The sequence below is a fragment of the Camelus bactrianus genome, unplaced genomic scaffold (genome assembly GCF_048773025.1).
Source record: "Camelus bactrianus isolate YW-2024 breed Bactrian camel unplaced genomic scaffold, ASM4877302v1 HiC_scaffold_154, whole genome shotgun sequence".
Lineage (NCBI taxonomy): Eukaryota > Metazoa > Chordata > Mammalia > Artiodactyla > Camelidae > Camelus > Camelus bactrianus.
Window position 1 is genome coordinate 163,209 of NW_027413924.1, and position 72,089 is coordinate 235,297.

At 37.5% G+C, this 72,089-nt stretch overlaps 1 long non-coding RNA gene across 1 annotated transcript; it reads right to left on the reverse strand.

Moving 5' to 3' along the window:
* Positions 1-2,518: 2,518 nt before the first annotated feature.
* On the reverse strand, positions 2,519-55,587 carry LOC141576652 (uncharacterized). Its single transcript, XR_012505069.1, has 3 exons — positions 53,545-55,587; positions 51,605-52,172; positions 2,519-46,884 (listed from the first exon to the last, which is right to left on the reverse strand). It is a non-coding gene; the product is annotated as an uncharacterized LOC141576652 (long non-coding RNA).
* Between the last annotated feature and the right edge of the window lie 16,502 nt (positions 55,588-72,089).

Here is a 72,089-nt window from a genome sequence, read left to right on the forward strand (position 1 = left end):
AATGATTACCCAAAAGCTCTGATGGAGATTAATGTTATGTGCCTACTAAAAAAACTTATGTTCTGCAGCCCATGGATAGAGTGACTACAACTCTCAAGTCTTATTATTTAAGATATGTTTTGCAAGGCTACAGCTGCCATAGGTAGAATTTCCTCTGATAAATCTGTGCCAAGTAAAGTGAAAACCTTCTGGAAATTATTCCCCATTCTAGATGACATTAAGAACATTTGTGACTTGCGGGAAGAAGTCAAAGTATCAACATTAACAGGAGTTTGAAAGACATTGATTCCAATCCTCCTGGATGACTTTTTGAGGAGTTCAAACCTTCAGTGGAGGAATGAACTACAGATGTGGTGGAAATAGCAAGAGAATGAGAATCAGAATTGGAGCATGGAGATGTGACTGAATTAGCTGCAATCTCAGGATAAAATGTGAATGAGTGAAGAGATGCTCCTTATGGATGAACAAAGACAGTTATTCTTGAGATGAAATCTACTCTTGGTGAAGATGTTATGAAGATTGTTGAAATGACCAAAAAGGATTTAGAATATTACATAAACTTGATAAAGTGGCAGTAGGGTTTGAGAGAATTGAGTCCAGAATTGAAAGAAGTTTTACTGTGGATAGAGTGCTATCAAACAGCATTACACATTAGAGGGAAAACACTTGTAAAAGGAAGAACCAATTGATGCAGCAAGCTTCACTGCTTAATTTTTAGAAATTACCACTGCCACCCCAGCTTCCAGCAAACACCGCCCTGGTCAGTCAGCTGCCACCAACATGGAGGCAAGATCCTCCACCAGCAGAAAGATTACAGCTCACTGTCAGCTCAGTGGGTGATTAGCATTTTTTAACAATAAAGTATTTTTTGATCAAGGTATGTATAATTTTTGACATAAAGTTATTGTGCACTTAATAGGCTATATTATATTGTAACTATAACTTTATATGTACTAGGAAACCCCAAAACTCCTGTGACTTGCATTGTTGCAACATTGACTTCATTGTAGTAGACTGGAATTGAGCCTGCAGTGTTTCCAAGGTATGCCTGTACTTGCATTGTCTTTGTGGCATGCCTCATAGTCATGCCAAATTAAAAAGAAAAAAAATTCAAACACTGTTTATGGATAAAGGCTATTTAGGAATCAAATATTTGGACACATGTATTATATTTGAAATCATGGCTCATCCCCCATTATTCTCCAAGTATTCTGCAGGAGTACTTGGGGAGTGGGGGGCATGTCTATATTCTAAAGCTGATTTCATCATTTCAGTGAAAGACCAAATGACAACAAAAGAGGGGAGTAATTTTGTTTAAGCACTCTCTCACAAGTTAAAATTTAAGAACATCTCATCTATAGAGATCTATAGATATCTCATCAGGCATACAACAGATGTTTAAATTAGGAAGTTTAATTTCAGCTGACATGGACTGTGGAAAGAGGTTAATGGAGTTCAAGTATTTAATATTCTGAGTTTGGGTAAGAATGAAAATGTTTTTTTATGCACACCTCAACTGCTTTGTGATTTTTAAAGCTAGGGCTCTCTCAACTAGTTATAGTACCAGCCTTTCTCTCACTCTTTCTTTCTTTCTTGCTTTTCCTTTTGCCTTCTTTTCTTTCTTTCACTGTTCTCCTTTGAGTAAGCCAAGCGTAAGTTCTCCATGTTTCTGATTTCCACAAAATAAATGAGTGTAAATACATATTGAATTCTCAGCCATGATCTGTGAATAGAGGGGGATGTGTAAAGACCTATTTTAAAAATCAGAGGAGCAACTCTATGAATAAAAAAAGGAATTGAAACTTGTCAATTAGAGAATTTGTCTACTAGATTGTTTCCAAATGCATTCTGTAGTAGTCACTAGAGATGGCCCTTGAAGAAAGGTTTCTGTGATTAAGTTTGAAGAAACACTGTGTACCATAATAGTGGCCTATTGATGATTTGTAAAGCACAATGGTATGTTAAAGATTGAGACATCTTACAAGAAAGAAACTTGTAAAAGCTTATTTATCTTTTGTCTCTTAAAATTCTTGGACAGTGGAATTCTTTTATATTTTTCATACTTGTATGAGAAATGCTGCCCTCTAGAGGCATAATTTTTTTGTTCTTTTGGTTGGGGGAGAAAATTTTCTTATATCTTATATGTCTAACATGAGAAAAAGGACAAATCTCATGGACTAAATTCCATAAATTTAATGTAATTGTATGTTTTTCATTTTTTAAAGTTGTATTTTAAAAAATCTGAGACAAGAAAAACATATAAAACAACGGTGAGAAGAGAAAACAGTAAGACCTACTGGTAATGTCTAAGTAAGAGCTGGTTAATATTTTCAAATCAGAAGTTCTTAGAAAAAATAAATAGAGCTCTATCTCTCATGTCCAAATGCCTTTAGATGATTCTCCCAATTTTCGAGAAATACATTATTTTTCTACACATATTTTCCTTTTCTGCAATTTTACCTAAATGGTTTTTTATAAGGCTAATACTACACAGATGACAAAATTGGAGAGACGGTACTCACACAAACTTCACACTTTTATTTTATTTTACAAACACATAGAGGTTACATACCACAGTGTTATAATAGCACAGAATAGAGGTAGAAATTGACAAAACAGAACATTGTCTAGGAAAGGATCCATATAAAATGCAGTTTTGCATGTAACACATTTGGCAATTGAAATGGTGAGGAATGGCAGATTATGCAATATATTTTGGGATAAATGATTAGGAAAAGCCCATAAAAATGAAAATATTAATTTAAAACAAGTACAATTTCTAAAATAAAAGAATTACAAGACAAAAGAGAGCAAGATGATGAACACATGACTGTAAAGAAATGGAAATAGTGTAAGCATAAAAATATGCTCAGTTGCAGTCACCAGAGACACTGCAAATTAACCCAACCAGATACCAGCATCCTATCAAATTAGCAAAGAAAAAAATTTAAAGTGATAATCAACGCTCAGAAAGTTGAAAATAAACAGGTAATTTAATCTCTGCTGCAGGGACTACAGGTACAGCTTTACAGGAGGACAATCTATTAATATACAAATAAACATATACTACAAACTGGTGATTCCATTTCTCAGTGTCTACCCTAGAGAAATAGGTTTTATCTTTTACAAATTGCACTGCAGCAATTTGTAAGGGAAAAATTGAAAAATCTAAATATATATCACCAAGAAATACATATATATATATATATATACACATATATAAACTTGGATATATATCCCTACACTGTGGAATATTTTGCAATGATTCAAAGGAGACATACATGCATAATATATATATAGAGAGACAAGGAAACACAATCAAGACATTAAGTGGGAAAAAATAAGTTCAAGAACATATATTCTTCCAATAACTCATGTAAAAGTGGAAAAGAAAATTATTCCTACATATTCCACATAGACCCATATATACACACACACATACAGACATATACAGACAGACGTACATAATCGTGTTGGAAAAGCACTGGTAGAAAAACTGACAAGCAATCATTATCTGCAGGAAAGAATCCGTGACTGGTAGAAGGCAGTCAAGGAAAAAATCAATATATACATTTATTATTTTTTCTGCAACATTTAATTAGGAATATTTGCAAATACATAGAAAGGTTAGAAGAAATGTAAGTGAACATCCATAAACCCACCTAGATTCTAAAGTAGTCTACTATATTTATCTTATATCTATTCACCATCTGTTTTTAATGCATTTCATGTTGCAGATGTCCATACACTTTACCCTTGAACACTCCATGCATATTAACTAAAATTGAGAAAGCAAATTATATTCAGTGAAATGCACAAACCTCCAATGTACCATTACTTGAGTTCAGCCTATATGACCCAAGCCACTATCAAGATAGAGAACATTACTATCACCCTATGAATGTCTCTCATGTCCCTACCCAGTCAACACCCACACCCACCATCCTAGAGGCAGACATAATTTTGAGTTTTTTTCAAGCACAGATACGTATTGCTTGTTTTATAATTTCATAAAAATGAAACTATATAGTAATGTTCTCATAAATAAAATACTGAAACGCTAGTTTACATATTGTTTATGGCCACTTTCAAGCTACTAATAGCAGAGTAGAGGAGCTGCAACAGTCTATGGCTAGCAAGGCCTAAAATATTATCTGGTCCTTTAAAGGAAAAGTTTGCAGCCTCCCGTTCAAAATCACTTATATAGGCTTTTTCATTCCAAACTGATACCTGAAACTATCTTATGCAACTTTTCCCTTATAGAGGAAACTAAGACCAAGAGATTTTAAATGACTTATCTAAGCTTAGGTAGAAATGTAGAACTCAAATTTAGGTCTGTATTCTGAGTCCTAGTCTGATCATCTTCTCAATATACCAGTAAATGTCTACACTTATCAAGTAAAAATATATATGCCCACAGGCTCACTTTGACTCTCATGCCCTAACTGTAAACTTCAAAATGGGTTAGAAGTTTAGAGGAACAGAATCATGGTAAGCTAAGGGAAATTTCACCTTTATGAACAAGTTTTTCCACAAAGAAGACTTTCATAGTGTGGAGCTAAACCAATGAATCCACAGTACTCTCAACTTACAAACAGGTGGATCACAGGTGGCAACTGATTAAGTGACAATTTTTTCATCAAAAAAATAGCAAGTGCTTATTATGTGCTGGATGCTGTAGGGATATAAAGTCCTGCTGTGAGAACATCCAGTGAGTAGGAGCAGTGCACAGAAAAAACTATCATTCCATTGTACAAAGTTTTAGGTGTTAGAGGTGATAAATGTGGTATTATTTTCATCTGGGCATGCCAGAGAAGGCTTAGGATGGAGCTGGAACTGAAGAGTTTATGACGTAGAGGATGAAGGGTGTGGGGGAGGGAATGAACAGGGCACCCCAGACCAGCGGGCCTCAGATACACATATCTGGCTGTGTCAGGAGGTATACCAGGAATATGGTGTAAAATAGCAGGTTATGAGGTTGGAAACGTAGTTCTAAGCCAATATGTAATACACTCAGAATGCCAGGCTATCTGGAACTTACGTAAACATTCTGAAAGCAGCGGGAATCCAAATAGTTTTGGGGTACAGGGAAGTAGCATGTGCAAAACTACAGTCTTAGAAATAATGAGAAATACTGGTTTAGGTTTGTCAGCCGTGGGAGGCTGGAGAGGGGATGCAAAGAGGTGAGCTTCCCAACTGGAAAAAAATGCACAAGGAGCTGACATAATGCGTGAGGAGCTAACATGGAGCAAAACAGCAGCTTATTGCATTACAAGCGGGTGAAGCGCGTCCTCGGGCGTATGTACTTGTCCTTTTATTATGCCCGCGCATGCGTATTGTTCATAATAATTTCTCATGCTATTGGCACATGCATACATTTACTTCCCACCTCACACACATGTAAGTTATTGTGAACTTTGACCTTGGTCCCATGGCCTACTCACTTAAGACTATCGACAAGGTCACAACAATTCCAAATGATTCTTGGATATTTCTAGAGGGGCCCCAGTATTTAAGAGACCATGCTCCCCTGTCAAAAAACACTGCACTGCTTTTAAACAGCAGATAAAAGCTAAAAGCCAAGGGTCTATTTAAACTTGGAACAATTTTGAAAGAAAGTTACAAAAAATCTTCATCTGGTGCTTAAGTTTTACAATCAGAGAATTCACATGAAAAGGCACTGCCAGGTCCTGATAAAGAGGGGCAGAACTGATAGGAATGTTAAGGGCTATGCAATTTGCAACAGGTGGTTAGCATTGCAGAGCTAGGAAAGACAAGCACCCGAGGCTCCCTGTGAATGTGCACCTTCACAAGGCATTGGAGGATGAGGCCAGATGGAAGAGTGGTGAGCAGGTCAGAGAAAATTCATTCCTGAACTGACCGTGGTAGGGTGTGCATCATAGAGGTATTCAGGAGGTGTTACGGGAAATAGAACTGGCATGATCTGGCCAGGTTTAGAGCCCAGTTGACAGCAGTGATAGTGACAGTCTTCAAAAACTACAAATACAGGAGCAGCTCAGAACTTCAGTGAAGGAAGGGGAAAGAGCCCCGCTTAATCAGTTGACGTATAAGGTACATGAGTTATCTAAGCCTCACTCTCAGGTTTACGGGATATGCAAGAAGCAACTGCAAACTGACATGATAACCAAGAAGTAAAATTTGTCAATAATCTTTGCAATTGTTTTAAGATGAAGATGAAGAGAAGACAAGGCCCAAAAGAGCACCTGGGAAATACATATTCAGGAAACAAGAGAACCAGGAAAGGAATGGCTAGAGAAGTGTGGAGTGGGGGTAAGGGCCGCTTTTTATGGGCCACATACTGCCAGCCGGTCAGAAACCATCAAAAAAAAGTACCTCATTCTGTACACAAGGGCCAGTTCTTTACCATGGTATTAGCAAAATACTAAGAGGAAATCATAAATAAGAGCCAGCTCCACAAATGTCTCAACAACAAAGTTTAAACAGGTATGGGGAGGCTGTTAGGTTAGAGAACTCTTTCCAAACATATTATTAGCTAACTGCACCATATAGGGAGAGGATGAGACTTAAATTAACCTCCACTGAGTCTGAGGGCAGGTAAGTTAAAAAATAATCAGAAGCCTCTATGAAGTTCTCATAAGAGCCGTATAAGCAGCTGAATAGGGCAATAAAGCCAGACACAGCAGAGCTGGGTAATAGCTCTGGTTCTGTTATCCTAATCAGGTGCACCACCCAGGAGTGTTAAGCTCAGCTGAGTCTCCCATGAGAAAGTAAAGGGGAGGCTTCTTCTGAACACTGAACTATGAAAACCCATTCGTGCTCTACTCAAAAGAAAAAAAGAAAGGAAAATGCCCAAACACTGGGTGAACCTTAGTGCTATTAAATGCCAATACCATCAAAGACATTAAAAATAATGTAGAAGACTAATTACAGCTAATTAGACTGGGGACACTTCATAATACTGCTCACTTATCCAAACAATTTTTATTACGTCCCTATTAAGTGCCAGGCCCCAGACTATATGTTAGGAAATTGTGAATAAGAAGTTTATGTCTAGTAAACAGGCAACAATAATACTATATGAAGTGACAAATGCTATGGTGGAAAAAGGTATCAGAGGGTACATTGAAGCACTTGACCCAGTCTTAAGGAGGTCAAAGAGGAGTTCAAAAACATTTCCCAGAGATCAGGCTCTGAAACCTGATGTCTGAGTAGCCAGGCCAAGTTGAAGGAAGGAGATGCTAAGAAGCTAGGAAACCAGCCCAGAAGGGGTGGGAGAGAACTAAGTAGAACAGTAAGGCGACAGGAGAGAAATATACCAAAGTGATTGCAAAAAGTTTGTAGGTCATGCTAAGAGCCCCAGGGGAGAGTAAAGATTTACATGAAGAGGTGACTATAAAACATCCAGTTGAAAATTTCTGGCAGGTAGTTAGAAGAATATAAAAAAGCCTTAGGGACTAGAGATGCAGATTTGAATCCCAACATAGAGACAGTAACTAAAGCCACAAAAACACCAAAGTTTTAGCAGGAACTGTGGACAGTCTCCACACTGAGAGGTGATGGAGAGGCCCAGGGAGACTCCCAACGCATCAACTTGTAAGAAGGTGGCAGAGGGAAAAAATCATTCCCATTACACGTTAAGTGATACGACTAAGAATCTAGCTGAATATACATATATATATTTTTTTTCTTCTCCTTGACTTTTTATTTGGTCAATTAAGCTTTTCTAAAATTATACTGTTACAATTTGTCAATTTCTAGTGATCAGCATAATGTTTCAGTCATACATATACACAAATATATTCATTTTCACATTTTTTATTATAGATTACTACAAGATATTGAGTATATTTCCCTGTGCTATACAGAAGAAATGTGTTTTTTAATCTATTTTTTATATAGTAGTTGTTTGCATATCTCAAACTATCAATTTATCCCTCCCCATCCCCTTTCCCCCAGTATCCATAAGATTGTTTACTATGTCTGCAAGTCTCTTTCTGTCTTGTAGATGAGTTAATAAATGTCTTTTTTCTTTTTTTAGATTCCACACATGAGTGATAGTATATGGTATTTTTCTTTCTCAGTCTGACTGCCTTTATTTAGACTGATGATCTCCAAGTCCATCCATGTTGCTGCAAATGATATTATTTTATTCTTTTATAGGGCTGAGTAGTGTTTCATTATATAAATATACCACAGCTTGTTTATCCAGTTATCTTTTGATGGACATTTTAGGTTGGTTATAGTAAATAGTGCTGCTATGAACATTGGGGTCCATGTGACTTTTTGAATTAGAGTTCCCTCCAGATGTATGTACAGGAGTGGTATTCCTGGATCATATGTTAGGTCTGTTTTTAGTTTTTTAAGGAATCTCCATACTGCTTTTCATAATAGCTGCAACAAACTACATTCCCACCAGCACTCTAGGAGAGTTCTCTTTTTTCCACACTCTCTCCAGCATTTATCATTTGTGGACTTTTGGGTGATGACCATTCTGACTGGTGAGGTGATATCTCATTGTAGTTTTAATTTGCATTTCTCTGATAATTAGCGATACTGAGTATTTTTTCATGTGCCTATTGGCCATTTGTTTGACTTCATGGGAGAATTACTTGTTTAGGTCTTCTGCCCATTTTTGGATAGGAATTCTTTTTTTTGTTATAATGTATCTGCTGACTTTTATAATATTCTGGGAATTAAGCAGTTGTCAGTTTCATCATTTGCAAATATTTTCTCCCACTCTATATGTTGTCGTTTTGTTTTGTGTATTGTTTTCTTTTCTGTGCAAAGATTATAAGTTCAATTAGGTCTCATTTGTTTATTTTTGCTTTTATTTCTATTGCCTGGGTTTACTGCCCTAGGAGAATATTGCTAAGATTTATTTCAGAGAATGTTTTGCCTATGTTTTCTTCTAGGAGATTTTTTTTTAATTGAAATAAAGTTAGTTTACAATGTTGTGACAATTTCTGGTATACAGCATATTGCTTCTGTCTAGCTGTATATTTAAAAAATTTATTTATACATTAAAAATTGCACATAGAAAAATGTTAACAGTGATTATTCAAAGTGATTAAAGATTACAGGTTTTACTTCAAAATAAATGTAATAAATGCATAATTAGAAAATAATAAATTTATTTTTGAAAGTTAAAATGTTTTTTCTTCTATTACAAACACAATGTTAAATGGTCCTTAAACAAACATGAAGACAAGTCATGGTAAAGTTGTTACTAAAGATAGGGTTTTTAAACTTCTTTGAATGCAACTAATATAATTCTGTAAATCTTTATTCAAAAATCAACTTCAAAGAAATTAAATTATTTCAAGAGTGAAGGGAGGAGCTCTTTAACATAGTAAAGCACATACTACAGTTATTGCAAAGGTACTGGAAGGCCACAGAGACACACACACACACTCTCTCCCTCCCTTCCACTAGCAGTAAAGGAAGTGCTGCCCCCTGCTGGAGGACGGCTCAGTAAGCCTATGCGGCTGCCACTGCCAAGCCCACGACTGACCTTCATTTCCAGCCTGAGCACAGGGTAAGGCAAGTCCTGTTACTTTCCCAACAGCACACATTTATGTAAAGTATCTCCAATATGTCACCTCACAGGACAAAGAGCATCCTAGAAAACTGGGAGAATACACACATTTGCCTTCTCCTCTACAGTCAGACACCCAAGATAGGATGGAGTCTGATATCCGAGGCAGACAGCATTATCTGAGGTATGACCTAGAAAGGGAAAAAGTGACTGAAAAAAAAAATGGCACTTCATGGACCTACAATAAAACAGATGCACATGAACAAAGTGGAGATTTTAATAGTTTTGATCCAGAAATCTGACCTTGCTTGGAACCAGTAACTTGAGTTTTCAGTTAATATTAACATAAAGTGTCTATTGACAGATAACCTTAAGATAATGACAAGTGGTCGTCGTCACTAAATGACACCATGTCACGACATAATTTGAAGAGTAAAGAAAAGTTCTGTCCATAGAGGGAATTGAAAGGCCAAGGATTCTATTACTGAGTGAGTGAATTTTGATAGATCAGATCTGTGGGTTCAATGTTCACATCTATGAAATGAAGGCACAAGATTAGTTTAGTAACTTTCAAGCTTTTTTTTTTTTAACTGTGGGTCATAGTAAGATGTACATTTTACAGCAGGGTATCTGAATACACAAAACACAGGCAAGTTTCATGAAACAACATTATCTCTTAAACTTAGGAAGAATAATGTTCATGGAAAGAGAGACAAATGAGATTAAAGCAATTGAACTTTTAAGCAGGAGGGAGATGATTAAAAGAACAAGTTTCTGGAGGAGATATGGGGTAGACAAAATCAAAAGGACTGATATCAGTCTTGGGAATGATAGGGATCACCCTTTTCTTCACAGACAGGAAGGAAGGAAAGAGGAATCAAGAAACAAAAGCCTTCTAGATTGAGAGGTAGCAAATTGACAGAAGCCTAGCTCTGAAATCTTCAATTATCTCGATGAGGAGAGTAAAACACTTACTGAGCAGTGTAAGCTCTAGTTGTTAAATAAACATTTTATTTTATGTAGGACTGTTCAATTTTGATTCTTATTTTGTTTTATCACAGTGGAAATTTAATAACTTTCAATATTGATATCTTTTAGTAACTTACTTTACCAGAGTTAAAATTTGATTAGGGTTTGACATTCTTAAAGTATTAGTGATGTCTTAGACACGTTACAGAGAGAGATTTAAATGAAGAAGCCAACTTAGTAATGTGTATTTTCTGTGACCAGTATTGGTAAATATTGTTTTCTCCTTAATAATTTGACATTTTCATAAGGAAAATAATCTCAAGTATAATGTCTGTAGACTAATTCTAAGGAAAAAAGCTATATTATTATTGTAACGAATGTCATCTTCCTTGTGGAATTAAAAAAGTTTTTTAACTGACTCAAAATATTTTTAATACATAGTATATATTAGAATTTACATTTAATTTAGCATAATTTTGAGATCATGTATTCTACTTCTGTTAATATAATCTGTATTTTAAAACATTATCTTCTATTTTTGTTTATTTCAAATATTTCACTCCAACTCTTTTTATTTCTTAAAGTAAAAATAAAAATGGGCAATGATTTGGTTTGACAAAGTAATTCTTAAGTGTTTAGCAACAATAAAGTTTATTTAACCTCTCAGTGTAGATTGGTTTTACTCTGTAACAGCAAATACTGAAGAACTTAGACTAGGTCTGAATAAAGCTGGTGGTGAAACTAGGATTTCTTCAATACCATAATACAGGCAGTTCTCTTGTAAAGCAATATATGTGTCTCTGGAAAAAAATTAAAGTTCTGCAAAATTATACCCTAAAAATATGGACAAGCAACTCAGAACTATGCAGCCTTGTAATCTCTGTACTAGCAAAACTGGTAACAGTTCTCATAAAATGCTAGTATAGCTGAACATTTGCACCCAATATCAGTTAGTCTTCTTTGAAATGTAGTTCCATGAGGGCATTCAATTCTGTTAAAGATAAATTGTCAAAATTAAAAATTCTGATCCAGGATATAGACTTTCTTCTTTAGATACTCCCCTCTTATTTTTCTTTTAAGTAAACATGTGAAAATATTTTCATGGCTTATTTGTATTCACAGCTCAGCCAGATAGTCTAACATTGTAGAAATCCTAGCAGTTCTTGAAGCCATTAACTGGCCTCTGTTCACCCTCTTCCACAGGATGGTCATGTGTTTTCCTTAAGGTCATCATATATTGCTAAGACTCTGTGAGAAAGCTCATCCCTCAAGGGTTTAAAACATTACTCTGCTGGAAATAATACTTTCTGGACCAATGTGACTCACATTATACTGACCTCATCACTTAATGATGAATAATTGAACTAATTCTCCATGCAGAAGTGTGTTATGTAGAAAAAATTAGACAGTAGTCTCTAGCTGTCCCATTGTTATGTCATGATTCATGTAGTGGAATGTATTTGTGCACATTCATGTTTATATATACATAGTACCATGTAGTAAAGGAAAAGGGCTTTGGAGTTTGGCTGACTTAGCCAATGGAATCAAATTTAGGTGACTGAGTTTTGGTTATGTGAAGTAAATTCTAATTATCTGGTAGGATTCTTTTGGAGATTGAGATAATTTACATAAAACATCTAGCACAGTGATTGGCATATTGCAGAAACTCAACAAGTGCTATTTCATTTTCTAGTGATGAATCTTAAGGCTAAAAATACTGTGACTAGTTACCCCTGTACATAGCAAAAGTCAGATTCATTATGTAATTCTTATGAGAAATTCCTATACAGGCATACATACCTGTAGGTGCATAGATAAATGCAGATTCTCCTACAGATTTAAGGTTTATTCTTCCCTTAATTGATTAATGTTTCACTAGTTCATATCCTTTTCTATTCAGATATTGAGGCTGATAATGATAAAAAAAAATTGGTAGGGAAGCTCTTTCCTTGACGTAACTTCCTATACTAATTAGACTAGGATGCTGTACTAAGGTTGTGTCAGCAGTTTAATTCATGCCTGTTTGCACTTTTCCAGTAGACTATAAAATGTTTCCCTAGCTGCCTGATAATAGTCAGACATTGGCAAATTCATTGCTTCCTTTTTTAAAAAAAATGGCATCTCCCCCAGTCAAAATAAAATATAGCAGGTTGCTTGTTTTATGTGACTGCATTATGTTGATTGTGTGAGTTTTCCTTTAGAGTAATTTATAAATGAATATGAAATTCATTAATATGAAGTTAACACCTTTCTATTTCTTTTTCAGTAAAACTTCTACATGTTAAGATGGTCAGTATTTTATTCTTTTATTTATAGGTAAAATTATAGCAACAAAATTTATTTTCTTTTCCCCAGCTTTCCAACTTTTAGTGTAAAATGGGAAGAATATCTTCCGTATTTCTATAACAGGTTTGTTTACAGTATCTGCAGTTATTTACCTCACAGCACCGTTTGCAGTAACATTGCAGATTCTGAATGCTCTAGATTTTAAGATGTGCTGTATGAGTTTGTAGTGGTTGTAATTTTGTTGTTTTATGCTTTGAATCTTTAAGAATTAGATCTCACAGGATTTGACATCACAATTTTTCATTGGCTTTCGTTAAGTTTTTGAGCTGTTATGTATAATAAAAGTTATAATAAGCTATATAAATTTACATGTGTTAAGTGATTAATTTTGAAATCATATTACATACAATAACATTTTTTAGAGTCAATCAATATGTTTGATCAAATTTAAGATGCTTGAGATACACATTTATTTTAACTATTAGAAAGAAAAAATGCTACTCTTTAAATTATGGCATCTCATCAATTTCTGAGAAGCTGAGACATGAAAACAGATATGTGCCTTTAGACTCAATGAAATATTTCAGGTGTGTATTTAGACTTGAGGGCTTTTCTTTGGCGAGGAGCAGATTTTGTGTTGCTGGTTGTTGAAAACCCTGCTCAAGCCTATGTATCTGCACAGCTATGCTGGTTTTACTTGTTCATTCATTTGTTCCCTCATTTATTATTTACTGAATGTCCTTCAGGTGCAAAGCTATGTCATGTTTCAAGTCACACAAGATTTCTTCTCTTGGTACTTCCTTTATATATCTGGAATATAACACTAAACTAAGTAATTGTTTGATGGCACAGCATAGTACTTATGTCTCCAGCTAGATTCCAAACTATCATAAAGATTGCTCTTTTTCACATGTTTTGTATCTGCTTCATGTCCTAGGACATAATTTGTAATTCATTGTAACTTCTTGATTAATTGAACTTTGTTTATAATGATAAGAAAAAAGTGTATTCTGTACACCTGACAAGTGTGTCTGTATGATTATGCATTAATATAATCAGAAGTTTTGAATTTTAGAAAAATGGAATAAAAAATTTTAACTGTAAAATGAGATACCAAAGATTTCTGCAAATAGCAAATGACTTTTCTGGATTTCTTTGACATTACAAGAAATCTAGAAAAGCCCAGTGGTCTGGCAGCTGGCAGCTGTGGCTTATTACACAGCTGCACAAGTGAATTACTGTTTTGAACACTGTGGAATCATGGAATGAAGAGGTGTCTAGGTGTTCTATTGCTTGGGTAGACTGCCCTACAAGGACATTGCTAAGATTTATGTCAGAGAATGTTTTGCCTATGTTTTCTTCTAGGAGATTTACAGTGTCTTGCCTTATATTTAATTCTTTAAGCCATTTTGAGTTTATTTTTGTGTATGGCGTGTGGGAGTTGTTCTAACTTCTTTGATTTACATGCTGCTGTCTGGTGTTCCCAACACCATTTGCTGAAGAGACTGTCTTTAATCACTGTATTTTCTTGCCTATCTTTGTCAAAGACTAATTGACTGTAGGTCTGTGGGTTTATTTTTGGGCTTTCTAGTCTGTTCCATTGATCCATATGCCTGTGTTTATGTCAATAACATTCTGTTCTGATGACTGTAGTTCTGTAGTGTTGTCTGAAGTCTGGGAGGGTTATTTCTCCAGCTTCATTCTTTTTCTTCATTATTGCTTTGGCAATTCTGGGTCTTTTGTGGTTCCATATAAATTTAAGATTATTTGTTCAAATTCTATAAAAAAAAAAAAAAAGTCCTGTGTAATCTGATAGAGATCACATTAAATCTGTAGATTGCTTTGGGCAGTATGACCATTTCAACAATATTGATTCTTCCAATCCAGGAGCATGGGGTATCTTTCCATTTTTTAGAAACTTCTTTAATTTCCTTCATCAATGTTTTATAGTTCCCCGTTGAATTTTATTAAGTGTGTTTTCTGCATCTATTGAGATTATGATGTGGTTTTAGTCCTTTCTCTTGTTGTTGTGAATTATTACTTTGATTTGTATGTGTTAAACCACACTTGTGTCCCTGGGATGAACCCAACTTGATCATAATGTATGATCTTTTTTATGTGCTGTTGCATTCTATTTGGTAGTATTTCCTTGAGGATTTTTTGCATCTATGTTCTTCTGTGATATTGGTCTTTAATTCTCTTTCTTGGTGGTGTCTTTGCCTGTTTTTGGTATCAGAATGATGGTGGCTGCATAGAATGAGTTAAGGAGTATTCCCTCATGCTTGTTTTCTTTCTATCAACTTTATAATGTTCTGGAAAGCACAAGAAGAAAATATGGTAAAGTGGCATAAGGCTGTGACTATGGTAAGTCCACCTAACGAGTAGTTTTCCCAACAACATAAATTCTTTTGTAACAAAAAGGGAGGGAAAATGACTGCTTTAAGTTGTAAGATGTGAAAGGCTATTCTACCACACACATTTCTTGTCAGTCACACAGAAGTTGTCAAATAATTATCCTCTGCAACTCAGAAAAAGGTAATACTGTGAGAACACACTGTTCACAGAACCCCCCGTCCACTTCAGCATAGGCATCAATTTTTCTGCCCTGCTCAATGAGGACACACAGCCGTGGCTACAGGAAAGTGTCCTGATGCCCAAGCACCATCACATCCCATGACAGGAGCAATTCCCTTCCCCTGGGGGGGGCAGACAAACTCAGAAAGCCCCCAAAGCCTGGGCGGATGGCCTTAGTAATGTTCGTTTTTCAAGGCTCCGAGCCCCAACCTATGTTGTTTGCATTCAAAAAGAGGCCATATTAACAGATACACACCATTATATATAAAATATATAAGCACAAGGACCTACTGTATATCACAAGGAACTATATTCAATTTCTTGTAATAACCTACAGTGGAAAAGTAACTGAAAAAGAAAAAATATATATATATATACTGAATCACCCTGCTGTACACCTGAAACTAACACAACATTGTAAATCAAATATACATCAATAAAATGTTTTGAAAATGCAGCTCCAAAGAGCAATACAGTCATGGTTTGAGCTGCCAGGCCCAGTGAAGGAATTTTGAGAGGTGAATGTTTTAAAAATTAATTCCTAATTCCCTGAGATAACTATTTCCAGGATGGTGCAATTTTACCTTTAAAAAGGGAAAGAAAAAAAAAAAACAAAATACAAAAAACTCAGACATCACCATCCTGGAATTAACCAGCACACAATTAAATTTTGGAAAAGAAAACACAAAACAGTAATGCAGTCATTCATCAAATTCAGAAAGTAAAACCAAAAATACTAGCTCCTTACTGCTTGATTTCAAACAGAAGTCTGGTATAGGTTACAGCATGAAAATGTAATTCTAATAATTAAACAAAACTTCATAAAATGAACAGGACTGGCAAAAGTATGATTCTGATAATTCAACTCAGGGGATGTCCAAATATAATGCAAACAACTCATGCAGTTTTAAATTTTCCAGAAGCACCCCCAACATTTTTAAATAAGTAAAAAAAAAAAAAAAAAGGAATTGATTTTAGCAATATATTTATATTTAATCCAATAGAGCCAAAATATTATCATTGCTGCATATAATCAACAGAAAAATACATGAGATATTTCACATGCTTTTATTCATACTAGACCTTCAAAATCTGAGTCTATTTTACATGTACCGCGCATCTCAACTTCAGCTGGCTATGTATCAAGCAAGCAATAGTTACATGTGGCTAGCGGCTGCCACTTTGTTTTTCTGTGCTTTGTTTTGGTTTTATTGTTTGTTTTGTTTTGTTTGTTTGGGAGGGTAATTAGGTTTTTATTGATTTATATTTAATGGAGGTACTGGGGAGTGAACCCAGGACTTCGTGCATGCTGAGCACATGTTCTATCACATAGCTATACCCTCCCCCCTAGCAGCTGCCACTCTGGACAGGGCAGGTCTCAATGGATAATTTGCACTTATTTGTAAGTCCAAGTCTTCTCAAAAAAGAATCCCAATGGCAACCACTTAAATGGATGCCTTCAGAAAATATAATTTCAAATAAAATTTTTCAGTTTTTCCACTTCACCAAGGATGCTCTCTACTGTGATAATCAAGCAGATGGCTTCCCTATACCTCATGGAGTCCCTGAAAGCAACTGGTAATGGGAGCAGAATGGGAGACTTCTGAACTCTGTGCCTTTGAGGATCCCTTTGGAGAAAAGAGACATTTTACTTCTGTTCCAGTCTCTTCACCTCCCCAGAAAAGTGTCTTCACTTCATCACCATGTCCTTTCTTTCCTCGAATCCACCTCTCATTCCACTGCTGTCGGTTTTAGCCTCCCCAAACAGAAAACCAGGGGTACTCCCCCATTTTTAACAAATCACCAAGCCTCAGTGTGTCCTTCTACAAAAATACCCCACTACTTTTCCTCACCCTGACTGGCTTCTCCACACCCAGTCTCTTGTAGTCTACATGTGAACTAAGATTTAAGAATTACCCCACCTCCCAGCCCCAACACATACACCCTCACTGCTGTTCATGGCCTGTTCCCACTTTCTCAGACAGTGGCCTTCATCTCCCCCACACCTGTGGTCCTGGTTGTTCATGGACCTGGGAATCTACCTTTGTGGGACTGTGGAATTCTGTTCATGCTAGTTCCATTCCAGGCCATCTGGTTCTAGACACATGTCCCAGGAAACCATTTCCAGTGATTCTGGAATCCCTGACCCCACCTTTCCTTGGAGCACATGCTCATCAACAGCACCCCACCAACTCTAACCTCAGCAGGTCCACAGTGGAATCTGCACTCGGTTCCTCTCCACTCCCCACAAGCATGACTCACTCTGCTCTTCTACACATTCAGGGAAGAGGTAAGGTCCTTCCTATAGTTACATTGTGTCTCCTACCACCATTCATCCCTACCTTCCTCCAGGGTGTTTCCAAATTTGGAATAAATGACACATGTAAAAATCATCTGAACTTTGGAGAAGCTAGTGTGTGAATCAACCTATCTATCTTGCTATGGTGGCTTCAGAGATCTTTTAAAAGAACTAGATTAAACTGCATCCTGATTTTTCTTTATTGTACGTGAAAGTGTAAATAAGAAGACAATGGAAGACCTTCCTAATGTCTAATATAAACCAGGCTATAGCAAGTTGCCCGTTTTTATTAGGTTTTGAAGATTTTTATGGATTTTATTTATTTTTTAAGTGAAAGGTCTTTATTTTAGAAAACAAATCAATATGATTAAATTTAAGTTTGACAGAATCTACTGTTAATGACAAATTAATAGCAAGTAATTCATGCCAAGAACTTGAGCTACACATTTCCATCTTGCGTCTGCCAGGTACCAGTGATCAGTACAGAGACCGAGCTTGGTTTGATATTTATACTTGTAGCTGTGCTTCTTTAACTTTTTCTCAATGGAGGCAGCTAGCCCACCAAAATAATGTTTTCGATTTCTTTAAATTTTAAAGACAGAAGAAAAACTCATTATGTTATTTGTCAGATCTTGTAAACTCTTGTAATTCTAGTACCCTCAGAGACCATAGTGATGGCTTCATAAGCAGTACATACAAGTGAATATTTTGATGATGCTGATTGGTAGACATATATCTCAAAACGTTTTGAGAAACTATTTCTTTGTGCTGTGGATGTATTTGAGGTCCCCCACTGGCCTTGGTGCTGTGTTCTTCCACTTGGAGTGAGACACTCGCTCTCCTGTCACAGCTAAGATGGCTGATCAGAGAACATGGAGTGAGCATCAGCTAGCCTGAAGTCCCTAACACTTCCCTTCCATGTCAGATTTCCATGAGAATGAAGCCCACAGGGAAAAACAAAGAGTGGAAGATAGTAAATTTGGTTTGGGGTCATTGCCAGTTTTTCTCAAAATCAGTGCAAGTTTCCTCCTAACCCACTGTGATTTCATTTTGACAGTGACAGTGGGTTCATCTGTATGTGCTCTCTGAGCATTTTTGCTAGTTTAATGACAACTTTTTTTTTTACTTTTTAAAATTGAGTTATAATTAGTTTACAATGCCTCAATTTCTGGTGCACAGCACAAATCTTCAGTGATACATAAATATACATTTATTAATTTTCATATTCTTTTTAAAAAATTGACTACCACAAGATATTGAATATAATTCCCTGTGCTATACAGTAAAACTTATTTATCTATTTTATATATGTCACTCAGTATCTGCAAATCTCAAATTCCCAGTTTATCCTTTCAAAATCCCCTCTCCCCTGGCAACCACAAGTTTGTATTATATGTCTGTGAGTCTGTTTTTGTTTTACATATAAGTTCATTTGTCTTATTTTTTAGAGCCCACATATAAGTGTTATGTGGTATATTTCTTTTTCTGGGTTAATTCACTTAGAATGACATTCTCCAGGGACATCCACGTGGCTACAAATGGCAATATGTTCTCAATTTTCATGGCCGAGTAGTATTCCATTGTATAAATATACCACAAATTCTTTATCCAGTCATCTGTCAATGAACATTTAGGTTGCTTCCATGTCTTGGCTATTGTAAATAGTGCTGCTATGAACATTAGGGTGCAGGTGTCTTTCGGAATTAGGGATTCTTCTGTATATATGCCCAGGAGTGGGGACACTGCATCATATGTTAAGTCTACTTTTGGTCTTTTCAGGAATCTTCGTACTGTTTTCCACAATGGCTACACCAAACAACATTCCCACCAACAGTGTAGGGGGGTCTCTTTTCAACAACACGCTTTCCAGCATTTGTCATTTATAGAATTTTGAATGATGGTCATTCTGACTGGTGTGAGGTGAAGCCTCATTGTAGTTTTAATTTGCATTTCTCTGATAATTAGAGGTATTGAGCATTTTCTCATGTGCCTTTGGCCATTTGTATGTCTTCATGGGAGAATTGTTTGTTTAGGTGTTTTGCCCATTTTTGGATTGGGTTTTTTTCTTTTCCTTATTAAGTCATATGAGATGTTTATATATTCTGGAGATTAAGCATTGTCAGTTTCATCTTTTGCACATATTTTCTCCTAATCTGTAGGTTGCCATTTTGTTTTGCCTATGGTTTCCTTTGTTGTGCAAAAGCTTTTAAGTTTAATTAGGTCCCATTTGTTTATTTCTACTTTTATATCTATTTCTTTGGTAGACTGCCCTGGGGAACATTGCTGAGATGTATGTGAGATTATGTTCTGCTTGTGTTTTCTTCTAAGAGGTTTATTGTGACTTGTCTTATGTTTAAGTCTTTAATCCATTTCGAGTTTATTTTTGTTTATGGTGAGAGGGAGTATTTTAACTTCATTGATTTACATGCTGCTGTCCAATTTTCCCAACACCATTTGCTGAAGAGACTGTCTTTTTTCCATTGTATGTTCTTGCCTCCTTTGTTGAAGATTAATTGACCAAAACATTGTGGGTTCATTGCTGGGCAATTTTGTTCCATTGGTCCATATGTCTGTTTTGTATCAATACCATGCTGTTTTGATTAATGTAGCTCTGTAGTATGGTCTGAAGTCTGGGAGGGTTGTTCCTCCAGCTCATTCTTTTCCTTCAGTTATGTTTTGGCAATTCTGGGTCTTTTGTGATTCCATATAAGTTTTATAATAATTTGTTCCACTCTGTGAAATATGCCTTTAGTAATTTGATAGGGATTGCATTAAATCTGTAGATTGCCTTGGGAAATGTGACCATTTTAACAATACTAATTCTTCCAATCCAGGAGCATGGGATATCTTTCCATTTTTTAAAGTCTCCTTTAATTTCCTTTAGTTATCCATGTATAAGTCTTCTGCTTCCTTGGTTAGATTTACTCCTAGATATTTTATTACTTTACATGTAATTTTAAAAGGGATTGTTTCTTTATTTCTTTTTTCTGTTGATTCATCATTAGTGTAAAGAAATGCAACTGATTTTTGTACATTAATCTTGTATTGCTTTGTACATTAATCTTGTGATCTTGTATCCTTGTATTTTGCCAAATTCTTTCATTAGTTCGTGTAGTTTTTGCCTGGGCCTTTTAGGGTTTTCTATATATAGTATCATGTCATCTGCATATAGTGACAATTTTTTAGCTTCTTTTCCAATTTGGATCTCTTGTATTTCTTTTTCTTTCCTGATTGCAGTGGCTAGGACTTCCAAGATTATGTTGAATAAAAATGGTGAGAGTGGAGAACCTTGCCTTTTGCCAGATTTTAGTAGGAAGGTTTTCCGCTTTTCACCATTGAGTTCTATGCTGGCTGTAGGTTTGTCATAAACAGCTTTAATTATGTTGAGATATGTCCCGTCTATACCTACTTTGGTGAGGATTTTTATCATAATGGGCATTGAATCTTATCAAATGCTTTTTCTGCATCTATTAAGATGATCATGTGGGTTTTGTCCTTTCTCTTGTTGTTGGGGTATATTATTGATTGATTTGCATATGTTGAACCATCCTTGTGGACCTGGGATAAACCCGACTTGATCATGCTGTATGAACTTTTCTATGTGCTGTTGGATTCTGTTTGCTAATATTATGTTGAGAATATTTGTATCTATGTTTCCTCAGTGATATTGATCTGTGAGTTTCTTTTTTAGTAGTGTCTTTGTCTGGTTTTGGTATCAGGGTGATGGTGACTTCATAGAATGAGTTTGTGAGTACCCCCTCCTTTTCAAACTTCTGGAAGATTTTGAGAAAGGCCGGTATGAGTTCTTCATTGTATGTATGATAGAATTCCCCAGGGAAGCCATGCAGTCCTTGACATTTGTTCATTGGGAGTTTTTTTTTTTTTATGCTTATTCAATTTCATTTCTAGTGATTGGTTTGTTCTGGTGGTCAATTTCTTCTTGATTCAGTCATGTGGACTGTGTGTTTCCAGAAACTTGTCCGTTTCTTCAAGGTTATTCATTTATTTTCCATAAAGTTGTTCACAGTATTCTCATATAATATTTTGAATTTCTGTGGTATTGGTTGTAATTTCTCTTTTCCTTTCTTATTTTGATTGTGCTCTGACTTTTCTCTTCTTTGTGAGCTAGGCCCGAGGTTTGTCAATTTTATTTACTGTTTCAAAAAAAAAAAAACAGCTCTTTGTTTGATTGACTTTTTCTATTGTTTTTTAAATCTCTATTTTATTTATTTCCTCCTTGATCTTTACTGTTTTCTTCCTTCTGCTGACTTTAGGTTTTGTTTGCTCTTCTTTCTCTAATTCTTTTAGTTGGTTAGTTGTTTATTTCAGAGTTTTCATCTTTTTTGAGGAAGACCTTTATTGCAATGAACTTTCTTCTTAGGAATGTTTTCGCTGCATCCTATAGATTTTGTGTGGTTTTGATTTTTGTCATTTGTCTCAAAGTAGTTTTTAATTTCTTCTTTGATTTTATCATTGACCCATTGGTTTCTTAGTATCATGTTGTTTAATTATCATGCTGTCATTTCTTTCTCCTTTGTTTTTCTGTAGTTGATTTCTACTTTCATGCATTGTGTTCAGAAAAAAATGCTTAAAATAATTACTATCGTCTTAAAATTGTTGTCTTCTTTTGTGCCCAAGTACATGATCCACCCTAGAAAATGTTCCATGTGCACTTATGAAGAATGTATATTGTATTTTTTTTAGAATGTAATGTTCTGAAATATCAACCATGTCTAATTTGTATATTGTATCATTTAATTTCTGTTGCGTTATTAAATTTGCATCTGGAAGGTCTTCCAGTGAGGATAATGAGATGCTTTAATTTCCTACCATTATTTTATTCCCAGCAATTTCTCTTTTTATATCTGTTAGTATTTGCTTTATGTATTTAGTTGCTCCTACATTGGGTGTAGTTATGTTAATGGATGTAATATCTTCATCTTGTATTGCTCCTTAAATCATAAAACGTTCTTCATCTTTCTTTATGGTCTTTGTTTTAAAGTTCATGTTGCATGAAATCAGTATTGCTACCCCTGCTTTCTTTTCATTTCTATTTGTGTGTAATATCTTGTTCAATTTTCTCACTCACAGTCTATTTTTGTCCTTTTCCCAAAGGTGGATCTCTTGTATGTGGCATATTGTAGGTTCTTGTTTTATTATCCAGTCTGTCATTCTAGGTCTTTTCATTGGAACATTTAACCTATTGAAATTTAAAGTAATTTCTGATAAACTTTAGTTTATTGCGATTTTGAACTTAATTTTGCAGGTGATTTGGCATTTTTTCCCTTGTTCCTTTCTTTTTCTTATTGTGTGTTGTTTTTTCTTAAGTTTCCTTCCTATTATCTTGGTTAATTTTAAGTTTTTGTGACTCTCTTGTAAGTTTTTCCCTTATGGTTACCCAATTTTGTACATATATTAACCCATTACTGTATCTGTTTGTTTTAAACATATAGAAATATAAGCTCAAACCCATCCTACCGAGAATGATTTAGATGTCTTCTTTTACTATTCCATGTTTATTCTGTTGTAATTCATGGTATTTATCACCTTTCCAATTATGGTTTTCTCCTTTCAAAAGCAACCTACTTCTTTTTGATTTAGAGTATACCATTCAATATTTCTTTTAGCATAGATTTAGTGTTGCTAAATTCTTTTATTTTTGCTTGTCTGTGAAGATATTTATTTCTCTTTCTATTCTAAAGAATAGACTTGCTGGATAAATTATCCTAGGCTGAATCTTTTTTGTTTGTTTGTTTTTCATTCAGGACTTTGAATATATCTCGCCACTACCTTCTGGCTTGTAGTGTTTGTGTTTCTGTAGAGAAATCAGCTGAAAGCCTTATGAGGTTTCCTTTGTAACTAACACTGTTTTTCTCCTTATGCATTTAGAATCATTTCTTTATCTTTAACCCAGGCCATGCTGATTATTATATATCTCAGTGTGTGTCTGTTTGGTTTCTTCTTGTTTGGGTCCCTTTGTACTTCCTGTATTGGTATATCTGATTGCTTCTTTATGTTTCAGAAGTTCTTAATTAAGATTTCTTCAAATACCTTTTCATTCCCTTTTGATTTTTCTTCTCCTTCTGAGACCCCTGTTATGCATAGGTTTTGGCAAGTTTTATATTATCCCATAGGATAATTGTTTTCATTGAATTTTGTTCTTTCATTGGTTTTTGTTTTCCTCTCTTCTGTTCTGATTAGTTGATTTCTGTTGTCCTGTATTCTAAACCACTTATTAATTCCTCTGCATTAAGTAGCCTACTTTTTTTTTTTTTTACAACTTTTAACTCAGGTCTTATCTCAGCAAATGTGTTTTCCTATTTTAATTCACACTTCTTTATAAAGTTTCAATTTCCTATTTGACATAGTCTTTGCCTCTATACACAATCACCTTTTGTGTCTTTAGTACTTTTATCTCTCCTTCTTTGAAATCATGATTTAATAGATTACCAAGGTCTATTTCATTGATCTCTCTTTCAGGGGATTTTACCTGCTCTTTTAAATGGGAGTTGTTCCTCTACTTCTTTATTTTACTTACATCTGTCCTGCACTATTGATTATGGAGCATCAGTTATCTTTTCTGTTTCTAAAGGTTTTCTTTTTGCTTATTTACCTAAAACAGATGCAGAAATAAAGCTAAAAAATAAATTTAAAAGAAAAGAATAAGATTTGAAAACAGATTATGAACAATAAAAGAAGTCAAAGAGAAATAAAAATTGAGTTGAGACAAATTTTAAAAGCCTTAAAATTAGAAAATAATATCTGAAAACTGATTATAATAAATAAGAGAACAAAACAAAGAGATAAACAGCAAATTGTGAGAAATTAAAAATCTTAAAAAAGAAAAAAATTTGAGAACAGAGTCTAATCAATAATAGAAGATTAAAGCAAAGAGAAATAAAAATGAAATTGAGACAAACTAAAAACAACTTAAAATATTTTAATGTCCAATTTTAAAAAGGGTAAACAGAAACATAAAAAATCTTTTAAAAGTAAAAATTTAAAAATTAATAGAAAAAAGTGAAAATATGTGGATGTGTTCTTGTGGGCACTATGTGCTCTTAATAATTTTGTCGATAGCTCTGTCTGAAGTATGGGTGGTTACTATGTCTTCCTGTCTTTTGCCTGTTATCCTTTTTGTTGGGGATTTGGCCTGTGATCTGGTAGTAAGAGTCTTCCCTGACTATTAAATGAGATCTCCTTTTTATTTTGTGGTTGTTGCTGCTCCTGTTCTCACCCTGCTACATGAACTCCAGTCACTGGTTCCAGAGGCCCTCCAGTTGTGCTCCTGATGTGTGCTTCTCCTAGTGCCATGTGTCATGTCTCCTCCAAATGCTTCATTGTGGTGGTGCACTTGTGCATGATAGGTGGTTGGGTCACTCTGTTTTTCAGTGCCTCTCTCAACTTCACTTCAGTTCCATGCTCTCTAGGTGGACTTGGATAAAATTGTCATAACAGCCATCACCCCTGCTCTGTGCCAGAACTCTGCTCCTTGTTCATTTGTCTTAGAAGCATTAGTTCACAGAGGTACTGCAGCAGAACTTTCCTATTTTCCTGGGGCTGCAAACAAATCTGACTCCCCTCTATGAGGTTGCAGAGCCCCTAGGTAGGGATTGAGATTTCAACCCTGCCTCCACCTAGGTGCACATTAGAGTATATGGTGGGTGTGGTGGAGTCCCACCTCTCTTCTCCAGAAAATGCACCAGAAATGATGCCACAAGACTTCAAAGACAAAAGCTATGGCACCCCTCCCCCCAGGGCACACCAGCAGTGTTGCTTTGCCTTTATTTTTTCATATTATATGTGGGACTCATGATGTTTTGCTCTGTATACCTTCCCAGCCATGGCACACAGCACATTGAAATCTCCTGAGGTTGTCTCTCTACAGTTGGCCCAAGTCCTACATCAGGCTCAGGCAGTCTGTTTAATCGCACACCTGCTGGTTCGTGTCTAAGCTTGGGGATCATGAGGACCCTTTTTGCCCACTTAACTTTGTTCTGTCAGTCAAGGGCTATTCTACACAATTTCAAGCCTCAGAGGTTCCCCCTCCATCCAGCTGACATCTTCATTGGAGTGGGAGAGACCCAACAAATGAGCACTATACCACCTTTGCTGCTCCCTCCCCATGGGACTAGACTGCACTATTTCCCTTTTTCTTCCTTTTATTTTCCTTTTCTCCTACCAGATTAATGGCATGTTTTGTCTTTTGATGAAGGTGAAGTTCTGTCAAAGTTCATCAGACTTTCTGATTGGATATGTGGGTAAGTGGATGTCAGTCTTGGTGCATTTGTGGGAGAGGGTGAGCTAAGAGTGTTGTTCTACTCTACCACCTTGGTCCTTGATTTTTTTCTTTTTTTAAGTGTACAGTAGTCTAGTGTCTGTATAAGTGTCAATTGTAGTGGGATTTTGTTCAGTAAGCCTGAAATCTCTACTTTGAAATAAATTACTGGGTTTATAAAAAAGAACTAAGTTAACAGCTGCAAGCCAGCATCATCCATTCAAGGGTGTTTTAAAGAAGGATGGAGGGGAGGAAGGGGAGAGGGGGAAGAGACACAAAGGGTGAGAGAGTGGAGAAGGGGGAAGTCCTACCTGCTAAAAAGTGGATGCTTGCTGCCTTTCAACAAAGGTCAGTTCAGGGGCACCCTACTTTATGCAGGAAGGGCTAGCTGTCTGGACTCCGATCTACAGACACTGCTCTCAGTTTCTACTCTGGAGTTGAGCTGGTGCTGCTGGAGGAGAGGGTGGAGTCAGGGCAATGGTGGTTGGATGGAAGCCTCTGATGTGAACAAGGAGCTGTGAGTTCAGACTTGCTGCTTAAGCCCCTAAAGGACAATGAGCAAGTGAGTCCTTCTAGAGAGACAAGGAGGGAGATGGCCCTGTGGTGCTCCCACTGACTATCCAAGCATCCAACTTGGAATTCTGCCTCAGGCTGAAATCTTTGATCAAGAAACAACACAGGTTGCTTTTATTTCCTAATTTAATAAAAGCCTTTTGTTCACATCCATGGGAAGCATAATAACAAATCTGAGCTACTTTAAGAAGAAGGAAAATCCTCACTGAGCACCTACCCTGCACCAGACATGGTATAAGGAACTTCGTGGCTGTGATCTCAGTGACATCTGACAAGTCACTAAGAGCTGGGATGAAAGGACATGATCAGAAACCAGAAGACAAAGGCAAGCTGAAGGCAAATATCATACAGACAATTCCACAAGAATGAATAGCAGAAGCAGAAAGTGGAGCTTGTGTGGGACCACATGGGCAAATTCCTAGGTTTGAATTCCAATGAACTAGGCAGGGAGGTAATCCTGGACTTAAAGCATAAAGATCATTGGTTTCACAGTTTCTCTGCATGACCAATTATTTTTGTTTGTTTGTTTCTTTTTGCTGTCCTAGATTTTCCGAAATGGCAATTTTTATACTTCTTCATCAACCATTCCCTTGACTGCTTCTCTTTCAACTCATATGCATAAAATACTTCACCACAGGACCAGATAACAAATCAGTTAATAACAGGAAGGATAAGCCTTCAGAACTTGCCAAGCAAAATGAGAGATTGGTATGCACAATGGTAAATATGTAAGATGATGAATAATTGAAATTTAAATGAGTGGCTCAGAGTAGTGCTCAAAAAATTCAAAGAGGAAAGGAAGGCAGGTGGAAGTGGTCCTGTTTGTGTGTGTTTGTGTGTGTGAGCATGCATGCTGCGAAAGGAATTGGGTAATGGATGAAGACATCATGCAAGATGGTTGAAGTGTCAGTAACAGTCTTTGGAATATGAGTTGAGAAAGGGAAATAAAAAGTTGAATCTGGAAATGATGCTTGAGGCCAGAATGTAAAAGGCCTTGAAGGTCAAACTAAGATGTGCTATCATATTTTATAAGTCTTGTCTTTCACACCAATATGTGTTGACCCTCTTAGAAATGGTGAATTAGAGAGGAGATGAAGGGTTCCTTTAAAGAAGAAATCTAGGCAAACAACAGCGCACTGAGGCAATGGTACCCAGCAGTTGCATTCCACAAGATTAAGTACATTAGCATTTCTAAAGAAAAATAATAATTTATAGTAGAGTATGTTTCCTACTACCTACAGAGTTAGAAAATAGCTCAGTAACATTAAATTTGAAATACTCAAAGGGTGAGCTAGACAGACACCAAGTAATCTTTCGTGTGGTTCAGTGTGTGTTTCAAAATATTTCAGTTTTTCCTGACAGTGGCCACTTTTATTAGGTATTTACCTAGAAGCAGATTTGCTGGAATAGATTTATCTATATGTTCAGGTTAAAGTGGATACTGACAGATATTTTCTTCTCAGGTGATTGTACCAATTTACATGCTCATCAGCAATGTAGCATTCTTTATGTGCTCCTGAAAATTAGGAAGTTCTGAGCCTCAATTCAGTTCTACAAAGGGTAAAATTTTAAGCAATCTCCTTTGTAGTTCTCATGCATACCAAATTTTTAGAGTTATTATCAGTGGTATAATAAATAAATTGTCTGTCCTTTATTTCTGGTACCATACACAGAACTTCAAAACTCTTGGAATTTCTTGAGTGAGAAGACCGTCTATTATGCTAATGAGGTGACTCACGGTAGTGGGCCCCAAGTTAACTTCAGCATGAGCACTAATCCCAGAAAGACCAGCCACATAATTAGAGGGTTGAAAATTAGGGACATGCTGGACTCTGGGAAGATGGGAGTAGATGGTGCTGGAGATGGAGATTAGTCATGTGTCCAATGATTTAATAAATTATAAAGCCCAAGTAAAACCTCTGGACTTCAAACTCAGTGATGCTTTCTGGTTTGTGAATACCCTGAATCCACTTGCAGCCAGTGTCTGAGTTTGGCATATACTAAGTCTGTGTAATTTATTTTTTGAACAACTTAATGCACTGATTCTAACCTAAGTCTTACATCCAACTCTTGTATCATTCTGGAAGTATAAAGTCTACGAGCTTGTTTCTCTCATGGTGAAGCTTGACATTTCTGTCCATGTAGGGAGATTCAGGAAAGGTATGAATAAACAGTGGGAATATTATGGTGTGGAAAAAGGTATCATCATAGGAAATGAAATCCTCTAACGCAACAATTTTCAGTTCAAAGCAAGCCAAAACAAATTGACTAATCCACTTGTGACCTAGGCAGTGAGCATTGCTCTCTCCAGTAAGATTTGGCCTCTCCAGTAAGATTAACAAGAGGACAGATGACTGGATAAAAAGTTGTATATTTATACAATGGAATAATGCACATCCATAAAAAAATAATAATATAATGCCATTTAAAGCAACATGAATGGACTTGGGAAATATCATTCTAAGTGAACTCAGAAAGAGAAAGAAAAATGCCATATGATATCACTTATATGTAGTATCTAAAAAATAGATGAAATTATTTAAAAAAAAAAGACTCACAGACATAGAAAACAAACTTATGTGTTCCAGAGGGAGAAGAGAGTGGGAAGGGCTAAATTGAGAGCTTGAGATTTGCAGATAATAATATATATATAATATATAAAAAACAATTCCATATTGTATAACAGAGAACTATATTCAATATCTTATGGTAACTTATGATGAAAAGGAATATAAAAAAGAATATATGTATGTAAATGTATGACTGAAACATTATCCTGTACACCAGAAATTGACATAACATTGTAAATTGACTATACTTCAATAAATAAATATAAATAAATATATATAGATATATTTTAATTATGCATTAAAATTCAACCATAAACTTTTATTCTCTAAAAGAAAGAGGAGAAGTGAGTGGAGAAGCAATTTGAAATGTATTTTGTATTTCATTATCTCATAATATAAGGATGATTCTAGTCTATAATTAATAAATAACTTGTAAGACTTAAACCCAGCAGAGAAAATACTTAAATATTTACTTTTGGGAAATTAGATTTTGCCCAAGAGGAAAAAAATCTAAAACTGATATTAGACATCCACCAATAGACATTCAAAAGAAGTGCAGTGTCTTCCAGTATTAGACTGACATGTTCACCTTTATTTCCTAGAATTATACGGATTGTGGGGGAATGGATTTAAGATAAAACTATGTTGGACTTTGGATGTCTGGCTAAGACATTTTAGTTTTAATTTTTGTTCACAGTGGAGAGTGGAGAAGTTTTGAAAGGCAGCTATGCTAACCACTATAACACCAATGGCTTCGAATGGAGAAGTTTTGATCAGTAGAGGGAAGAGAAGGAATTAGTACCACAGAAAAAGGCATTATCAAGGAAGGTAGAACAAAGATAACTGATATTGACTGTACATGGCTACCAGACTTTCCATTAGTTAATCCTTTTATTGAAAATTCATAGGATTACACTTATATTTACTTCTTCCCTGCAGAATGTGCTGTCAGTTTCTTTTAAAAATAAGAAATGACATGTTAATTTTCAGACAGGTATACAATATCTGTCTGAATAGATCATGGAAACATTGTTTGAGAATTCTGGCCAATTATTAGTAATTTCATTATCAAATCTAAGAAAGAGGAGTCAGGAGCAGCCAAGATGGTGGAGTAGAAAGAAATTAGTAGCTCACCCTTTCCCACAAATACACCAAGAGAAACACCCCAGGACCCACCCATTCACTCAGAACACCTACTGAACATTGACAGAACAACACCTTCTTCAAAATACAAAATTCACCACAAATCTGGTAGGAAAAAAGTAGAAGGAAAATAGCGTGGGATGGATTCCACAGTGTGGGAGTGACAAATAAGGATTCACACTCTTAAACTGGAGGGAACGGAGGACTCCAAGTCTTGTATCTGTGCAAAGTAGCCCTTGACCCACAAAACAATAAGTAAAATGAACACTAAATTTCCCTGTGACCTCAGCCCTAGACACAAACCAGCAGGGGGTGGGCTGGGGATGGCTGCCAAAGCCACATGGTGGACTGGGGCCAACTGCACAGAGGCAACCTCAGGGGGCTGGAGTATGCTATGAACTATGTCTGGGAGGATATAGAGAACAGAACAACCTGAGTTCTCCATAAAATTAAAAAAAGAATACAATACTGCTGGTGTGCATTGTAGGGAGGAGCACAATGCAGCTGGGCCATAGCCTTTGTCTACACAGGCCTGTGGCACCATTGCTGATGTGTTCTTAGAAGAGAGGCAGGGCTCCAGCACAACCACCATATCCCTTAGTGTTCAGCTCCCAGGCAGAGGTGGAATTGAAACACGAATTCATACCCAGAGGGTGCACAACTTCACAGGCTGGACTGAAATTTGTTTACAACACCAAGCAAAGGGGACCATTTTGCTATGCAGGTGCCTTTGTGGACCCACACCTCTAAGACAAATGGGCAAGGACTAGAGTTCTGGCACAGAGTGAGGGTGAGTGCTGGTGTGGCCATTTTCTGTGAGCCCACCTACCCTGAGTGGATGCAGCACTGAGAGTAGTTCTGACCAAGTAGCATGGCCTGTGGGCCTCTGGAAGAGTGAGCAGAATTTGCAAAGTGGGGTGATTGAAGGGGCAGCATTTGGCACTTTGCATGGTGCTGATCTGCTAGCATGAATACAGTCACTGAGTGCTGGAAGCCCTACTGGTGTAGGCATCTAAGGCAGTTGAGCAGAGTTTGTGTATCAGGGCAAGTGCAAGTGCAGTGTTTGCTTCTGGTGATGTCACTGACCTGATAGTGCATCACAAACCAAGTGTGTGACACTGACATTCCTGTAACTAAAGCTAGGACAAGGGCAGAGTCAAGAAAAAGTACTTAAACTGCTCCAACCCCACCTACTATGCACCAGAGCTCAGAATCAGGTCTGGAAGCCTCACTCCCAACAAAAAGGAAACAGACCCAGTCCCTGACAGAGCTGTGACAACCACAGAACAAAAATGAGACCACACTAAAAAACCAGAGAAGGCTCTGGTCACTACAACACCAGCCACATCCCTAATCAAAAGGATAACAGATAACACACATAGAAGAAAAACGTGGCTACCATCCATACTAAAAACAGACATAGCGAAAAAATTATTAGGTGCGCACAGTCTACACAGGAACACATCCTCTTCAAAACAAAAATCCCTTGAAGGCCAGAGAAGATAACTGATACTTCATAATCCATAGTGCCAGAGAGATATAAGTAAAATGAAGAAGGAGGGGAATGATTCTCAATTAAAAGAACAATAGAAATCCCCAGAAAGAACAGTCAATGAAATACATATCAATAGTCTACTAGATCATTACTTCAAAACTGGAGTGATGAAAGCACTGAAAGAAATAAAAGAGACTATAAATAGAGAGAGAGAACATTATGAAAAGGAAATTGAAACTATAAAGAGGAGATAATTAAAAACATAATACTCAATGGCTATGAAAAGAGCCAAGCGATAGAGAGTCAAAAACAGACTAGACAATGCAGAAGAATGAATAAGTGACTTAGAAGATATGATAAGAGAATTCACCCAATCAGAACAGCAGACAGAAAAGCAAGAGAAAAAAAGAAGAAAAAAAAAAAAAAAAACAATGAAAGCAGTATAAGGGATCTATGGGATAATATATTACATTCCAATATATGCATAATAGGGGTCACAGAAGGAGAATAAAAAGCAAAAGGGATTGAAAAGGTATTTGAAGAAATCATGACTGAAAATATCCCAAACCTAAAGAAGCAATCAAATATCCAAGTACAGGAAGCACAGAGAGTACTCAAGAAGAAGAACCCAAATAGACCTACACCAAGACATATTAAAATTAAGATGGTGAAGTTTAAAGATAAAGAAATTATACTAAAGGCAGCAAGAGAAAAATGAATTGTTAGTTATAAGGAAAACCCCATAAGGCAATCTGTTGGTTTCTCTTCACCAACACTGCCAGCCAGAAGGGGGTGGCAATATATATTAAAACTTCTGAATGAGAGAAAGCTGCAACCTAGGAAAATTTATGCAGTAAGGCTGTACTTTAGAATAGAAAGAGAAAGAATTTCACAGATAAGCAAAAACTAAAAGAATTCAGCAATACTAAACCTATGCTAAAGGAAATAATGAAAGGTTTACTCTAAATAGAAAATAAGCAGAGGACAAGGGCAAAGATGGTGGAGTAGAAGGACACTTGTAGCTCACCCTCTCCCACAAATACACCAAGACTGATATCCATGAACCCACCCATCCAATCAGAACAATTGCTGAACTTTGACAGAACATTGCCTTCTTCAAAAGACAAAATACATTGCAAATTGAGTAGGAGAAAAGAAAAAAAAAAAGGAAGAGAAAGTAAAATAGTGGGGAACCGGTCCTGCAGGGAGAGAGTGACAAAAGAGAAATAGCATTCATTTGCTAGGTCTCCTTCACTCCAAAGGAGAGGTCAGAGGGAGGGAGGGGGAACTTCCAAGGTTTGGATCTGGATGGAATGGCCTTTGACTGACAGAACTAAGTTAAGTGGGCACAAAGGATCCCTGTAATCCCCAGGCATAGACATCAACCAGCAGGGTTGGGACAGGACAGGCTGCCCGAGCCAGGAAAAGGACATGGGCCAACTCTACAGAGGCAAGCTTGCGGGACTTCAGTGAGCTATGTCCCATAGCTAGGGGGATATACAGATCAGAAAAGCCTGGGTCCCTCATAAAATACACAGACACACACACACACACACACACACACACACAAAGCAACACTGCACACACACACACACAAAGCAACACAGCAGTGCCCTAGGGAGAGGGGCACTGTAGCATTTGTCTCTGCAGACCCATGGCACCATTATTGGTGTATCCTTGGGAGAAGAGAGGCAGGGCTTAATGACAACCACCATATTCTCCAGTGTGCAGCTCCCAAGTGAAAGTGGGGTTGAAACCTGAAGCTATACCTAGGGTTCGGCAACCTCATAGGTGAGAGTGAGATTTGTTTACAGCCCCAGACAGAGGGAAACTTTCTGCAAATGTGCCTCTGTGGACTCATGCTTCTAAGAGAAATGAATAAAAAGCAGAGATTTGGCACAGAGCAGGGGCAAGGGCTAGTGAGGCCATTTTCCCTGATCCAGGGACATGACTGGTGGGCCTCTAGAACCAGTGAGTGGAATTCAGGCAGCAGGGTGAGGATAGGGTCGGTGACAACAACAGAACAAAAAGGAGGCCCCACTAAATAGCCAGGGCATGCTCTTGCCACCAGAACGCTGGCCACACCCCCAACCAAAGTAATAACAGGCAAAAGGGAATGAAGGAAGACTTGGCAACTACCCGTAAGTAAGAAAGAACTCTCAACAAAATTATAAGGGCACACAGTCTATTGAGAAATATATCCATATTTTCTTTAATTTTTACTTTAATTTTTTTATATTTTATTCATTAACAAAATTTTTCTTTAAAATATTTTTATTAATTTTTAAAATTGATTTCAATTTGATTTTTATTTGTTTTGTTCTTCTGTTATTGATTATACAGTTTTCAATTTTTTTTATTTTGCATTTCTTTTTCATAGATTTATTTCTGCATCCACTTCAGATAAGTAAATGAATAAATAAAACCTTTCAGGGCCAGAGTAGATAACTGATACTTCATAATCCATAGTTCCAAAGAAAGATGAGCAAGATAAAAACCAAATAATCACTCCCAATTAAAAGAACAAGAGAAATTCCCTGAAAGAATAATCTATAAAACAGACTTTGATAGTCTGCTACATCATTATTTCAAAAAATGACTGATCACAGTACTGAAGGAACTAAAACAAATTGTGCATAGAGATAGAGAATATGTCAAAAAAAAATAAATTAACACTATAAAAAAGAGCCACATAAAATTGGAAAACCCATTTATTGAAATGAGAGCTAGTGGGCTAGATAATACAGAGGAACAAATAAGTGACTTAGAAGACAGGAAAACAAAATCACCTAATCAGAACAGCAGAGAGAGAGAAAAAAACAATGTAAACGATATAAGTGACCTATGGTATAATATAAAGTGTGTCAATCTATGCATAATTGGGGTCCCAGAAGGAGAAGAAAGAGCAAAAGGGATTGAAAAGGCATTTAAAGAAAAAATAACTGAAAACTCCCCAAACCTAAAGAAGTAATCAGATATCCAAGTACAGGAAGCACAGAGGGTCCAAAACAAGAAGAAACCAAACATAACCACACCAAGACATATTATAATCAGGATGACCAGTTTTCTACTGAAAGGGAAAAAAAAGTAATTGGAAAGGTGATAACTACAATGAATAACAATAGGATAAACATGAAATTGTAAGAGAGACGTCTAAATCATTAAGAATGGGAGAGGGAAGCAAGTAAATTAAGAGTATTTTTCTTTTTTTCTTTTTCTTTTTCTTTTTGGCAGGATGGTTTGAACTTATATCACTATCTGTTTAAAACAAACAGACATAGTAATGGGTTAGTATATGTAAAAACCAGAGTAACCACATGACCAAAACTTACAACGGAGACACACACAAAATAAAACAGAGATAATACAAGGAAAATTATCAAACCACAAAAAGAAAAAAGAAAGAAACAAAGAGGAAATAACAAATCAACTGCAAAACCAAGTTCAAAATGGCAATAAATAGAAGTCTATCAATGATTACTGTAAATGTCAATGGAATAAATGCTCCAATAAAAAGACAGAGTGGTATATTGGAAAATAAAACAACAGCATACCATATGCTGTATACAAGAGACACACTTTAGGGAGAAGAAGAGACTTAGAGTGAGAATGAGAGGATTGAAAATGATATTCCATGCAAATGGAAAAAAAAAGAAAAAAAGGTAGGAGTAGCAATACTGATTATAGACAAAATAACTTAAAAACTAAAGCCATAAATAAAGATAAACAGGGCACTATATAATGATTGAAGGCAAAATGCAAGATGAGGATAGTATACATGTTAACATACAAGAACAAAACATAAGAGAACCTAAATACATAAAGTGAATACTAACAAATATAAAGAGAGAAATCTATGGGAACACAATCATGGTAGGAGATTATAACACCCCATTCACATCACTTGACAGGTTCTTCTGACAGAAAGATAAAGGCAACACAGCAACTAAATGATACAATGGAACAATTAGACTTGGTTGATATTTTCAGAATATTACATCCCCCCAAATTACAATATACATCCTTTCCAGTGCACATGGAACACTTTCTAGGATGGACCATGCACTTGGGCACAAAATAAGACTCAACAATTTTAAGAAGATAGTAATTATTTTAAGCATTTTGTTCTGAACACAATGCCATGAAACTAGAAATCAACTACAGCAAAACAAAGGAGAAAAAAACAACAGCATGATGATTAAACAACATGATACTAAGAAACCAATAAGTCAATGATAAAATCAAAGAAGAAATTAAAAAATACTTTGAGACAAATGACAAAAATCACAACCACACAAAATCTATTGGATGCAGCAAAAGCAGTCCTAAGAAGAAAGTTCATTGCAATAAAGGCCTTCTTCAAAAAAGATAAACAATCTGAAATAAGCAACCTAACCAACCAACTAAAAGAATTAGAAAAAGAAGAGCAAACAAAACCTAAAGTCAGCAGAAGGAAGAAAACAATAAAGATCAGGGAGGAAATAAATAAAATAGAGATTTAAAAAATAGAAAAAGTCAATCAAACGAAGAGATGGTTTTTTGAAAGTGTAAATAAAATTGACAAACCTCAGGCTTAGCTCACAAAGAAGAGAAAAGACAGAGCACAAATTATCAAAATAAGAAAGGAAAATGGAGAAATTACAACCAATACCACAGAAATTCAAAATATCATATGAGAATACTGTGAACAACTTTATGGAAAATAAATGAATAACCTTGAAGAAATGGACAAGTTTCTGGAAACATACAGTCCACATGACTGAATCAAGAAGAAATTGACCACTAGAACAAACCGATCACTAGAAATGAAATTGAATAAGTATTAAAAAAAAAAACAGAATATTTACATAAACTCAGAATATTTACATAATCTAAAATTAATAGATGCTTAAAAATAGTGGGTGAAATTTTGATGAAGAACAGAATATTTACATAATCTCAAGTTACTGGTTAGTCAGAAAGGAAAAAAGAACTTTATAGGGAAGAAACCTAGTAGACACCACCTAATGCAGTGATGAACTTAACATCACCCATAAGTGGAAAAACTGACATCTTGTGCCATCTAAAGTAACACTTTGGGAAGAACATAGCATCACTGATGCCTGTTGTGCTCCTGCTAACAATACATGACATGGAACTAGTCATGAGGCAATACCAAAAACTATAAAATGGACACTATAAAATTAATGACATGTGTTCTTCAAAAATCATAAGATCATGAAAGAAAAGAAATGTTGAAAATTGTTCCATACTAAAGGAGAATAAAAGTACAAATCAAATGAATACTATTTTTCAATATCTGAGCACAGATATTAGATATTATAGATATAATATTAGACATTATAACTCCTATAAGAACAAAAAGTCATGATTAAAATTTTAAAGGAAGATATGCAAAAGTCTCATCCAATAGAAAATAATAAGAAAGAACTTACTTTAAAAAAAAAGGAATGGAAAACCTGAAGTTGAAAAGTATAACTGAATTTAAAAATTTGCCAGAAAAATGATAATGTCAAGAGAATGACAGAGAAGACATTTGGAGAAAATCTTTTCAAAAGGCACATATGATAAAGGACTGTTATCTTCAATATACACAAAACACTTAAAACTCAACAGTGAAACAAAAATACCTGATTAAATGTAGCCAAAAGTCATTAACAGACATCTCAACAAAGAAAATACACAGAAGGCAAATAAACATATCAAAAAATGTTCCGCATCATATGTCATTAGGCAAATGGAAACAAACCTGTTAGAACACCCGAAATTCAGGACACTGACAGCACCAAATCCTGGTGAGGATGTGGATCTATAGCAATTCTTATTCACTGCTGATGGGAATGCAAGATGGTAGGGAATCTGTGGAAGACAGTTTGGCATCTTCTTAAAAAGCTAAACACTCATGCACAATATAATCCAGCAGTTGCACTCCTTGGTATTTACCAGAAGGAGTTGAAAACTTATGTCCACACAAAAAACAATATATAGATGTTTAGAGCAGCTTTATCCATCATATCCAAATCTTGGAAGCAACCAAGATGCTCTTCATTAGGTAATGGGTAAACAAACTGTGGTACAGCTGGACAACAGAACAATATTCTATGCTAAAAACAGATGAGCCATCAAGGTATGAAAAGACATGGAAGAAATTTGAATGCTTTTTTTTTTTTTTGAATGGCTATTACTAAGTGAAAGAAGCCAATTGGAAAAGGCTACATATTGTATGATTTCAACTATGTGATATCTTAGAAAAGGCAAAACCATATGGACAGTAAAAAGACTGATGGTTGCCAGGGATTTTGGATGGGAGAGCTGAATCGGCAAGCAATGAAGATTTTGAAGCTGGTGAATATACACCATTTGATACTATAATAATGCATGTATGTCATTACACATTTGTCCAATTCCACAGAATGCACACCAAGAGTGAAACTTAATAAAAACCATGAGCTTCAGGTGATAAAGATGTGTCATTATTGGTTCATCAACAGTAACAGATAGAAAAGTCCCCCACCAGAGTGGCCTAATAGGGAAGTTTGTGCAAGTATGGGGACAGAGCATATGGACAATCTCTGTACCTTCCTCTCAGTTTTGATGTGAATGTAAAACTGCTCTTGGAAAACATCTATTTAAAGTTTTACTAGTCATAACCACAGAGAATATATGCTTTGCAGGAAAAGCAGTCCTAGGAGGGAAGCTCATAGTAATACAGGACTTCCTCAAAAAAGAAGAACAATCTCAAATAAACATTCTAACCTACTAGCTAAAAGAATCAGAAAAACGAAGAGCAAACAAAAGCAAGTCAGCAGAAGAAAGAAAATAAGAAAGATCATGGAGGAAATAAATAAAGATTAAAAAACAATGGAAAAAATCAATATACCAAGAGCTGGTTTTCTGAAAGAGTAAACAAAATTGACACATCTCTGGCCAAGCTCATGAAGAAGAGAAAAGAGGGAGCAGAAATAAACAAAATAAGAGAGGAAAATGGAGAAATTACAAATACCAAAAAATACAAAATGTCATATGAGAATACTATGAACAAATATGAGGAAATAAAATGGATAACCTAGAAGAAATGGACAAGTTTCTGGAAACATAGTGTCCACCAAGACTGAATGAAGAAGAAATTGACCACTTGAACAAAACAATCAGGAGAAATCAAATTGAATTAGAAATAAAGGCTTACCTAGAAACAAAAGTCCAGGAACAGAAGGCTTCACTGAGGAATTTGACCAAACATACAGAGAACTCATAACAGTCCTTCTTGAACACTTGCAGTAGACTGAAAAAGAGAGAGTACCTCCAAACTCATTCTATGAAACCACCATTAGCCTGATACCAAAAACAAAGGTACTACCAAAAAACAACATTATGTACTAATATCACTGGTGATCATAGATGCAAAACTCCTCAACAAAATATTAGCAGAGTCCAACCGCACATAAAAGAGATCATACACCATGATCAATTTGGATTCATCCCAGGAACACAAGGATGCTGCAACATACATGAATCAATCAATGTAATGCATCTCAACAAGAGAAAGAAAAAAAAACACACACACAATCATCTCAATAGATGCAGAAAAATCATTTGATAAAATTCAACACTAATTTATGATAAAACACATTACCAAAGTGGTTATAGAGGGAACACATCTCAACATAATAAAAGCTTTTTTAAAACTTTTTAAAATTGTTATAGTCATTTTACAATGTTGTGTCACATTCCAGTTTAGAGCACAATTTTTCAGTTGTACATGAACATACATATATTCATTGTCACATTGTTTTTTGCTGTGAGCTTCCACAAGATCTTGTATATATTTTCCTGTGCTATATAGTATAATCTTCATAAAGGACAAGGTTGTCACTCTCACCACTTGTATTCAATATAGTCTTGGAAGCCCTAGCCACAGCAATCAGGTAAGAAGAAAGAAATAAAAGGGATCCAAATAGGAAAAGGAAGAGGTAAAATTGTAACTATATGCAGATGACATGATACTGTATACAGAAAAATTTGAAAGTTTCACACAAAACTTCTAAAACTAATAAAAGAATTTGGCAAGGTAACAGATACAACGTTAATGGACAAGAATTGGTTGCATTTCTTTATACTAATAATGAATAATCAGGAAAAGAATTTAAAGAAACACTCCCTTTTAAAATAGCACTCAAAGTAATAAAATATCTAATAATTAATTTAATCAAGGAGGTGAAAATTTTATAAATGAAGGACAATGAAACATTGATTAAGGAGATTAAAGAAAACCTGAAAAAATGGAAAGATATCCCATGCACCTGGATTGGAAGAAAAATATTGTTAAAATGCTCATACTGCCCAAGGCAATTTACAGATTTAATGCAACCTGTATTAAATTAACTATGACATTCTGCACAGAAATAGAACAAATAATATTAAATTTTATATGGAATCACAAAAGACACAAAATTGCCAAAGCATAGCTGAAGAAAAAGAATAAGGCTGGAGAAATAACCCTCCCAGGTTTCAGAAAAGACTACAAGCTACACTAATCAAAACAGCATAGTATTAGTACAAAAACAGAAATATGGATCAATGGAACAGGATAGAAAGCCTAGAAATAAACCCAGAAAACTTTGGCCAATTAATCTTCAACAAAGGTGGCAAGAACATACAATGGAATAAACAGAGTCTCTTCAGCAAATGGTGTTGGAGAAACTGGAGAGCAGCATGTAAATCAATGAAGTTAGAATACTCCCTTACACCATACACAAAAATAAATGCAAAATGGATTAAAGACTAAAACATAAGACAAGACGCAATACACATCCTAGAAGTAATCATAGGCAAAACATTATCTCGCATGCATCTCAACAATGTTCTACTAGGGCAGTCTACCCAAACAATAGAAATAAAAGCAAAACTAAGCAAGTGGGATATAATTAAACTTACAAGCTTTTGCACAGCAAAGAAAACCATAAACAAAACAAATCGGCAACTTATGGAATGGGAGAAAATATTTGCAAAAGATGAATCTGGCAATGGCTTGGTCTCCAGAATATATAAACAGCTCATATGACTTAATAAGGAAAACAAACAACTCAATCCCAAAATGAGCAGAAGACCTAAACAAGCAATTCTCCAATGAAGACATATAAATGCCCAATAGGCTCATGAAAAAATGCTTAAAATAACTAATTATCAGAGAAATGTAAATCAAAACTACAATGAGATATTATCTCACACTAGTCAGAATGGCCATCATTCTAAAGTCTACAAATGAAAAATGCTGGAAGGGGTGTGGAGAAAAGGGCACCCTAATACACTGTTGGTGTCAATGCAGTTTGGTGCAGCCATTGTGGAAAACAGAATGGAGATTCCTAAAAAGACTAAAAATACAAATAACTTATGATGCAACAATCCCACTCCTGGGCAATTGTACAAAGGGAATGCTAAATCAAAAATACGTCTACACATCCTACAGCCAGCATAGTACTCAATGGTGAAAAACTCAAAATCTTCCCACGAAAATCTGGAACAAGACACGATTACCCACTATCACCACTCCTATTCAACATAGTCTTGAAAGTCCTAGCCACAGCAATCAGGCAAGAGAGAGAAATAAAATGGATCCAAATTGGAAAAGAAGAGGTAAAATTGTCTCTATAGGCAGATGACATGATATTATATATAGAAAACCCAAAAACTACTAGAAATAATCGCAGAAATCAGCAAGGTAGCAGGTTACAAGATTAGGATTCAAAAATAAATTTCATTTCTTTACACTAATGATGAATCAACAGAAAAAGAATGTAAATAATAAATCCCCTTTAAAATAGCCCCAAAGTAATAAAATACCTAGGAGTAAATCTAACCAAGGCAGTGAAAGACTTCTACACAGAAAACTATAAAAAGCTGATGAAGGAAATTAAAGAAGACTTTAAAAAAATGGAAAGATATCCCATGCTCCTGGATTGGAAGAATCAATATTGTTGAAATGGTCATATGCCCAAGGCAATCTACAGATTTAAGGTGATCCTTATCAATTTACCCAGGACATATTTCACAGAAGTAGAACAAATCATAATAAAATTTACATAACCATGTTTAATAAAAGCTATTTTTGACAAACCTACAGCCAGCACAATACTCAATGGTGAAAAACTGAAAACCTTCCCACAAATATCTGGATTGCAGTTGGACCAAAAAAAAAATTATTAAGAAGAACATGATTAGAACAGCTGGTACAATTTGAATATGAACTGTAGCATACATAATAATACTGAATAAGTATTAAGTATCCTGATTTTGATAAATATATTGTGATTGCATAAGAGAAAACCTATATCTTAAAAAATAGTCACTGAATTTGAGACACGATTTCTATAAATTATACTCAGATCATTCAGAAATAGATATGCCCAGGAGTGGATCATGTGGTAAGTCTATTTTTAGTTTTTTCAGACATATCCATACTGTTTTCCATAATGGCTGCACCAAGCATATGATCTAGCAATCCCACTCCTGGATATATATAAAGAGGGAACTCTAAATTGAAAAGATATATGCACCCCAATGTCCATAGCAGCACAATATACAATAGCCAAGATGTGGAAACATCCTAAATGTCCATTGATATATGACACTATAAAGAAGCGGTGTTATATTTATACAATGGAATACTATTCAGCCATAAAAAAGAATACTATCATAACATGAATGGATATAGAGATCATCATTCTTAAGTGAAGGAAGCCAGAAAGAGAAAGAATATATATGGTATCACTTATATGTGAAATCTAAGAAATGAAAGAAAAGGAACACAGTAATGAACTCATCTACAAAGTAGAAACAGACTTGCAAGCAAAGTAAATATTCTTATGGTTACTGGGGGAAAGCGAGTAGGAAGGGATAAATTTGGGAGTTTGTGATTTGCAAATGTGGGCCACAATATATAAAAACTGGATTAAAAAAACAAATTTCTTCTGTATAGCACAGGGACCTTTATCTCCTTCTGCTTCTTTTCCAATTTGGATCTCTTTTATTTCTTTTTCTTGCCTGAGTGCAGTGGCTAGGCCTTCCAAGATTATGTTGAATACAAATGGGGAGAGTGGACAACTTTGCCTTTTCCCAGATTTTAGTAGGAAGGTTTTCAGCATTTCACTATTGAGTTCTAGGCTGGCTGTAGGTTTGTCATAAATAGCTTTTATCATGTTGAGATATGCTCCCAATAAGCCCACTTTGGTGAGAATTTTTATCATAAATTGGCATTGAATTTTATCAAATGCTTTTTCTGCATCTATTAAATTCAAATAAGAAATTATATGGAACCACAAAAGACCTAGAATTGCCAAAGCATTGCTGAAGAAAAAGAAAAGAGGCTGGAGGAATAACTCTCCGAGACTTCAGGCAATACTACAGAGCTACACTAATCAAGATAGTATGGTATTGGTACAAAAACAGACATATGGAACATTGGAACAGAATAGAGAGCCCTGAAACGAACCCACAAAATTTTGGTCTACTAATCTTCAACAAAGGAGGCAAGAATATTCAGTGGAATCAAGAGAGTCTCTTCAGCAAATGGGGTTGTTAAAACTGGACAGCAGCATGTAAAGCAATGAAGCTAGAACACTCCCTTACATCATACAAAAAAATAAACTCAAAATGAATCAAAGACTTAAACATATGACACGATACAATAAACCTCCTAGAGGAAAATATAGGCAAAACATTATCTGACATACATCTCAAAAATATTCTCCTAGAACAGTCAACCCAAGCAATAGACATAAATGAAAAATAAACAAATGGGACCTAATAAAATTTACAAGCTTCTGCACAGCAAAATAAACCATAAGTAAAACAAAATGACAACCTAGTGAATGGGAAAAAATTTTTGCAAATGAAATTGACAAATGCTTGATCTCCAGAATATATCAGCATCTCACACAATTTAATAAGAATAAAAACAAACAACACAATCCAAAATGGATAGGAGACCCAAATAAGCAATTCTCCAAGGAAGGCATGCAAATGGTCAGTAGGCACATGAAAAAAAGCTCAATATCACAAATTATCAGAGAAATGCAAATCAAAACTAAAATGAGGTATCACCCCAAACAAGTCGGAATGGCCATCATTCAAAAGTTCACAAATGACAAATGCTGGAAAGGCTGTGGATAAAAGGGAACCCTCCTACACTGCTGGAGAGAATGCAGTTTGGTGCAGCCACTGTGGAAAACAGTATGGAGATTCCTAAAAAGATTAGGATTAGACAACATATGACCCAGGGTACCACACGGGCATATATACAGAAGGAACCCTACTTCAAAATGACACTTGCACCCCAATGTTCATAGCAGAACTATTTACAATAGCCAAGACACAGGAAGAGCATAAACGTCCAACAACAGATGACTGGATAAAGCAGATGTGGTATATTTATAAAATGGAAAACTATTCAGACATAAAATCTGACAAAATAATACCAATTGAAGCAACATGGATGTTACTGGAGAATACTGTTCTGAGCGGATTAAGCCAGAAAGAAAAAGAAAAATACAATATGAGATCACTTATATGTGTAAATATATATATATATAACAGAGACAGACTCATAGACATAGAATAAAAACTTCTGATCAAAGGGGAATGGGGGTGGGAAAGGACTGGGATATCAAAATATAGAAAATATACACAAGACTGTACTGTGTAGCACAGGGAAATATATACAAGATTTTTTGTTGGCTAAAAAAGAAGAGAAATGTCAATGAATGTATATATGCACATGCATAAGAGAAAAATGGTGCTCTACACTGGAATTTGAGACAAAATTGTAAAATGATTATGAATCAATAAACAGTTAAAAACAAAAAGAAAATTTAGTGGATGAGATAATAGCATGGCTAAAGACAGGAATTTGCAGACTAGATAATGAAGAGGGACTTAAAAGTGTTTGAGAAGACATGAGAACACAAAACTGTCAGTAAAAAGATGACATACAAATTCAAGTGTAAACCAATGCAAACATTGCTGTTGAAACATGGGAAAAGACAAAGAATGCAAGGTTAGGACATATAGGATTCCCAGATGAAAAAGAAAGATTATAAAAGAATAAGAAAAAAACAAAAAAAGGGCTGGAAATGTATTCGAAAAATATCAGACTGGAATTTGCTGAAAGCCAAGAAACAATCATCTATACGAAATCAGGAAGCAAACAGCTTCCAAAGAAGGCGGAATCCCAATAGACTTACAAGCAGCTGTATTATCATTGAAATCATCAAAGTTCATGTTCAACCCAATGATTTTAAATACACCTAGAGTAAAGCAACTTAGTCACAACAGAATCTCCAGAGGGGTTTCAGCTGATATCCCGACAGAAATATTGAAGGACAGGAAGGAGTGCCAAGAAATAGACCAAATCCTGAATGAGAAAAAGCTGCAAACTAGCGTAGCCTATGCCACAAGACCGCCCTTTAAAATAATGGCAGAAGTAGAGAAATTCACAGACCAGCAAAACTTAAAACAATTCAGCAGTTCTAACCTTATCCTAAATGAAAGATTGAGATTTCTACCCTGAATAGAAAAGAAGCAAGACGAAATCGAAATAAGAAAACCGTCATTGGAAATGTAAGAAGAGCTATGACTTGCAGAGAATAAACAAAAAGAAGGCAAGGAGGACATCAAAACCCTAAAGATGGGATAGGGTAGCAGGAAAACATTGGTGAGTTTCAGCACTATACTAAGTGAATCAGCTTATATGACCCTCTGTTTGAAGCAAATGGAGAGATGCATGGCCTAATGTGTTTGTAAAACAAAGAACAAGCAAACACACAATCAAACAAACAAACACCAAAACAGTACGGTTGGATGATATATATCCAAAGAACCATGATAATTCAAAAGAAAATACTCAAAGGGATGTCAAAGAGCTTTCAGCACGCATCGACACAGTATTGCTGCTTTCATGTACACAACAGACTTGTATTCAGAAAACAGATGCGTGCAATAATATTCAAAAATATTGATTCATAAGAGGAAATCGTGACCTAAACCAAATGCCTATTTTGAATAAAATCGATTCGTATTCCATGATATAGATTTACTAGTCTTCCAATAGGAAGAATGAATGGCCTATTCGACCCTACATAGAGAATAAATGGCATATGCCTTTAACAAAGACAAGTAGCTCTACAAAACTGCACTAAGAACAAAAGAGACAGACAGTAAATTGCACATTGTGATTGGATTAATTTCTAGGAATTTCAGCCCCCATGAATCAAATGGATCCATTTTCTGGGAGTGTGGGTGTTTCAGCCGAAAAGCAACAGACGGATATGTATTCTGGGTGAAAGGCTATTACACAAACATAAGATTCCTATAGTGGGGTCTTTTTGTACTTTTAACTGTGAGAAAAGTTAAAGATGTGTGGAACCATAAAATTAACATGAACACACTTCCCTATTTTGTACTGTGTATAGAGTTCTGAACTAAAGTAAAGAGGGTAGGAAATAAAGGACCATGGGACGCTATTGGAGAGAATCACTTTTATCTTAGGAATCTCTCGTCTGATGCAGCCCCTCCCCCAACACTGGAAAGATGCAGCAAATATTGGGGATGGCAGTTACCGGTTGCATTCCAGATGGAATATTGGTGTGTTCAACCAGGCTTGTTGTGGCTGGTGGATCCAAGTTAACTGGACAGAGCTCTGTGGGTGGATCAGTGTCATGAAGGGACTGCCACTCTCTGTGGAGCTTGGCTTAGGTCTAATTTTCGGAAAGATTTGTAAGTTCGAGATACTGCTGCTTCCCAATGGACTGAGATCACGGGTCAGTTTCAAGAAACTGAAAAGACAGACTGTGGAAGATCTGCCTGTCATCAGCATACTGGTGAGGCTGTGAGGTAATTTCAGATTTGCCCAGTGCTGTAGAAGTCGACTTTATTGAAGACACGAAGAGAAGCTGGCAGAAAACCTGGCTGCACAGATTGAGGAGAGATGCGAACACATTGATGAGAGTTGTTCTGCTACAATGGAGAATACTGGCATGGAGACTTCTTTAGAGAATACCAGGCTTGAAAGACTCACGAGTCATGTTGAGCCTCACTGATACCAGCAGAAACATGTGGAGGGTCAACGTTTACTTGAGGAAGGTACTCAATTCTCTGCTCCAAGAAGTGGTCCAAGATTCCTGACGTCTAAAAGAGAAGAAATGGCAGGGATGATAAAACCGTTCATGTTCTTGGAAGGGTTTGTGAGAATCCACACGTCCCAAGGGGCATTTAAAAATCACACAGACCACAGAGCATGAGGCCCTGGTAAGCTTTCCCCGGGGTTGGGCCTAGATATCAAGAAATTGCTCTTTCCTCCCCTCCACTCAGGCATCCATTTCAAAGGATCAGCACTTGAGCTGCAATGAAGCCAGTAGGAGAAAAGCAAGCCACTCCTATGTACAGTGTTCCTCCAACTTCACACTTTGTGCACAACACTTAAATCCTCAAAGATCAAATACTGTCGGTTATAATAGATAGGAATAGAATAGATAGCTCACACAAAGAAATGATGAACTTAGCCTAGTTTCAGCAAATGCTGGGGTTACATCTAACTTGGTGTGAAGGGAGTGTGGTAAGTGAGGGGAATCTCTGACTGAACTTGATATATATTAGGCCTCAGTTTTTCTAGACAGTATAGGTAACAGTTATAAGTCAGTTAGTGAAGTGAACTGTAAAAGTCGCCATAGACATGTAAGGACACATGATATGTGGACCATCTTTTCACTTCATTGAAGCCCCAGGTGCAGTATATCATGTTGTTGCATAATTTGTTGGGTTAAACTACTTTACCCAACATGATCAACCGATTGTTCCCATGGTTGATAGAAGAGCACCTGGTTCTCAAAAGCAGAGCAAAACTGCAGCAGTTTTCTCATAGCTATAATGCCTCTAGGAGTTTTGGAACCAAGAATACATATAAATATGGTGTTTTAGTTTAATTGGGTTTCCCTAGAGAGAAATGTTTCCCCTTGAAATGACCACATTGGCCAGTATGTGTCATTGGGCGGAAAGTGCCGCACATGCAGAAGGGAAACCCAGGATGGGGGTTATTTCATGGTTCCAATAGTTATTCCATGGTTCCTGTTGGTGTTGTAGGTATCAACAGTAAAGATTTGACCTGTCCCCTTCATCATTTTGGACTGCTACTGTACATTCTATCTGTCTATTTTTCCTTTAGACCTGACAAAATTGTAAAAGAACTTCACAAGTCTGGCTTGTAATTAGATTTAGTATGTTTCAAAATCTAACTTCATTTTCATATAAATCCCAAAATATGTAAATCAATTCTATTAACCTTTTGAAAGACTGCAACTGAGGTATTAACACAATGTCAAAACTGTAGTCTTCGAAAAAACCCTCCCACCATGGCTGTATAGAAAACAGAGATAAGCAAGAATCACATTTCTGTGAGTTATATATGGAATGTGTTGATTTCTTGATGCCCAGTTGGCAGGGTACCAGTGCCAACTATGCTCACTCGTTCCCATGTACACAGCAAGATAAACATCCACTCACAAAGCCCTTGGTTCAGGACACATGCTGAAGAGTGGTCCCTTAGTTCCAAGAGAGAATGAGGCATCAGAAAACCTGGGAGGAGGAGAAGGCAAAGTAGAGAATGGAAATCAGTGCAGTACCTGACGTCTGGTGATGGAGCAGCAAAGGTGAAACTCTGTTTTACTTGGACACACAATCTCAAGCAGAAAGGACACATGGGATTGAAAGCGATGTGCTGAGTGTTAGAAGCATGCCCAGCAAATACTTGGCTGACAGAACTCAAAGAAATCAGCACAAAATATCCCCACAATTGATTCTGAGACCAAGATCCGAGCTGCCAAATTTGAGCTAGCATTGGCTGCGGAAAATGAGGTATAGGGCTATCCATAATGTCACACGCTGTGTCTCAGGGATCCGGAGTGTGTTGTGGATTGTGGTTTGCCCTACCAAGAGAGGAAACTGACCTTGGACCCCAATGTGAAAGCAACGACCCTGTGCGCAAAGTTGAGTTTATCGAAATGTCCTATGGCCACATTCACTGCATCTGCAGGCCAAGGGAACAATTTGATATTTTGCCAATAGAGCACAAGTGGGGCTCATTTAGAGAAATCATGCATCTGGTCTGAGGGATCCAGGGGTCCTTGGGGTTGAAATCAGATTGCAAAGTGTTAGGATCAGCTAATTTCCTAGCTTGGACTGGGATTAAGTTTTGGTATGAGGCAGAGGATGCGGGACATCGCTGTGTTTGCCTTCGTGGTCCCAAGCCACAAGGATGAGAGAACAAAGATTAGTTGTCTAGGTCCGCAGCGTGAGAAGATGAAGCATTTCATTCACCATTACCTCCCAAATGCAGATGCTACATTTTGGATAGTACTGAAATTGTATGGCACCGAGGACAACTTGGTGGGGTTGTGGGATAATGGCAGCAGGCCCTGATGCATGACATCCTTAGATATGTTTCCACAGGTTTTTCTGTAGACAGAGAAGCTCTGGGAAGAACTGGTAAAATTGGGACATTCCCACAGAACTAGAAAGGACAAGTGCACTAACAATATTCTGTTTTGAAAACACTCCAAAATGACATACAACGGCCTACAGAGCTGAAAACATTTAGATGCTCCATTTCCACAAGAGGAAGGGTCCTGTGCACTTTCAGAAAAGTGACATAAGCATAATAAAAAGGAGATTATTCTAAATGACGCGCGTATGGTGTGTTCATCACAGCAAAGGTATCACCAGTAAATAGAGGTATACCAGACAACACACACAGGAAAACGAAATGGCTTCGATGTCAAGGAAAATTTGTCTTCAGGGAAATATCATGGGATTGGGTACACCAAATAGACTAAAAGCTTCACTTAATCAAGCCTTACAAGTCTGCATTAGATACCTGATAGTACTTGACTAATAGAGATAAAGATATAGTAAAAGAAACAGGAAGTAACAATTTCAGTTCCAAAGAGATTGAAGGCCAAAAATAAAGCTTTCAAACAACTAGATTTTGAAACATTACTAGAGAAATTATTGTAAATGGAAGTGAGAGAAACAATAAAGAACAACAGTGTCTCAGAATCACAAAAGGCAGAATATCAGAAAAGGGGAAGAGAACCTCTAAGATGAGCCAAATAAAATAAGTAAACTCAATGTATAAGATAATAGCAGGTTAAAAGTCAGTCCTGAGCAGTCTAGATAATGCAGAGCGACTCGTGAATGTCTGTGATCAAAGGGGAACAGAAATCCCTCTGTCAGAAGATGACACAGAAAAGCTAGTGTAAACCAATGCAAATATTGCTGTTGAATCCTGGGGTAAGACAAAGCATGAAAGACTAGGATTCATAAGAGTCTCAGAAGGAAAAGCTGGGTATAAAAAAAGAAAAAACCTCAGAAAAGATATTTGGAGAAAAATCTGACTGAAATTTGCTGAAAGCCAAGAAACAATCATCTATATGAAACCAGGAGCAAACAGCATCCAAATTATGTGGAATCCCTATAGACCTACAAGCAGCTGTATTATTCAAATCATCAAATTTCATGATCAACCCAGTGATTTTAAATGCACCTAGAGGAAATCAACTTAGTTACAACAGAAAGACCAGAGGGGTTTCAGCTTATACCTCGACAGAAATATTGCAGGACAGGAAGGAGTGCCAGGACATAGACCAAAACCTGAATGAGGAAAATCTGCATTCTAGGGTAGCCTATGCCACAAGACTGCCATTTCTGATAATGGCAGATCTAGAAAATTTCATAGACCGGGAAAACGTAAAACAATTCAGCAGCTCGAACCTTATCATTAAGCAAAGATTGAGAATTTTACCCTTAATAGAAAAGTAGCAAAATGAAATTGAAATAAGAAAACCATCATTGGAAATGCAAGAAGAGCAAAGAGTTGCAGAGAATAAACAAGAAGAAGGGAAGGAGGACATTAAAACCCTAAAGATGGGAGAGGGAAGTAGGTAAACATAGGTGATTTTCAGCACTATATAAAGTTAATCAGCTTATATGACTCTCTGCTGCAAACGGAGAGATGCATGGCCTAATGTGTTTGCAAAACAAAGAACAAGCAAACAAACAAAAAATCAAACAAACAAACACCAAATAGTATGGTTGGCTGACATATACCCAAAGAAACCATGATAATTCAAAAGAAAATACTCAAACGGGTGTGAAGAATCATTCAGCACGCATCGATACATTATCGCTGCTGGCATGTACTCAAAACACTTGTATTCAGAAAACAGATGCGTGCATTAATATTCAAAAATGTTGATTCATTAGAGCATATCGTGTCCTAAACCACATGCCTATTTTGAATAACATTGTTTCGTATTCCATTATATAGATTTACTAGACTTCCAACAGAATGAATGAATGGCCTATTCAAACCTACGTAAGAATAAATGGCATACGCCTATAACAAAGAAAAGTAGCTATACAAAACTGTACTAAGAACAAAAGAGACAAACATTAAAGTGTACATTAGGATGGGCTTCATTTCTAGGAATTTCAGCCCCCATGAATCAAATGAATCCATGATCTGAGAGTGTGGGTGTTTCAGCCAAAAAGCAAGAGACAGATATGTATTCTGGGTGAATGGCTATTACACAAACTTAAGATTCCTATAGTGGGGTCTTTGTGAACTGTTAACTTTTAGAAAGGTTAAAGACGGGTGAAATAATATACTTACAATGGACACACTTCCCTCCGTTTGTACTGTGTTTAGAGATCTGAACTAAAGGAAAGAGGGTAGGAAAAACGGGACCATGGGATGCTAATGGAGAGAATCACATTTACCTTAGGAAACTCTCTTCTGATGCAGTCCCTCCCGCAACACTGACAAGATGCAACAACCTTTGGGGATGGCAGTTACCTGTTGGATTCCAGGTGGAATGTCAGTGTGTTCCGCGAGTCTTGGTGTAGCTGTTGGATCCAAGTTAACTGGGCAGAGCTCTGTGGGTGGATCAGTGTCATGGAGGGGCTGCCGCCCTATGTGGAGCTTGGCTTAGGTCTATTTTTCAGGAAGCTGTGTAATTTCGAGATACTGATGCTGCCCAATGACCTGAGATCACGGGTCAGTTTCTAGAAACTGAAACGGCAGACAGTGAAGATCTGCCTGTCATCAGCTTACTGGTGAGGCTCCGAGGGACTTTCAGACTTGCCCAGTCCTGCAGAAGTCGACTTTATGGGAGACACGAAGAAAAGCTGGCAGAAGGATTAGTGCACGGATTGAGGAGAGATGTGAACACATTGATGAGTGTTCTTCTGCTACAATGGAGAATACTGGCATGGAGACTTCTGTAGAGAATACCAGGCTTGAAAGACATTCATGAGACATATTGAGCCTCGCTGATACTGGCAGAAACCTGTGGAGGATCAACGTGCACTTGTGGAAGATACTCAATTCTCTGCTACAAGAACTGGTCCAAGAATCCTGACGTCTAATAGAGAAGAGATGGCAGAGTTGATAAAACGCCTCTTGTTCTTTTAAGAGGTCATGAGAATCCATACATCCCAAGGGGCATTTACAAATCACTCAGACCTCAGAGCATGAATCCCTGGTAAGCCTTTTCCCAGGGTTGGGCCTAGCTATCAAGCACTTGCTCTTCCCTCCCCTACACTCAGGCATCCACTTCAAAGGATCAGCACCTGAGTTGCTTTGAAGCCAGTAGGAGTATAGCAAGCCCCTCCTAGAATCAGTGTTCCTACAACTTTACTCTCTGTGCACAACACTGTACACCTCAATGTTCAAATACTCCCGACTAAAATAGATAGGAATTGAATATTAACTCACACAAAGAAATGATGACCTTCCCCTAGATTCAGCAAATGTTGGGTTACATCTTCTTTTTGGTGAAGTGAGTGTGGTAAGTGAGGGGAATCTTTGACTGAACTTGTATATGTATGTGTCCTCAGTTTTTCAATACAGTTTATGTATTATTATAAGTCAGTTTGTGAACTGAAGTGTAAAATTCGCCATAGACATGTAAGGACACATGATATGTGGACGGTCTTTTCCTTCATTGAAGCCCCTGGTGCAGTATATCACGTGGGTGCAGACATGGTTGTGTTTAATTACTTTACCCAACATGATCGGAAGCTTAAGCATTCTCATCGTTGATAATAGGGGACCTGGTTCTCAATAGCCTATCAAAGCTGCAGCAGTTTTCTCATAGCTATAATGCCTCTAGGTTCTTTTGGATCCAAGCCTATATATAAATATGTGGTTTGGGTCACCTTCTGTCTTCCTACAGAGAAATGTTACCACTTGAAATGACAACATTGGCCAGTGTGAGTCACTGGGAGGAAAGGGCAATACATGCAAATGGGAAACATTTTGTGGGGGTTATTTCATGGGACCAAAATTTATTTCATGCTTCCTGTTTGTGTTGGAGGCATCAAAATTTAACCATTGACCTGTCACCTTCATTATTTTGGACTGCTTTTTTCATTCTATCTGTCTTCTTTTCCCTTAGAGCTGAAAAAATGATACCTTAACTTGACAAGTCTGACTTGTAGGCAGATTTAGTATGTTTCAAAATCTATCTTTATACTCATGTAATTCCCCAAGTATGTAAATCAATTCTACTAAATTTTTGAAAGACCACAATTGAGGTATCAACACATTGTCAAAACTGGAGTCTTCGGACAAACCCTCCCACCATGGCCATATAGCAGAAAGAGATAACAAGAATAACATTTCTGTGAGTTATATATGGAAAGTGTTGATTTATCGATGCCCAGTTGTCAGGGTACCAGTGCAACATACGCTCACTCGCTCCCATCTACACAGCAAGATAAACATCCACTCACCCAGTCCATGGTCCAGGACACTTGCCAAAGAGTGATCTCTTACATCCAAAGACAGAATGAGGCCTCAGAATACATGGAAGTGGGAGAAGTCAAATTAGACAATGGAAATCAGTGCAGGACCTGATCTCTGTTGATGGAGAAGCAAAGGTGAAACCCTGTTTTACTTGGAAGCACACTCTCAAGCGAACAGAATGCATGGGATTGAAAGTGATGTGCTGAGTGCTAGAAGAGTGCACAGCAGATGCTTGGCTGACAGAACTCAAAGAAATCAGCAAAAAACATCGCCACAATTGATTCTGAGACCAAGATCGGTGCTGCCAAATGTGGGTTCACAGTGGCTGCGAACAATGAGGAATAGGGAAATGGATGATGGCACACGCTGAACCTCAGGGATCTGGAGTGTGTTGTGGATTGTGGTTGGCCCTATCCAGAATGGAAACTAACTTGGGACCCCAATGAATATGCTACAATCCTGGTGCATGAGGTTGAGTTTCTCGAAATGTCCCATGGCCACATACACTGCATCTGCAAGCCTAGGGACCAATTTGGTGTTTTGCCAATAGAGCACATGTGGGGCTTAATCAGAGGTATCATGCATATGGTCTGAGTGATCCAGGGGGCCTTGTGGTTGAAATCATTTTCCAAAGGCTTAGGATCTGCTACATTTATAGCCTGGACTGGGATTACGTTTGGTATGAGGCAGATTATGCAGGAAAGCTCTGTGTTTGCCTTCGTGGTCCCTAGCCACAAGGATGAGAGAACAAAGAACACTGGTCTAGGTACACAGCATGAGAAGATGAAGAATTTCCTTCATCATTATCTCCCAAAAGCAGATGCTACATTTTGAATGGCACTGAAAGGTTACGGCACCGAGGACACCTAGCTGGGGCTGCGTGAAAATGGCAGCAGGCCCTGATGCATGACATCCTTAGATATGTTTCCACAGTTTTTTCTGTAGATAGAGAATCTCTGGAAAGAACTCGTTACATTGGGAAATTCCCATGGAAATAGAAAGGACAAGCTCACTGTCACGATGTTGTTTTTGAAACACAAAAAAATGACATTAAAGAGCCTGCAAAGCTCAAAACCTTTACATGCTTCATTTCCACAGGAGGAAGGGTCCTGTGCACTTTCAGATCAGTGACATAAGTGTAGTAAAAATGACGTTATACTAAACGAGAAGAGTATGTTTTGTTCATCACAACAAAGGCATCACCAGGAAATAGAGATATACATGACAACACACACAGGAAAACGACATGGCATCAATGTGTAGGAAAAATTGTCCTCACACAAATATCATGGAATTGCGTACAGAACAGACTAAACTTACACTTAAAAAGCCCTATAATTCTACATTATATATCTGATATTACTTGACCAATAGGGATAAAGTAGTATAGTAAAAGAAACAGGAAGTACCATTTTCAGTTCCAAAGGGATTGAAGGCCCAAAGAAAAGCTTTCAAACAACTAGACCGTGAAACACTATCAGAGCAGGTATTGAAAATGGAGGGGAGAGAAACACTGAAGAAGAAGAGTGTCTCAGAATCACAAAAGGCAGATCTCTAGAAAAGGGGAAGAGAGCCTCTAAGGACGAGAAAATAAAATCAGAAATCTCAATGGATGAGATATTACCAGGGCTAAATTCTGTCCTAATCAGACTAGATAATGCAGAGGGACTCGTGGATGACTGTGAAAACAGGGGAACTGAAATCCCTCTATCAGAAGATGACATAGAAATGCAAGGCATAACCAATGCATATACTGCTGTTGAATCCTGGGGTAAGACAAAGCATGAAAAAATAAGTTTCATAAGAGTCCCAGAGGGAACAGCATCATATAAAACAAAAGACAGAAAAGATATTTGGAGAATAATCAGACTGAAATTTGCTGAAAGCTAAGAAACAATCATCCATACAGAAAAAGGAAGCAAATAGTGTCCAAATTATGTGGAATCCCCATAGACTTACAAGCAGCTGTATTATCATTCTAATCATCAAAGTTCATGATCAACCCAGTGATTTTCATTGCACCTAGAGGAAAGCAACTAAGTCACAGCAGAACCGTAAGAGTGGTTCCAGCTTATATCTCGGCAGAAATTTTGCAGGACATGAACGACTGCCAGGACTTGGACGAAATCCTGAAAGATAAAAATCTGCAATCTAGGGTAGCCTATGCCACAAGACCACCATTTCTAATAACGGCAGAACTAGAGAATTTCACAGACTGGAAAATCTTAAAAGAATTCAGCATTTCGATACTTATCTTAAAGAAATATTGTGAATTCTACCCTGTAGAGGAAAGAAGCAAGAATAAATGGAAATAAGAAAACCATCATTGGAAATGCAAGAAGAGCAATAAGTTGCAGAGAATTAACTAGAAGAAGGCAAGGAGGACATCAATAACCTAAAGATGGGAGAGGGAAGCAGGAAACATAGGGGATATTCAGCAAAATACTAAGTAAATCAACTTATATGACTCTCTGTTTGAAGCAAACAGAGAGATGCATGACCGAATGTGTTTGCAAAGCAAAGAAAAAGCAAACAAACAAATAATCAAACAAACAACAAACACCAAAAGAGTACGGTTGGCTGATATATGTCCACAGGGTCATGATAATTCAAAAGAAAATATGCAAAGTGATGTCAAGGATCATTCAGCACGCATCGACGAAATATCGCTGCTTGCATGTACTCAACACACTTGTATTCAGAAAACAGATGCGTGGATTAATATTCATAAATATTGATTCATAAGAGCACATCGTGACCTAACCCAAATGCATATTTTGAATAAAATTGATTCATAGTCCATGATACAGCCATACAAGTCTTCCAAAAGGATGAATGAATGGCATATTCAACCCTACGAAGAGAATAAATGGCATACACTTATAACAAAGAAAAGTAGCTCTACAAAACTGTAGTAACAGTAAGAGAGACAGACAGTAAATTGCAGTTTGGGATTGGTTTCATTTCTAGGAATTTCAGCCCCCATGAAACAAATGGATCCATGTTCTGAGATTGTGGGTCTTTCAGCGGAAAATCAACAGACAGATATGTATTATGGGTGAATGGATATTACACAAACATATTTTTCCTATAGTGGGCCTTTTTGTACTGTTTACTGTTAGAAAGTTTAAAGACGGGTGAAACCATAAACTTATCATGGACAAACTTCCCTTCATTTGTATTGTGTTTAGAGTTCTGAACTAAAGGAAACAGGGTAGGAAATAAAGGACAATGGGACGCTAATGTAGAGAATCACATTTACTTTAGGAACCTCTCATCTGATGCAGCCCCTCCAACAACACTGTTAAGATGCAGCAACCATTGTGGATGGCAGTTACCGGTTTGAATCCAGGTGGAATTGTTGTGTGTTCCACGAGGCTTGTTGAGGCTGGTGGATCCAAGGTAACTGGGCAGAGCTCTGTGGGTGAATCAGTGTCTTGGAGGGGCTGCTGCCCTCTGTGGAGCTTGGCTTAGGTGTATTCTTCAGGAAGATGTGTTATTTCGATATACTGATGCTGCCCAATGGCCTGAGATCACGGGTCATTTCCTAGAAACTAAAAGGCAGGCAGTGGAAGATCTGCTTGTCATCAGCTTACTGGTGAGGCTCTGATGTACTTTCAGACTTACCCAGTCCTGTAGAAGTCGACTTTATGGGAGACACGAAGAGAAGCTGGCAGAAAGGCTGGCTGCACGGATTGAGGAGAGATGTGAACACATTGATGAGAGTTGTTCTGCTACAATTGAGTATACTCTCATGGAGACTACTTTAGAGAATACCAGGTTCGAAAGTCATTCATAAGACATATTGAGACTCGCTGATACTAGCATAAAACTGTGGAGAGTCAACGTGTATTTGAGGAATGTACTAAATTCTCTGCTCTAAGAAGTGGCCCAAGGCTCCTGACGTCTAAAAGAGAAGAGATGGCAAAGATGATAAAACTGTTCATGTTCCTGGAAGAGGTCATGAGAATCCACACATCCCAAGGGGCATTTACAAATCTCAAAGACCACAGAGCATGAAGCCCTGATAAACGTTTTCCCAAGTTTGGGCTTAGCTATCAAGCAATTGCTCTTCCCTCCCCTCCACTCAGGCATCCATTTCAAAGGATCAGACCCTGAGCTGCAATGCAGCCAGAAGGAGAATAGCAAGCCCCTCCTAGAACCAGAGTTCCTCCAACTTCACACTCTGTGCACAACACTGAACTCCTCAAAGGTCAAATACTCTCTAACAAAATATATAGGGTTTCAATATATAGCTCACACAAAGAAATGATTATCTACCCCTTGATTTAGCAAGTGCTGGGGTTACGTCTTATTTGGGTGAAGAGAGTTTGGTAAGCGAGGGGATTACTTGACTGAACTTGAATACGTATTTCTCCTCAGCTTTTCAAGACAGTATAGGTAAGTATTATAAGTCAGTTAGTGAACAGAAGTGTAAAAGTCGCCATATACATATAAGGACAGAAGTTATGTGGACCGTCTTTTCCCTTCGTTCAAGTCCCGGGTGCAGTATATCAGGGGGTGCCCACTTAGTTGGCTTAAATTGCTTTACCCAACACGGTCAGATGATTTACCTTTCTCATCGTTGATAAAAGAGAACCTGTTTCTCAATAGTCTAGCAAAGCTGCAGCAGTTTTCTCATAGCTATAATGCCTCTAGGTGTTTTGGAACCAAACCTATATTTAAATAAGTGGTTTGGGTTGCCTTGTGTCTTCCTAGAGAGAAATGTTACCCATTGAAATGACAACATTGGCCAGTATGAGTCACTGGGAGAAAGGGCACCACATGCAAAATGGAAACACTGGGTTGGGGTTATTTCATGGTTCTAATATTTATTTCATGGTTCCTGTTTGTATTGCAGACATCAACAGTAAACAGTTGACATGAAACCTTCATCATTTTGGACTGCTATTTTACATTCTATCTGTCTATGTTTCCCTTAGAGCTGACAAAATTTTACCTGAATTTGACAAGTCTGGCTTGTAGGTAGATTTAGTATGTTTCAAAAACTAACTTCATTTTCATATAAATCCCCAATTTGTACATCAATTCTATTAACATTTTGAAAGACCGCAACTGAGGTATCAACACAATGTCAAAACTGGATTCTTTGGAGAATCCCTCCCACCATGGCTTTATAGAAAAAGAGATAAACAAGAATCACATTTCTGTGTGTTATATATGGAAAGTGTTGATTTATTCATAGCCAATTGGCAGAGTACCTGTGCAAACAACGCCCACTCGCTCCCATGTACACAGCAAGATAAACATCCACTCACACACCCCGTGGTCCAGTACACTTGACAAAGAGTGGTCTCTTACTTCCAAAGACAGAATGAGGCCTCAGAAAAACTGGAAAGTGAAAAAGGCTTTGTAGAGAATGGAAATCAGTGCAGGACCTGACCTTTGCTGATGGAGCAGCAAAGGTGAAACCCTGTTTTAGTTGGACGCACACTCTCAAGCAGACAGGATGCATGGGATTGAAAGAGATGCGCTGAGTGTTAGTAGAGTGCACAGCAGATGCTTGGCTGACAGAACTCAAAGAAATCAGCACAAAATATCCCCACAATTGATTCTGAGACCAACATCAGTGCTGCCAAATTTGGGCTCGGTTTGGCTACGAACAATGAGGGATAGGGCTATGGGTGATGGCACACGCTGAGTATCAGGGAACTGGAGTGTGTTGTGGATTGTGGTTGGCCTTATCCAGAGAGGAAACAGACCTGGGACCTCAATGAAAAAGCAAGAAACCAGGTGCATGAGGTTGAGTTTCTCGAAAGGTCCCATGGCCACATCCACTGCATCTGCAGGCCCAGGGTCCAATTTGGAATTTTGCCAATAGAGCATGTGTGGTGTCTAACTAGAGACATCAAGCATCAGGTCTGAGGGATCCAGGGGGCCTTGGTGTAGAAATCAGTTTCCAAAGCCTCAGGATCTGCTACACTGATAGACTGGACTGGGATTACGGTTTGTTATGAGGCAAAGGATGCGGGACAGCACTGTGGTTGCCTTCATGGTCCAAAGCCACAAGGATGAGAGAACAAAGAACAGTGGTCTAGGTTCACAACGTGAGAAGATGAAGCATTTCATTCACCATTATCTACCAAATGTTAATGCTACATTTTGAATGGTACTGACAGTGTACTTCAGGGAGGATATCTAGCTGGGGCACTGTGATAATGACTGCAGGTCCTGATGCATGACATCTTTAGATATGTTTCCACAGGTTTTTCTGTAGACAGAGAAGCTCTGGAACGAACTCATAACATTGGTACATTCCCATAGAAATAGAAAGGACAAGCTCACAGTCATGATGCTGTTTTTGAAACACTCCAAAATGACATTCAACAGCTTGCAGAGCTGAAAAGCCTTACATGCTTCATTTCCACAAGAGAAACAGTCCTGTGAACTTTCAGTACAGTGACATAAGTGTAGTAAATTGAGGTTATACGAAACGAAAAGGGTATGCTGTGTTCATCACAGCAAAGGCATCACCAGCATTTAGATATATACAAGACAACACACATAGGAAAATGACATGGCATCAATGTGTAGGAAAAATTGTCCTCACACAAATATCATGGAACTTTGTACACACAAGAGACTTAAACTTTCACTTAAAAAGCCCTACAAGTCTACATTAGATACTTGAAATTAACTGACCAGTAGAGATAAAGAAGTATAGTAAAAGAAACAGGAAGTAACATTTTTAGTTCCAAAGAGGTTGAAGGCTCAAAAAAAAGCTTTCAAACAACTAGACTGTGAAACACTATCAGACATTTATTTAAAATGGAGGTGATAGAAACACTGAAGAACAACAGTGTCTCAGAATCACAAAAGTCAGAATTCCAGAAAAGGGGAAGAGACCCTCTAAAGACGAGCAAAATAAAATCAGCAAACTCAATGGATGAGATAATAGCAGGGCTAAAGTCAGTCCTAAGCAGACTAGATAATGCAGAGGGACTCGTGAATGACTGTGAACACAGGGGAACTGAAATCCCTCGATCAGAAAATGACATAGAAATGCAAAGGAAAACCAACGCAAACATTGCTGTTGAATCCTGGGTTAAGACAAAGCATGAAAGAATAGGATTCATAAAAGTTCCAGAGTTAAAAGCAAGAAAAGGTTATTCAGTCTGAAAAGATATTTGGAAAAAAATCAGACAGAAAATTGCTGAAAATGAAGAAGCAATCATCTATACAAAAAAAGTAAGCAAACAGCATCCAAATTATGTGGAATCCCAATAGACCTACAAGCAGCTGTATTATCATTCAAATCAACAAAGTTCATGATCAACACAGTGATTACCAATGCACCTAGAAGGAAGCAACTAAGTCACAACAGAACCTCCAGAGGGGTTTCCGCTTATATCTCGGGAGAAATATTGCAGGATAAGAAGGAGTGCCAGGACTTAGATGAAATCGTGAATGAGAAACAGCTGCAATCTAGGGTAGCTTATGCAACAAGACCGCCATTTCTAATAACGGCAGAGCTAGAGAATTTCAGATACCTGGAAACTTTAAAGAATTCGGCAGTTTGAAACTTTTCCTAAAAGAAAGATTCAGAATACTACCCTGAATAGAAAAGAAGCTAGACGAAATGGAAATAAGAAAACCATCATTGGAAATGCAAGAAGAGCCATGAGTTGCAGACAATTAACAAGAAGAAGGCAAGGAGGACATCAAAACCCTAAAGATGGGAGAGGGAAGCAGGAAAACATAGGGGATTTTCAGCCCTATAATAAGTGAATCATCTTATATGACTCTCTGTTTAAAGCAAACAGAGAGATGCAAGGCAGAATGTGTTTGCAAATCTAAGAACAAGCAATCAAACAAACAAACAAACACCAAAAGAGTATGGTTGGCTGATAATATCCACAGGAACCGTGATAATTCAAAAGATAATATGCAAAGTGATATCAAGGATCATTCAGCACGCATCGACCCAGTATCAGTGCTTGCATGTACTCAACATACCTGTATTCAGAAAACAGATGCGTGCATTAATATTCATAAATATTGATTCATAAGAGCACATAGTGACCTAACCCAAATGCCTATATTGAATATAATGGATTCATACTCCATGATATATTCTTAAAAGTCTTCCAAGATGAAGATTGAATGGCATATTCCACACTACGAAGAGATTAAATGGCATACGTCTATAACAAAGAAAATCAGCTCTACAAAACTGTTCTAAGAGTAAGACAGACAGACAGTGAAGTGTACTTTGGGAATGTTTTCATTTCTTGGATATTCAGCCCCCATGAAATAAATGGATCCATGTTCTGAGACTGTGGGTCTTTCAGCAGAAAATCAACAGACAGATATATATTATGGGTGAATGGATATTACACAAACATATGTTTCCTTTAGTAGGTCTTTTTGTACTGTTAACTGTTAGAAAGTTTTAAGATGGATGAAACCATAAACTTATCATGGACACACTTCCCTCCATTTGTACTGTGTTTAGAGAACTGAACTAAAGGAAAGAGGGTAGGAAAAAAAGGATCATGGGACGCTAATGGAGAGAATCACTTTTACCTTAAGTACCTGTCGTCTGATGCAGCCCCTTCACCAACACTGTAAAAATGCAGCAACAATTGAGGATGACAGTTACTGGTTAGATTCCAGGTGGAATGTTGGTTTGTTCTATGAGGCTTGTTATGAGCTGGTGGATCCAAGGTAACTTGGCAGAGCTCGGTAGGTGGATCAGTGTCATGGTGGGGTTGCCACACTCTGTGGAGCTTGGCTTAAGTCTATTGTTTAGGAAGCATTGTAAGTTCGAGATACTGTTGCTGCCCAGTGGCCTGAGATCATGGGTCAGTTTCTAGAAATTGAAAAGTCAGACAGTGGAAGATCTGCCTGTCATCAGCTTACTGGTGAGGCTCTGAGGTACTTTTAGACATGCCCAGTCCTGTAGAAGTCGACTTTATGGGAGACACGAAGAGAAGCTGGCAGAAAATTTGGCTGCACGGATTGAAGAGAGATGCGAACACATTGATGATGGTTGTTCTCCTACAATTGAGAATACTGGCATGGAGACTTCTGCAGAGAATCCAAGGCAAGAAAGACAATCACGAGATATATTGAGCCTCGCTGATAATGGCAGAAACCTGTGGAACACCTACGTGCACTTGAGGAAGGTACTCAATTCTCTGCTCCAAGAACGGGTCCAAGATTCCTGACGTCTAAAAGAGAAGAGAAGGCAGAGATGGTAAAATCGCTCATGTTGGTGGAATAAGTCGTGAGAATCCACATGTCCGAAGGGGAATTTACAAACCATTCAGACCACAATGCACCAAGCCCAGGTAAGCCTTTTCCCAGGGTTGGGCCTAGCTATGAAGCACTTTCTCTTCCCTCCCCTCCACTCAGGCATCCATTTCAAAGGATCACCACATGAGCTGCAATGAAGCCAGTAGGAGAAGAGCAAGCCCCTCCCAGAATCAGAGTTCCTCCACATTCACACTCTGTGCACAACAGTGAACTCCTCAAAGGTCAAATACTCTCGAATAAAATAGGTAGGAATTGAATAATTAGCTCACAGGAAGGAATGATGACCTTCCCCTACATTCAGCAAATGCTTGGGTTATGTCTTCTTTGGGGTGATGGAGTGTGGTAAGTGAGGGGAATCTTTGACTGAACTTGAAATGTATTAGGCCTCAGATTTTCAAGACCGTATAGGTAAATATTATAAGTCATTTAGTGAACTGAACTGTAAAATTCGCCATAGACATTAAAGGACACACGTTATGTGAACGGTTTTTTCCCATCAGTCAAGCACTATATCATGGGGGTGCAGACTTGGTTTTGATAATTGCTTTACCCAACATGATCGGACAATTAAGCATTCTCACCACTGATAGAAGAACACCTAGCTCCCAATAGCCTAGCAAAGCTGCAACAGTTTTCTCATAGCTATAATGCCTCTAGGTTCTTTTGGAACCAAGCATGCATGTATATATTTTGTTTGGTTTGTCTTGTGTTTTACTAGAGAGGAATGTTACCCCTTGAAATGCCAACTTTGGGCAGTATGTGTCATTGGGAGGAAAGGGCACCACATGCAACAGGGAAACCCAGGTTTGGGGTTATATCATTTTTTCAATAGTTATTTCATGTTTCCTCCTAGTGTTGGAGGTATCAACAGTAAAGAGTTGACATGTCCCCTTAATCATTTTGGACTGCTATTTTACATTCTATCTGTATATTTTTTCCTTAGGGATGACAAAATTTTACAAGAATTTCACAAGTCTGGCTTCAAGGTAGATTTTGTATGTTTCAAAAACTAACTTCATTTTCACATAAATCCCAAAATATGTAAATCAATTCTATTAACCTTTGAAAGACTGCCACTGAGTTATCAACACAATGTCAAAATTGGAGTCTTCGGACATACCCTCCCACCATGTCTGCATAGAAAAAAGAGCTAAACAAGGATCACATTTATGTGAGTTATCTCTGGAAAATTTTGATTTATCGATGCCCAGTTGGCAGGGTACCAGTGCAAACTACGCTCGTTCGCTCCCATGTACACAGCAAGGTAAACATCCACTCACAAAGCCCTTGGCTCAGGACACAAGCCTAAGCTTGGTCTCTTACTTCCAAAGACAGATTGAGGCCTCAGAAAACCTGGAAGGAGGAGAAGGCAAAGTAGAGAATGGAAATCAGTGCAGGACCTGACCTCTGGTAATGGAGCAGCAAAGGTGAAATTCTGTTTTCCTTGGATGCACACTCTCAAGTGGACAGGATACATGGGATGGAAAGTGATGTGCTGAGTGTTAGAAGAGTGCACAGCAGATGCTTAGCTGACAGAACTCAAATAAATCAGCACAAAATATTCCCAGAATTGATTCTGAGACCAAGACCTGAGCTGCCAAATTTGAGCTGGCAGAGGCTGCAGAAAATGAGGGATAGGGCTATGGATGATGGCACACACTGAGTCTCAGGGATCTGGAGTGCGTTGTGGATTTTGTTGGGTCCTATCAAGAGAGCAAACCGACCTGTGACACCAATGAGAATGCAACCAGACTGGGGCACGAGGTTTAGTTTATCAAAATGTCCCATGGCCACATCCACTGCAGCTGCAGTACCAGGGACCAATTTGGCATATTGCCAATAGAGCACGTGTAGGGCTCAATCAGAGATATCATGCATCTGGTCTGAGTGATCCAGGGGGTCTGGGGTTTGAAATAAGTATCAAAAGCTTTAAGATCTGCTACATTCATAGCCTGCACTGGGATTATTGTTTGGTTTGAGGCAGAGGAGGTGAAACAGCCCTGACGTTGCCTTCATGGTCCCTTGCCACAAGGATGAGAGAACAAAGAAGACTGATCAAAGCCTACAGCATGAGAAGATGAAGCATTTCCTTCCTAATTATCTCCCAAATGCAGATGCTACATTTTAGAAGTCACTGACATGGTACGGCACTGAGGACACATAGGTGGGGCTGTGGGATCATTACAGCAGACCCTGATGCATGACATCCTTAGATATCTTTCCAATGTGTTTCTGTAGACAGAGAAGCTCTGGGAAGAACTAGTAATATTGGGACATTCCCATGGCAATATAAAGCATAAGCGCACTGTCGTTATGCTGTTTTGGAAACACTCCAAAATGACATAGAGCAGCCTGCAAAGCTGAAAACCTTTAGAAGCCTCGTTTCCACAAGAGGAAGTGACCCGTATACTTTCAGAACTGTGATTTAAGCGTAATAAAACTGAGGTTATACTGATGGAAAAAAATAAGTGGTGTTCAAAACATCAAAGGCAACACCAGCAATTAGAGATATACCAGACAACACACACAGCAAAAGGACATGGCATCAAAGTCTATAAAAAATTGTTCTTACAGAATTATCATGGTTTTGTGTACAGAGAAGTGTCTAAACATTTCACTTAATAAAGCCCAATAAGTCTACATTTGATACCTGAGAGTACCTGTCCAATAGAGATAAAGAAGTAGAGTAAAAGAAACAGGAAGTACAATTTTCAGTTTCAAAGAGATTGAAGGCCCAAAAAATAAGCTTTCAGAGAACTAGACTGCAAAACGCCACCAGAGTAGGTGTTGGAAACTGAGGTGAGGAAAACACTGAAGAAAAACAGTGTCTCAGAATCACAAAAGGCAAAATACCAGAAAAGGGGAAGAGAAACTCTCAAAACTAGCCAAATAATATCAGAAAACTCAATTGATGATATAGAACCAGGGCTAAACTCAGTCCTAAACAGACTAGATACTGCATAGGGACTCCTGAATGACTGTGAAGACAGGGAAACTGAAATCCCTCAATCAGAGAATGACAAAGAGATGCAAGTAAAAACAAATGCAAACATTGCTGGTGAATCCCGTGGTAAGCCAAACATGAAAGAGTAGGATTCATGAGAGTCCCAGATGTAAAAACAAGTGTTAAAAAAAAAAGTCTCAAAACTTATTTGTAGAAAAATTAGACAGAACCTTGCTGAAAGCCAAGAAACAATCATCTATAAGATTCACGTTTTAAAAAGCATCCAAAGGAGGTGGAATCCCAATACACCTACAAGCAGCTGTATAATTCAAATCAACAAAGTTCATGATCAACCCACTGATTTAAAATGCACCTAGAGGAAAGCAACTTAATCACAACAGAAATTCCAGATGGGTTTCAGCTGATATCTGGACAGAAATATTGCAGGACAGGAAGGAGTGCCAGGACTTAGACCAAATCCTGAATGAGTAAAAACTGCAATCTAGGGTAGCCTATGGCACAAGACTACCATTTCTAATAACTGCAGAGCTAGAGAATTTCACAGACCAGCAAAACTTAAAAGACTACAGCAGTTCAAAACTTATATTAAAATAAGGAATGAGAATTCTAAACAGAAGAGAAAAGTAGCAAGATGAATTGGATATAAGAATATCATTATTGGAAATGCAATTAGAGCAATGAATTTCAAAGAATAAACAAGAAGAAGGCAAGGAGGACATCAAAATCCTAAAGATGGGAGAGAGAAACAGGAAAACATAGGTGATTTTCAGCACTATACTAAGTTAATCAGCATATATGACTCTATTTGAAGCAAACGGAGAAATGCATGGCCTAATGAGTTTGCAAAACAAAGAACAAGCAAACAAACAATCAAACAAGGAAACAAACATCAAAAGAGTACGGTTGGCAGACATTTATCCAAAGGAACCATGATAAATCAAATCAAAATACTCAAAGTAATGTCAAGGATCATTCATTACGCATCGAACAAGTGTTGTGGCATGAATGTACTCAAAAGACTTGTATTCAGAAAACAGATGCGTGCATTAATATTCATAAATTTTGATTCATAATAGCACATTGTGACCTAACCCAAATCTCTATTTTGATTAAAATGGATTCCTAGTCCGTGGTATAGATTTAGAAGTCTTTCAACATGATGAATGAATGGCATATACTACCCTACATACAGAAGAAATGGCATAAGCATAAAACAAAGGAAAATAGCTCTGCAGAACTGTACTAAGAGCAAAAGAGTCAGACAGTAAAGTGCACATTGGGATTGTTTCATTGCTAGGAATTTCAGCCCCCATGAAAAAAATGGATACATGTTCTGAGAGTGTGGGAGTTTCAGCAGAAAAGCAACAGATGAATATGTATTCTGGGTGAATGGATATTACAAAAACATAAGATTCCTTTAGTGGGTCTTTTTGTACTGTTAACAGTTAGAAAGTTTAAAGACGTGTGAAACCATAAACTACAAATGGACACACTTCCATCCATTTGTACTGTGTATAGGGATGACAACAAAAGGAACGAAGGAAGAAAAAAGGACCATGGGATGCTACTGGAGAGATTCACATTTACCTTAGGAACCTCTCGTCTGATGCAGCCCCTCCCAAACACTGACAAGTTGCAGCAACCATTGGGGATGGCAGGTACCTGTTCGAATCCAGGTGGAATGTTGGTGTGTACCGTGCAGCTTGTTGTGGCTGGTGGGCCCAAGGTAACTGGGCAGAATTCTGTGGGTGGATCAGAGTGATGTAGGGGCTGCCGCCCTCTGTGGAGGTTGTCTTAGGTCTTTAGTTCGGGAAGCTGGGTAAGTTCGAGATACTGCTGCTGCCCAAAGGCCTGAGTTCATGGGTCAGTTTCCAGAAACTGAAAGGGCTGACAGTGGAACATCTGCCAGTCATCAGCATACTGGTTAGGTTCCAAGGAACTTTCAGACATGCCCAGTCCTGTAGAATTCGACTTTATGGGAGACACCAAGAGAAGCATGCAGAAAAGCTGGCTGCAAGTATTGAGGAGAGATGTGAACACATTGATGAGAGTTGTTCTGCTACAATGAAGGACACAGGCATGGATACTTCTGTAGAGAATACCAGGCTCAAAAGACATTCATGAGACATACTGAGCCTCGTTGATACTGGCAGAACTTATGGAGGATCAACATGCACTTGAGGAAGTTACTTAGTTCTCTGCTCCAGGAATGGATAAAAGATTCCTGACGTCTAAAGAGAAGAGATGGCAGAGATGATAAAATCGCTCATGTTGGTGGAATAATTTGTGAGAATCCCCATGTCCCAAGGGGCATTTACAAACCATTCAGACCAAAATGCACCAAGCCCAGGTAAGAATTTTCCCAGGTATGGGCCTAGTTATCAAGCAGTTGCTCTACCCTCCCCTCCACTCAGTAATCCATTTTAAAGGATCAGCACCTGAGCTGAAATGAACCCGTAAGAGAAGAGCAAGCCCCTCCTAGAATCAGAGTTCCTACAACTTCACACTCTGTGAACAACAGTGAAATTCTCAAAGGTCAACTACTCTCGTCTAAAATAGCTAGGATTTGAATATTTAGCTAACTCAAAGAAATGATGACCTTCCCCTAGATTCAGCAAATGCTCTGGTTATGTCTTTTTGGGGTGAAGGGAGTGTGGTAAGTGAGGGGAATCTTTGACTGAACTTGAATAGGTATTATGCCTCAGTTTTTCCAGACAGTATAGGTAAATATTATGTCAGTTAGTGAACTGAACTGTAAAAGTCGCCAAGGACATTAAAGGACAAAATTTATGTGTACCGTCTTTTCCCTTCAGCCAAGCTTCGGGTGCACTATATCATGGGATGCAGACAATGTTATGTTAAATTGCATTACCCAACATGATCAGACGATTAATCTTTGTCATCACTGATAGAAGAACAACTGGTTCTCAATAGCCTGGCATAGCTACAGCAGGAATCTCATAGATATAATGCCTCTAGGTGCTTTTGAAATGAAGCCCAAATGTACATATTTTGTTTGGTTTTTCTTGTGTTTTCCTCTAGAAGAATGATACCCCTTGAAATGAAAACATTGCCCAGTATGTGCCATTGGGAAGAAAGGGCACCACATGCACAAAGGAATCCCAGGTTGGGGGTTATTTCTTGGTTCAATAGTTATTTCATTATTTCTGTCAGTGTTGGAGGATTCAACATTAAAGGGATGACATGCCCCTTCAATATTTTGGACTGCTATTTTACATTCTATCTGTCTATTTTTTCCTTAGAGCTGACAAAATGTAACAAAAATTGACAAGTCTGGTTTCTAGGCAGATTTAGTATGTTTTGAAAACTAACTTCATATTCATATAAATTCCAAACATGTAAATCAATTCTTCTAACCTTTTTAAAGACTGCAACTGAGTTATCAACACAATGTCAAAACTGGTGTATTTGAACAAACCCTTCCACCATGGCTGTATAGAAAATAGAGCTAAGTAAATATCATATTTCTGTGAATTATATCTGGAAAGTGTTGATCTATCACTGCCCAGTTGGCAGAGAACAAGTGTAACATGTGCTCACTCGCTCCTATGTACACAGCAATGTAAACATCCACTCAACAAACCCTTGGCAAAGGACACTTGCAGAAGAGTGGTCTGTTAATTCCAAAGACAGGATGAGGCCTCAGAAACCTGGAAGGAGGAGAAGGCAGTGTAGAGAATGGAAACCACTACAGGATCTGACCTCCGGTAAAGGAGCAGCAAAGGTGAAACTCTGCTTTACTTGGATGCACACTCTCTAGCAGACAGCACACATGGGATTGAGGGTGATGCGTGGAGTGTTAGAAGAGTGCACAGCAGATGCTTGGCTGACAGGACTCAAAGAAATCAGCACAAAATATCCCACAATTGATTCTGAGACCAAGACCCGAGCTGCCAAATTTGAGCTAGCAGAGGCAGCAGAAAATGAGGGATAAGGCTACGGATGATGTCACACGCTGAGTCTCAGGGATCTGGATTGCGTTGTGGGTTGTGGTGGGTCCTATCAAGAGAGCAAACTGACCTGTGACCCCAGTGAGAAAGCAACCACACTAGAGTGCGAGTTTGAGTTTATCGATATGTCCCATGGCGACATCCACTGCATCTGCAGGACGAGGGACCAATTTGGAATTTGCCAAGAGAGCACATGTGGGGCTCAATCAGAGATACTGTGCATCAGGCCAGAGGGATCCAGGGGGCCTCGTGTTTGAAATCAGAATTAAAAGCATTAGGATCTGCTACATTCATAACCTGGAGTGGGATTACGGTTTGGTTTGAGGCAGAGGATGCAGAACAGCTCAGTTCTTCCCTTCGTGCACACATGACACAAAGATGAGAGAACAAGGAAGAGTGGTCAAAGTCCACAGGGTGAGAAGATGAAGAATTTCATTGAGCATTTTCCCAAATGCAGATGCTACATTTTCGATGGCACTGAAATGTTACTGCACCGAGAACACATACGTCAGTCTGTGGGATCATTTCAGCAGGCCATGTTGTATGACATCCATAGATATGTTTCCACTGTTGTTTCTGTAGACAGAGAAGATCTGGGAAGAACTGGTAATATTGGGACATTCCCATGGCAATAGAAAGCACAAGCTCACTGTCAGTTTCCTGTTTTGGAAACACTCCAAAATGACATACAGCAAAATGCAGAGCTGAAAATCTTTAGAAGCTTCATTTCCACAAGAGGAAGTATCCTGTGCACTACCAGAATTCTGAGATAAGCGTAATAAAACTGAGGATATAATAATCGAAATATTATAGTGTGTTCATCACAAGAAAGGAAACACCAGCAATTAGAGATATACCAGACAACACACACAGGAACAGGACTTGGCATCAATGTCTAGGAAAAATTGTCCTCACAGAAATATCATGGAATTGTGTACACACAAGAGTCTATAATATTCACTTAACAAAGCCCTATAAGTCTAAAATAGATACCTGATAGTACTTGAAAAGTAGAGATAAAGAAGCATAGGAAAAGAAACAGGAAGTACCATTTTCAGTTCCAAAGTGATTGAAGGCCCAAAAAATAAGCTTCCAAACAACTAGAATGCAAAATGCTACCAGAGCAAGTATTGAAAGCGGAGGTGAGGAAAACACTGAGTAACAACAGTGTCTCAGAATCACATAAGACAGAATGCCAGAAAAGGTGAAGAGAAACTCTAAAGACAAGCCAAATACTATCAGTAAACTCAATGGATGTGATAATAACAGGGCTAAAGTCAGTCCTAAGCAGACTAGATAATGCAGAGGGACTCTTGAATGATTGTGTAAACAGGGGAACTGAAATCCCCCGATCAGAGGAAGACATAGAAAAGCAAGTGTAAACCAATGCAAACATTGCTGTTGAATCCCGGGGTAAGACAAAGCATGAAAGTTTATGGTTCAAAAGAGTCCCAGATGGGAATGCAAGAGATAAAAAAAAAAAAGTCTGAAAAATTATTTTTAGAAAAATCAGAGTGAAACTTTCTGAAATCCAAGAAAGAATCATCTATACGATTTCAGGAGTACACAGGGTCCAAAGAGGTGGAATCCCAATAGACCTACAAGCAGCTGTAGAATTCAAATAAACAAAGTTCATGATCATCCCAGGGATCTAAAATGCACCTCGAGGAAAACAACTTAGTCACAACAGAACCTCCAGAGGGGTTTCAGCTCGTATCTCTGCAGAAATATTGCAGGACAGGGAGGAGTGTCAGGACATAGACCATACCCTGAATGAGAAAAAGCTGCAATCTAGGGTAGCCAATGCCAAATGACCGCCATTTCTAAGAACGGAAGAGCTAGGGAATTTCACTGACCGGCAAATCTTAAAAGAATTCAGCAGTTTGAAACTGATCCTAAAACACAAGTTGAGAATCCTTCCCTGAAGAGAAAAGTAGCAAGATGAAATGGAAATAAGAAAACCATTATTGGAAATGCAAGAAGAGCCTGAGTTGCAAAGAAGTAAGAAGAAGAAGGCAAGGAGGACTTCAAAATCCTAAAGATGGGAGTGGGTAGCAGGAAATCATAGGTGATTTTAAGCACTATCTTAAGTGAATCAGCTTATATGACTGTCTGAAGCAAAAGGAGAGATGCATGGCCTAATGTGTTTGCAAAACAAACAAACAATCAAACAAACAAACAAACACCAAAAGGTTACACTTGGATGACATATAAAAAAGAAACATGTTTATTCAATACAAAATACTCAAAGTAATGTCAAGGATCATTCAACACGCATCAACCCAGTATGGAGGCTAGCATGTACTCAACACACTTG